The following is a 62351-nucleotide window of genomic DNA, read 5'->3' as shown; positions in this document are numbered from 1 at the left end:
CTTTACGAGTCTGCACCAGCTGCAGGATTATTCCCTGCCAAACCACCGTGCTGGGGAAAACGGTCATTACTCACCTTGCATTTGGCTACGCAGTGGCAGGCTGGAGAGAACCAGCTTCAGTCTGTTCTTGGGCAGGTCTGTGCTTCATAAACTGGAAATGCACAAAAAACAGCCTAAGCGTGTGGAAAAACAACCCCTTCCCAAAGGCACCCCACAAACCAAGCAGCCTGATCTCTGCTGAAACAAAGCCGGGTAGCAATGCAAGAAGTTGGCTATGTAACACCTCTTGTCAGCTAGATTCCTTCTGCAGTTTCTTTCAGGACTGCCTCTCTTCGCTATATGTTCAAAGACATGGTGTCCTGGGGACTCCAAACACAGCTCCAAACGGAGAAACAAGAACTGCAGGTCGACACCTGATGCCATATCCAAATCCTTCCAAACAGCACGTTGGTAAACTCCTCAAGGAGCGCAGGCACAAAGCAGCCACCCGGGCAGCAGGCAAGGGAATAAATCCCACCCAGTCACCGCTCAGGAAACCTTTACACCACCTTCTCCCTGAAGGTATTTTCTTTGAAGCAGCTGCACTTTCAGCTAGAAAGCCACCCTGGCACCATCTGACAGACCATTCAGCTGCAGCAGGTTTTCCCTGTAGCTTGAGTTTCCCGTAGCTAGACAGAACCTTTCACCTCCGAGATCTTGTGTGGCAGGGAGTCCGCCGCTGCGGGAGGAGGCACTAAATAATTGCAGTGATACATACAACCCAGAAGGGATATTCAAACTCGTTCACAACTGGAAAGATTGGAATTTCAAAATTTAAGTTGCCTCCCAGTGCACAAGGAGAAATAACAGCATACAGCACAGCTTGTGTCCTCAGCAAGCCCGCAAGCAAAATGCCTACTGCAGCACCCGCTGACACCCAGCCTCCTTCGTTACAATACCTTCCCCAAAATTCAGGATACGGAACTCGGCCTCCTGAGGGAAGCGTTCGAAGAGCGCTTGCTGGTGCAAGCTTGGGGCCTTGGCGCTGTGCATCAAGCCTTACAAGAGGTTGGTGAGACCTTCTCAAGGCCACAGCACCAGAGTGGCCTCTCTCATCAGCTTTATAGCTATATGCAGATTCTTATAGTTAGCAAGTCTTATAGGCTACGCAAAATACCTTTCATTTTCACCGTCGGCAGCTTCCTTTCTCGCAGGAAATGCGCCGTCCACCCTCCGCTTCCTCTGACAGAAGAAACCTGTAGCTCCTGGTAAAACCTATGGCCTTCTGCAGGCTTGGAAGTAACCAGGCTTTGCATCAGCCACAGCCTTCCCGGTACAGGAGGAAATCGCACCCTTTTCCTCCTCGGCGCAGATACCTGAAAGAAAGAGCAATGCACAAGGCAGACATGAACAGAAGTGCCAAAGCAAAGAGGATGCCCAGAGCAAACCCGCGGGAGCTTCACTTATTGCTACGCTGTCTGGCGGGGAAAAGCTGCAAGCGTGCAGGCACAGGCTCAGAGGAGGTCTGTAAGGTTGCTGCACGGGTTTTTTATAATCCAGGCTGTCTCCAACTAGAGAGCAGACCTGCTCCCGGCCACGCACCATTTACGGGGGGGCAGGTGAGGAAGCGGAAGGGCTGAGGGCCCTTCCTGGGGAGTCGTCACTCTCAAAGTACGGTATGGTGAGAAGCTCCTGGGCGTTCGAGCGAATTCTGCCTCCGGGGTGGCCTCGAGCCCAGACTCGAAGGAAAGATTTGGTCTGCTTTGGGTTGCCATGGAGACAACAGTGACTTAGAGGATGCTATGAAGAAAACCTACAGGTGAACCTGGTTCCCTGTGTCCCTTGTACTCCCAGATCCAGAGAAGAAAGGAGCCAGCCAGGAAAACGGGAGACATGGCAAATATAAAATAGCCTAAGTCACATAGCTTCCCAACAACACGTAACTGGGCTGTAGGACTCACTGCCCCATGAAGCTGCAGGAAGGGAAGACAAGCGAGCACGAGTATCTGCAGAGCAGGCATATCCCCAGTCATTTCAACTAGAGCTCACAGTTTTGGAAAAGGATATTAAGCTTCACGTCTGAACTCCGCTGTTGAAAGGTCTTTACCCCTCTCCCGCTGACATATTCCATGGCGACCTTCTTGGGAGGCAGGGCCGCTTACCTTGGGTCCCAACCCTTCTCGTCACCTTTAGTCCGAGGCTCCCAGCTGCCATCCGGAGGCTGCCTGACGCTGTTTAATGAACACCACATCCAGCCCACAGCCTGCTCTCAAAGTGCTCTCGGGAAGGCAGAGCTGCTTGGAGCAAAACACAATCTAAATTAAACTGTCCGGGTAGACCACGCAGACAGCCTACAGGCCAGAGGTTAAGTACGCCTGCAACGAAGCACGCGCTCCCCCTGGGTCACTAGTAAATAGAGCAAAACTCTTGCATTTTTAACGCGCTCGTTACTGCGGGACCTGAATCACGTATACACACACTAACGCCTTCGCTGAGACTCCTCTTCTCCGTTATCTACTGTGCTTGGCAGAGCCTTCTCACCACGTCGGCAGCGAAGTTACCGGCGCCCGCTCCGCGGCTGCGACCAAGGAGCGAGGTTGAGCAGAAGAGGTATGTGATGGCACAGCCCGGCGAGGAACGGCGCCGCGGGTTAAGGATGGGCTGATTGCCCGCGCTAGAGAAACGGCGTCTCAGGCTGCCGCCTTACAGCCCCCCAGTGCTTTCGCTCCGCGCCGTTGCTAGCGATCGCGGCCAGGTGGTTTGCGCGGGGTCCCGCTGAGACTCGAGACCCCGGAGCACGAATGGCTTTTTGCAGCGGCTGAGAAATTGCTGCAGAGCCGACGCGACACGGAGCCCACACGCAGGCCGCTCTCGCTGGCAGCGATACCGCCTGGCAGGCGGGCCGTCAGGACAGCACTGACGAGATTATTATATCGACCCTGCTTGCAGGCCTGTGTACAGCACTGATTAATGTTCCTTTCCAGCAGCTTACCACTTTTCAAGAGCTTGACTGAGATATTTTCACGCTTTCCAAAATACCTAACTTCGGCACTTAACTCCACTTGTCCTCGCTTTCCCTACGGGATTATTTATTACTCTGCTTGCCAGTTACCTGTTGTTACACCCTACAAAAACGGGCTTCCTCCCAGCTCATCTGCTTTTACTACTCGACCCTTGCTGTGCGTTTCCAAAAGCCTCTGCCATTGCAATAGCAGCCATTAGCAAAGCGTTGATGCCAAACGCTTCCTCCTGATGGCGCAGCACAGGGAAAGGCACTGCGTTGCTCTGTACTTGGGCTGCTCTCCTCAAAGGCACCCTCCATCTCCTTCGTTGACCAGGGCTGAACGATGGAAAACAGGCTCCATGTGCATCTCCGTAAGTACTGCTTTCCACATTAAAGACAGGTGAGGATGGTAAAATAAACCTGTCCACCTTCTATCCATCTAGCACCCGACTCAGCATGGTTTCAGTCCATGTTATCCCACTGCATCCTCAGATGAGCAATAATAGCGAACAGATTTAATTGCTCCAGCATTTCTTCCTGCTCAGTGTAGCCAGGTATCAAAGGCCTCTCTCACAATCATGTACGGCCAACACCCTTTTGGCTTAACCACGTCATCGCCAGCAAAACGCAAACGCACCCCAGCCCGCAAGGTGCTCCAAGGGAGATGGCAAAGGCATACGGCAGCTGCTTCACTTTCCCAAAAGCACACTCTGCCTGGGGAGCGGCAAATGAGTTTCCAGATCGGGAATCACCTCAGTACGCTGCACCTATCCATAAAGGTCTGGGATTTGAAAGGCTGCGGGCACCTGAGGGAACCTACTCCCCTTTTCACACAGCTAACTACAAATGCTTATTCTATTCACCCGCAATCTGTGTATCCAGCTCTGGCTTTTGCATTAGGAAAAAGCAGAACAAATTCTGAAGATGAGATATGTTAATCCTTCATTCTTCCAATGCACTGGGAAAGGGAGAACAACACTGCTTTAAAGGTAAAGAGCGGATTTTTTTTTTTTTTTAAACACAGTTTTCTTCTGAAATGCAACACTAACACCCTTTGCAAAGCTGTCTTTTATCAACCAACTGCTCCACCGTGCTTGGGGCCATCTAATTGTAAGCATCTTACCGTGATGAAACTTTTGACACTTCCCTCAGGAAAGCATTCTGTGGCCTCTTTGCAGCGATATCAGCCCTCCACTCGGACGACTGATACCAGTATCAACTGGGATGTGCTTTAGCACCGATCTTCAAACAACTATTTGTAAACATTAGTTTTCAGAAGCTGCAGGCAAAATCCATCATGAAGAATCGATTTTAAGCACTTGGCAGTGTACATCAAGGCATGTAACTAACAGACTTTGATTCAAGTCTAATGTATTTATTTTGTAGGGCTAATAGAATTTATTGAAGGAAAAATCTAATGCCCAAACTCAATTCTGCAGTTCAATCCAGAGCCTCTAACAGGAACAATAACAACTGAGCCTCTCAGAAACAACAATTTGTTTCTCTTTCAGGTTATCCTAACTGAGGATGCAATCCAAGAAACAGCTTTGGATTTGAGATCTGCTCCAACATCACTTAAATGAAATTTACAGTTAAAAATCAAAACTCTTTCCCCAAGTAGTTGTGACAAGCCAACAGACGGCGTTTTCTAGGACAGCATCTGTTCTTTCCTGCAGAGTCTGAATAATTCAGCCAGAACATGGAGGTTCCAGGGGAACCAAGGAGGCCGCATTTATGGAGAAGCGGGACGCACAATTGTTTGTTACACAAAATTGGTTAGCCTTCGCTTCACGCTTCCTACCATCTCTTCTCCCCGCCTTCATTAAGACCTATTGGAAATGGCTCAGATCAATACAAAGAAAGATTAATTCTGTCTCTCGGCCTCCAAACCAGCGTTCAAATGGCAATGACTCTTCAGTCATTTCGGTGAGATGCAAGAGAGGAGGTATTTGTGCTCGAGGTCACACTTCAAAGGAGGAAAACAGAAGAGAAATGACATACAGAAGCAGAGACAGCTGTGAGCTTTACAGGCTGTTAGTTTTAGATGTTCTGGAACAGAAAGTTGAACCAAACACTCAAGTTATTTTCCTTCATAAAACATTATAAGAGATCTACTAAACACTAACTAGAGTTACTGCCAAGGGCTCCTCGCATCTACAATGTATTTAAGATCTGGTCATCCACAACAGGAAGCATTCAATGGAATAGCATCGCTATTTGAGACCTGTCTCCTCATGTGTCCTTTTGGAATCGGACGATCTTCTGCAGCCCCCCTACTTCTGTCCAACTCTATTTTTACGATTTGCATGTGATAAAGGCTCCTAGCCTGAGGCCAGCTCTCTTGGAGCCGGTCTAGTTAAAGCACCATCACCGTATTACCCAATCCTATTCCCCACAACTTGGCCCCTTTTCCACAGCCAGCTAGAAAGTGCAGGTGGACAGCCGAATAGCAAGAACGGCTTGCTTTTACAGAGCGCTCTGGCTCTGCTCCTTCTGAGACGCCCTGCCAGCAGCTGCCTCCATCCAGGGAGCGATTCTGGCATTTTACTGCCGCTTAACCACTGGCAAAGCATTTTACAAACAATCAGAATACGAAGAGCAGTCACAGCTCTAACTGACCTGCTCTCCAGTGTCTAACGGCTGCAGTCTGAGGTTATAGCGTTATTCAGGAGTCCTGGGCACTGGCTTAGTATCTTGCTTCCCTTCCTCCGCCAAGGTTAGCAGGCTCTAGAAGTACCACAAAAGATTCCGGGCAGGGCAGAATAAACTACCTCAATATTTACACGTTCCTTCGAAGGTGGTAAGTGAAGCAGAGGTGGACAAAGAGATGGGGAAAAGTCTCCACAGGTTTGACAAGGACACGGTGGGAGAAAAGGGAAACAAGTGCGCCCACGAATAAAGAGAAGAAACAATCTGGAAGTTAAAGTGTTTATTGATGTGTTTAAACTTTGTACATTCCCCACAGACCACACTAAGGAGTTTGCAGGTAAATCTGTGCATAGTGGGAAGAGACATGGAAGGAGAAAGAAAGTAAAGTCACAGGAAAAATAGAAAAAATACACCACAGGTTACCAGAACCTCCAGATTTAAAAAAGCCGTGAGCATTAACACCAACTATACAAGCATTACAAAGACATGATGGTGAGTGGAACAATACCCCATTTGTTCTTCTCGGGGCCTATGCATCCAATTTCCCTTCAAGCAGGCGGTATCCCTTTCCCAAATTAGCCCTCTTTTCTCTCCCCAGATAAAGCGAACTCCATGTTCATCAGCTCCCAAGGTACTGATTATTGCAATGATTTGTCATTTCTGGGCAAATACCAAAAACCATGCCTAGGGCCCAACATCACTGGAAGAGATGCAAAGGTTCAAAAAAATTGCGTCTCTTTAACTACTTACCATGTTGGTGAGGCAGGAGAGCTGGGGAAAATTAGAAACTAGTAGCAAGAGGGGGCTGTTAATGCCAGGTGAGTACTGAAGGAAACTGGTTCAGATCGGAGGGTTTAAATTCATTACCAGGAACTTCCAACTCTAGAGCAGAACTGAATCTGAAAGGGCAATGTGCAGACCCCAGTATGCACAAACCATGTTCTAACATTCCACTAGAATAGCTATAAACAGAGATGCTAGAAGCCTTTTAACTCCTTGCCTCCAGGGAGTCTTGATTCCAAGAACCCAGACTGCTAAGCAGCAGGGTGCACACCACTGGCATATGAGGATGGGTTTTTTCTCTTTTTTTTTTCTTTTTTTTGTTTTAACGATTTTTTGTTAGTTATCGTTCCAAATTGCTTCCTTGCTTATGCTTTCAGAGTTCCTAACCCTAAATTAATCTCTTTGCAACTCCCAGCAAAACTCACTTAAAAAAAGAAAGAAAAAAAGAAAAGAATACTGCTTTATATATAAAAGCCAGAATGACAGAAGAGCCACAACTGTCTCCTTTTTACAAGGCGGGCTGGTACAAATGACCCTCAATATACAGGTGGTCTATCAGAAATAAAAATCAACATTTCCCATTATATATATAGAGCTTGTATCAGACAACAGTACAACGGAACTGGTATTCTTCAGTTTAAAAAAAAAAAAAAAAAGAAAACTACATCTCAGTCAAATATCTGCAATAGATCCATTTTTCCCATTTAAGGAGATTTATATATCATATTGTTATATTATCATTTCTTCACCCATTTAAAAGAATGGAAATTGCAACTCTACAGTAGTAATTATAGTCTTAATGATCCAGGAGTTCTGAATGTAAGATGAAGTCCTCTTGAAGCAACTGTTGGTCAGTAGTTGATCCAAAACGCTGGACCACTTTGGCCCTCCCGCCCTGCTCTTTTTCTGATCAGGGCCGCTGCATCTTCATCTCTTTTATATCTGCATCTGCTCCAGGTATTTGTAAGTGGGGTTCTCGTAGCCATGGTTTTGCATCTTGCTCAGATGCCGCTCTTCTGGGGTAAGCATTGGGTCAACCTTTAAAAAGGCCAGACAATTACTGGTCAAGGGAGGTATCTGCAGGCCTTATTTGAGAGTAACAACAACCATTACACAAGTTCTGGATGAATACAGTGGCGAGAAGTAAATGGAAAAACAAGCAAACCAGAAAAAATAATTTCCTTAACAGAGTTCCTTGTTCAGGTCTTAATGCCTCCCGCCTGTCCTTGCTTCTTTGGGGATGTTCTCCCCAGAGCTCTACTGAAGTTAGCTAACGTTACAAATTTGGGATCCTCTTCTCTCACGAAACGGGCCATTGTTATTTCAGTCACCAGCTGGGCAAAGGGGAAACACAGCTTTCTGCAGACTCCATTAAGCTGTCATTAGAAATGTGCATGTTGGGAGTGGAAGGAATAAGAAGGAACCCATTTCTCCACGTTCAGTTGCTCATAACGTCCTAATAGTTGCTACATTAGTTGGGAGGACAAATTACTATAGATTGACTGACTTACTCCCTTACTAAAGATATTGCCTGAAAAGCTCATTTACTGTTAAATCCTCTCCTGAGCCAGACAGGGAAGCTTAATTGAATTCCTTGTGATAAGCGAATACAACTGCAAAGCGACAAGTCCCAGCACGGCATGCTGATGACTGATACTTGCATGTTAATAAATAAGCAATGAAGATGTCAGCATCTATAGCGTTAAGTCCTATCTAGCTAGGAGCAAAGCAGTCGATGGCTTGGCAGCTACTGCCGACACTGCCATCTTCACCCCCTACACACAACATGTGAGTCAATGCTGACTATTTTCATCCGCAGCTATGGAGCAGGAGTTGTTTCTCACCTCCACAATTCCATGGCTGATGGTCCCATACTGCCGCTTCCTCAGCATCACCAAGCTGATGACTATAACAGTAGCTATGGCAACAGCAATCACCAAGAGCCCAATAAGGGCACTGCTGCTGAAACTGAAGTCATCGCGAAGGGCGTTGTCGTTATCCTGGAGGGAAGACAACAACAGAGGGGTCTGTAGAGGAGGAGCGATGCGGGAGTTAGGCTGATAAATGCACACCTAAGAGGCAGCCACCAGTAAGGTTTTCAACCATCTGTGGTATCAAGACGTGACGGAGTATACTTAACAGCGTGAATATTTAATCTCTTTCTGGCAAAAGGATACCAAACACAAAACTGTTTCCCCACTTACACACTTGGACAGATACCGACCCACGCTGCTTTCCTATCCCGCAAGACACTTTCGCAACAAAAAGGTCAAGTTATCATCTACGTGCTTTCACTGGTTACTGCTAACTTTACGCAGAAATGCAGTGCTATACGATACCCTGCATAATTTCCCAGAGCACTGCGAACATACTGAAGCCCTGGAATTCAGTGACACAGAGCAACACAAATCCAGTTTTAGGAATTCACCAGTCGCTAGACTGAGTGCCCACATACATACCGGTTCGTCCACCAGTCCGCCAACACGCTCCGCATTGAAAATCATTTCCTTCACATCAAGGGTTTCATCAATTACCTGAAAACAGTCACAAAGGTATTTTATGAAAGGAGCTGCAAGAAACAGGTAGAAGGAAGAACACGAAGCCAGAGAAGAGACCTTTAACTTATACTAGCAAAGGCTCAAGAACCACCTACCATTCTTCCGCTGCTCTCAGAAGCACGGGATAGCCTCCCACTTTTAGAATTAACTAAGTTAGTACTGCAGCCATTGGGAAGTCTAGACTACCTCAAAATGAAGACCCAAATTAAAACTAGGCCCTTGTTTTGGATGGAGCATTTCTGTCATGCCAGATCTAACCTGCGGCTTTAAAACAATTTGGGAAGTAAGTTCTCAAAACGCCCCCTTTTTTTTTAAATCCAAGTAACTGAGGCTAGGCGGCTGCTGCTAGGACCTAGCAAATTCTTCACGCTACAGATAGAACTACTGCTAACTCCAACCCACTGGCGTGCCTGCTGGGTCACTCGCCCTTAGAAGAAGGCGAGGCCTATCTTGTCGTCAAAAATATCTGGGGAGACAGGTGGAATACACCGGCATTCAGTGCATTCAGACAGAAAGCTACCTAACTCAGCTAAGGTTTTATCAAAGGTCTTCACTTGGGAAAGCAATTACCGAATCAGAAACTTCACCAGCTTAGACTGCCAAAGATCTAGATCTCTCTCCTTCCCTCACCCTCCCACCCTCTGATGCTAATCAGTATTAAGAGTCTACAATAGTCAGAAAACTGACTCCCCCACACCATATGGATAGTGAACACACTGACATTCTGTGAGCAGGAAGGAGACGTGGAAATAAGCCACTGCTATTAATTAGTGTCCACGGCAGGCTTTGCTTTACAAAATAAAGGTGGAGGGCTCACCACATTTTCATCCACTTTGTTCTTGCTGTTGATCACTTTTTCTTCAGCACCAATCAGTCCATCCAGTTCAGTCATGCCAGAACCTGCACCAAAAGAGCGAGGCAAAGTCAGCCCTTAGCAACATTTAGGGAGGACTACCTACTCTTTATAGAGCTGCCATGGCTAGTGTGTTTAACCGCATGGACTGCTGATTATTAATCTGTCTTCATGCTGTTGTGTCAGAAGGGGAGCTCATAAGCTATGCTACAGTGACTAGTGATATGGGGGTTTTCCGTTAATGAAAGGAAATGAGGTGGCAATGAGTGGAGCAGATAGGACTCACCAAAACATACAGAAGTGTAAATCCAGAAATACCATACTGTTAAATGATGCTGTTAGAAGGTCCAAGGCAACGTACAGTATGAATTGTGAGTAGGTAATTCCTTTCTGCAGATGTCACCCAGGGTCACCATCACCTCAACATGACCCCCGTGACTGAAGAACGCATCCTCTCCACTGAGGACCAGCACACAGGGAACACTTTCAACCGCACAGTCAGCATCATCCATTCTTTTGAAATCAAGCGCATCAGCAAGTGCCTCAGGAACAAGAATTTCAAGGTCACCAGCCATGCTGTCTCTGTAATGAGCTGCTGTCCCATATCTGGCACAAGTCCAGAAACAATAAATCCCGTGCCAAAGGAGGAGCGCAGCGCTACGCTAGCCTGTGTACCAGAACATCACTCAAACATTTCTAGGCTGAAACTAGCATAGGCTGAAGAGAAGAATATCAATTAACAGAAGGCTGCTCTGCATAAACTGTTTTGATCTGAAGCATTTATAAATAGATCAGATCAATACAAGAAGAGGCTGATGCAAGGTACTCAGACCTATGACAACATAACAAGTTAGGAGATCGTGAGTTTTCCATTACCAGTACGCGCAGAAGAACGACCCTCACAACATCTATGCCTTCCCATAGCAAAAGCAGGAGGACAACGAACCCCGAACCCTACAGCAGTGCATTTCCAAAGAGGAGCATGAGGTGGGGACAATATTACTACAGCACTTAACACTTTGCAGGTGATTGCATACACCTCCCCACAAGCTGCTGAGCTTGCAGGTTAGCTAAGACATTATGTCAGGTGCTGCTGAAATTGGCACGTGTTCTCCGATGAGATGCAAGGAAAGACTAATCGGCTCCGAGGCAAGTTTTTGCCGTGACAAGCTTTTAGTGCCTGACAATGCAAAGGAATCCAACGTTTCGCTCCAACTCCTCCCAAAAGAAGCGTCTAGAGCTTTACCGCATCCCCTTTTCCTGCAAGGTTCTTTGCAGACAGTAATCAGATTCCAAGCACGGCCAAGACTGCCAGTCTGACTTCCCACGGCTGTTGAAGCAGGTCATGTTATTGTGAAAGTTAATGATTTGGATTTTCTGGAGAGACTAGCCACAAACAGTTTTTAGAGAACTACTGTGTCAGCTTTTGGCCTATGGCTGCTTTATTCAATTCTCAGGAGCCAATGTAGCATAGTCGCCAGGCCTGGGAGTTCAGCTTCTGCACTGAGCTTTGCTATTTGTCACAGAGCACTGTACCAAATAGCAGATCCAGTTCCACGCAGCTCAAAGGCACAGTTTAGATTATATACTTTCCCAGTAAAAACACACACCCCTCTTCCCCCGCTCCGCTCCCTCTCCCAAAACTCCCATCAGCCCTTGTGAAATACAGTGGAAAGGCAGTGGAGAAAAGAGGGGGATGATCTCTGTCCCCAAATCATCAGAAACTCTTCCATTTACCTAAATGGGGAGAAAACCAGTCTATACTTAGCATCCTTAAACAAACACCGCAACCAACCAAGAATAAAACTAAAGGATATCCCAGTTCTTTCCAGAGCAGGCTGTACACTGAATTAGCTGTACATTGTTCAACAAGAGGGATGAAGGTGACTTACATTTGTAGAGAAACAATGATAATGGAAAGGGTTTCAAGCTCTCTGGCCTTCACCGCATTACAAAATTACCTGTGTTCATATTTAACAGTTATTACCAAAATCCTTTGCTCTCCTTTGAAATTCTGCACAATGTATTTGGAAACGGAGGCAGATGAAAATGAGGGGATTACTCCCAATGCATAGTACATGTACTACTGCACTGCAAGAGCATCCTAACAATTAGCCTTCCCTTCCTACTTTGAGAAATAGATCTGGGTTAGCAGATCAGCTGGGCCTGATCTTTACCTGAGACGGTACCTTAAGAAAGGATTTAATTTAATGCCAATACTTCTGTGCTGCCCTTACAACCCAGTCGGCCCTTTTTTTAGCCAGGCGTTCTGTTACAAATCAATAAAGAGCTAAAGCAGAACGGGATAACCACATAGGACTTGGCTAGGACAGAGAAATGCTACATGTGAAAAGGGGGTGACAAGGAGACTATAAACACAACGAAGGAATCTCCCAGCTTGCCTGGTCCTGACCAGCTGTACTCTACAATATCTTTGAGGGCACTTAGTTGGGAAATAGAGCCTGTCTGCTGTGGCATTCTCCTTCCTAGTTTAGTGCTGTCAACAGGTGGGAAGCAGAGATTCCACGGCACGCAGAATAGCCTCTAGATTGTTTACCGCCAGCGCTGTAAAGTTTATTTTGAGAATGATGAACGTGAGGACAAATGAAGAGATACAAAGTACTGCATGGTTTCAGACAGACTGCTAAGCCCATATTTGCTGAGGGTGAAGAAGCTAACCTATGCATTCTGAGACACCTTGCTAGCCCATCAGAGAGGAACATAACAAATCCAATACTCAGACTAGCTCACTTTTTTAACACAAGGCCTAAACAAGCAAAATTGGAAGCTGCTGATCTACATGAGAAAAGGGAAATGAAAATAAAGGTGAGTATGAAACTAAAATGAAGCTATCAGACACACTGAGAAGGTAGGAGAGTGACAGAGAGCGCTGTGAGGGAGCAGCTTAGAACCAACCTTTTTTCATTGGATGGTACAAATCCGGCTGAGGATCTAGCAGGAGGGAAAACAAAAACAAAAATAGCAGAGAAAGGAGATTAAGAGAGAGAGGAAAAAAGGCTTGCGCATGATTTCTGAGTCAGATCCTGGGAAAAGGTTTTATTCTACAGCTTTCTTTAAGCTCAGAACCCTGTTCAAACATTTTTAATATAAATACACACGCACACACCAGCTGTCAACACCCGTTGACACAAAAAAAACAGATATATAATCAGGAGAAAAAGAAAAAAAAAAAAAAGGAATTCCTGTAGCCCTTCAGCAGATCACGGCACAAAAGACTTAACATTACATGAGAGTATTTTGGTTGAAGACTGAAAATGAATTCCAGAATCAAGCCACTCAGTAAAAAAAAAAAAAAAAAAAAAAAAAAAATTAACACTCTCTGCAAAATGGAAAAAGGTAAAACAATTTTGAAAACAGATGAATCAGGAATCAAGGCAGTGGCACTGCGCAAATTACTAGCGGCACTGCCTCCTTCAAATGGACAGTCTGATGGGTACTGCTGAGGCAACAGTTTTGCTGCTAAATGACCCAAAGGGATGGAACATCCCATGCCACTGAGCTGGGCTACTGGCTAGGAAAAAGCGACTACAGTCTGTAAAGCAAGCGAACCCACGTTCTCAGTTCCACATACCTTCGTTTTCAGACAAGGCTGGGAAGGTTTTCACCTGGAATGGACGGAAAGGTTTGCCCTCTAGGGGAATTTCTTCACTTTCCTCAGAGCTCACTCTGACATCCACCTGGGATTCAGAAATGGAGGACGTGAACTGATCCATGTCTGCACGTTGCTCCTGAAGCAGCTCATCTAAAAGGAAGAGGAGAAAAACTTACACAGACTGCATGAAGCCTGGCAGAGACAGAAAGGGGCAGATAGCCTGAGCACAGCCGACGCAGGGCTGCAGGGGAACACTGCTCGGGGCTGCCACGTTATCTTATCTTGTCTGCTGAAGTCCCAAGGCTAGAAAAACATATAAATAAGGGCCAAGATGTTTGATGTGGCAAGAGGTTTTGGCAAGATAGGATTAAGCTCCTGTACTAGAGTAAAGCAGCTGCATATATTCATTCATCTCAATTTCTCAATTATTTCAAATTATCTCAATTTGCAAGAGAGCTTTGCTAGTCTGAATGTTGCTGAATTTTTTTTTAAACAGACACTGACAGTTCTTAGGGCAAGCTGCTCTGACTTTCTGTATTGCAAAACCCAGAGAATAGCTGTCCGGTGGTGCCTACACCTAAGCCCAGGCACTTGACATTGAGGGCATCCTCAGGGGAGCTGACAATCTTTTTGGAGCTTACTTCATTGATACAATATCCTAGCTTAACATGGTGACATGGGAGCTGGCACAGAGAGCCACTCACCAATCTCATCCTGGATTTCTTCAGCCACATACGGCACCTTGTAGAGCAGAGACAAGCTTTGATTCATCCGCTCCTCAATCACATGGAGATGTGTCATCACCTGTAAACACACAAGATGTGTTGGAGTAGGCAAAAGCTGTCAGTTGCTTGATTGGAACTGGTACTTCAGTTATTAAATAAAATACCTATTGCTGGATTTGCCACGATGGACAATATTATGGGACTACAGATTCATCCAGTCCAATACTCTGATGCTTTCTAATACTTCATGCTTCACTGGAACTGGCCATTTGTACACGGCTCTTTCAGCATTTTCAGAAGGGTTGGGGCGAGGGAAAGGATTCAGCTGACTCTTGCTATAACCAGCTTTGTACCGAAAGCACTGAAACCATTTCCCATACCCCGGCTACTGTCACAATTAATTTCATGCAACTACAAGTTAAGTGCTTTATTAAATGAATTTTCATCCTTGACTACTAGAAGATATATGTGCAAAGGGAGTGGACTATATTATTTATCAAATCTGGCAGCAGAATAAAGGTGCCTTTCAGAACAACGGTGGCATTACATTTGGTTTACACACCCTACGTCCTATACTGGCAACTGCCTTCTCCCCTCATATGAGAAATAAATGCAAATTCTGCGCAACCTCAAATCACTCTTCCCTGCATTAAGTTCACCGCTGAAGTCACGCCTGACCTGCAGAGGGTGCTGCGTAATCAGGGATCATGCAGACCAAGAAACATTAATATGGATGGACAAATGTTGGAGAAAGCTAAGGAGCTGAATGGACCTGTTTTACAGTCTGATGTGTACCTGACCTTTAAGAGCAAGGATGAAAGCAATTTAATTTCACATGTGGCAGCTTGTCAATCAAGTGAATTGATTGAGGAGCTTAAAGTGCATCTGAAAAGTAAAGCGAATGGAAATTGAACTGTACCACCCACATCCCTTGCATGTCAATTTGTTGACACTGCAGCCTTCCGAATGAATTAAGGACTGTTTAGGTTTTAGCTGAAGCATACGGTTCACACACTCCCTCTTGGGCTCTCGGCAGCATCAGAACAAAGGGTCAGGGTAGACGGTGTTTGATACACTGAGCTGTCTCTGAAAACACTACCACATATTCTGCACCACGAGCCAACCATCGGCTTGTAACTATCACAACTACTACCAATGTCTCTGAGGATGCGCAGCTCAGTGAGAAGGTAAAGAGCAGTGGGAGAAAACTAGAGAGACAAGAACTGAAGTACACCACCAGCACCACCTGGAATCAACATTAAACTCATGGGACCAGGCAGCTCCGAGTGTAAGGTTCATTTCTGGAAAGTAACTGCAACACTAGTCTACACCTCACCAGAGGTGACAGTAACAGACTCCAGTCTCATCAAATGCAGATTAGATTCCTAGATCTACTGCTGGCCAGTCAGTTCTCTCTGCTTCTCTCTCTCTTTCTGCTTCTCTCTCAACTTGTGAAAAGACATATCCTTCTGGAAGGATCTTTCAATGTTAACAGGTCATTCTTACTCTGGGCCCTTCAGTACATCTTTCGCCATTTTAAGAGTGGGATGTAAAAACAAAAATCAGGAGACAATTCAAAAGGTTTATGGAATATCTGCAACTACTCTTACAATTACTCTGGCCAGCTCTGACGCTCATTTGAAGCAACATATTCACGTATACTACTCAGCAGAAGGAAAATGACTTTCTGGGTATTCAGGAGAGAAACATGTTGCAGCAACGCAAAATAAACTTATCAAAAGAGTTTTTCTATTAAAACTAACAATTATAGTCAACTGCTTGGCAAGGTTATGAGATTACACTTGGGAAACAAGGAAACTGGCCAAAGGCCCAAGAATCTGCTTAGAAGTGATTTCACAAAAATGGTTCCACACACCCAAAGCACAGGTATCACAAAGAACAAGACTAATGAAAGGAACATTTAGACACGAAGTCTTGAAAGAAATTAAAGTCTGTTCAAAAATGACCAAATCCCTGGCAAACAATTTCGTGGCTTCTTGAAAAAGGAGACACAAAAATGATACTGAACCAGTCCTAAGCCCTAGACTTGTTATTGTGACCAATAATAATTCATGGTTAAAAACTGATGTTCCAAGGTAATATCTCAATACTAGATTTTTAACGCTGGGTTATGCACCAAGGAAAATTGTACAGACAGCACATTTGGTGACAGGCAATACGCATACAGAATGGGAGATCAGTGCACAAGTATGTCAAGTTGCTATAGGACCCAGCAAATTAGCGTGAGGACTTGACGCACGGCTTCTAGAGCCTCTGACAGCCACTGCTGGATAACAAAGCCTCCCTTGATAGAAACACTCTTCTACCTGAGATTTCATCTGCGCAGCCTTTTCTGGGTCAACTGCCAGGACATGCTGGTAATGGCGGATAGTGTGCAGTCGGTCCTTGTTTTCAGCACGAACATAGCGCTTCAGAGCTTGCAGGATGCGGTGGGGCTGCAGGATTTGGGGGAGCAGAGTTCAAAACCAGTTGAGTCAAATAAAAATTACAGCTGAAATACAGCACTTGAAATGTGATTCTGCTTTGCTAGCAGGTAGATCAATCACCTGTGCTAACCTCTTGAGATAATCTCTTTTCACCCAGGTCTGTTTGACTCAGAACATTATGCATCGTGAACACTGAACAGCATGGAGGGCTTTTTAAATGAACAGCGAGCATAGAACGATACAATTAGAGGACCCCACTGCTAGGTCTTCAGTGCAGACACGATAGAGAAAGCTATATCAAGGACCCATCCCCAGCATCTGCCCCAGCAGATCACAAGCAGTCTTCTCACCAAGCCGTTCCCAGCTTTCAGTCTACCCAGGACCACCTACTGTAAAACATCATGCGGAAGGAACTCACCCGGGGCGGGTCAGCCTGCAGGGCAGCCAGGTAGTTCTCCAGGGCAATCCGACGGCGATCATTCAACATTGCTTCCACACGCGCCAGGTGAGTTTCCACAAGCTGCTGCTTCTCACTCGCTGCCTCTTTCTCCAGAGATTTAACCATTGCCTGGAAGTGCTGTAGGGAAGAGAAGGGTCTGTATGAAAGGCTGCATTCTTCAGGGGCACTTACTCTCACTCACAGAATTCCTTAGAATAAGCGGAGCCTGTCCCACACTGCACGCTCTGGGCATTTATGGTAGGAGAGAAGGACATTAACAGATGTTGATGCAGATTTCATATTTGCAATTTAAATAGCGGCAATTTGCCTTTCAAACCTCCTTCACAACCAGTTTCCAAGGTCTGTGAGGAGGCCACATGGCCGTGCAGATAAAGCTCCAGTTCTGGAGTCAGGAAGTCCAGACTGTGCTTTCAGCCGAACAAATGACATCAATTCTTTCCCTCAACCCTGTACAATGGGAACGAGATAGATCCCTTCACCCTAAAGCCATTGATCTGAATGCGCAAAGTCTACAAAGGTATCGCATAGGGGGCTTTTCATCAGAGCACGTTCAGAACAAATCTCCATATATACTATTAGAAGGGTCATTACCAGCATCCCCAAACGGACCAGAACAGTCCATTAAATATTGTTATATTGCATCACAGATGATGGAAAACTATTTTGGACTTAAACAGATTTCAAACAGTGGTTTATGTTAAAAAAAAAAAAAAAAAAAAAAAAGGAGAGAGAATACCATGTTCCAGGATGAAAAAGCAAAGCAGACTTAAAAGCTGGAGTTGGTCACTTCCGTGTATATTGGTCTGAGGAAACTTCATACAGGTGTGACTGCCAGAAGAGCCTGCCCCTTACAATCCTATACCCAGAATATCCCTGATTAACTCCACAGTCTATCCAAATTCTTCTCATAAGGCAGAAGATTGGCATTTTGGCAGCAAACCAGCTTCATCTGCTGTCTAAATGGTTTTCAGTAACTCTGCCCAAACAGGAAGCACATTTCCAGAGAGTCATGGCCAAACTGAACTGGGCTGTGAGGCCAATTTTTAGTGCAAAACAGGCCAAAGGTCTAAGGTTACAATTTGGCTCTGTTGTCACTATGCTTGCAGGGCGAGTTAGGTTCCTACTACTGGGCTTGGGAAAGGACCTGGCACAATATCAGATCATCTCCAGCTTCAAGAACAAAACATGCAATTGAGTCAAATCTCCTCTAAGAGGCAACTGTTGACGGAACAGAAAAGCTATTTTTCCATCTCAGTCTGCTTTTGGCTTTGAATATTAGCATCTCTCATCTAGTTTATGCAGGTGAGGAGGACAAACACCAGCAACTTTCCTCTTGAGGTCCTTCAACTCTTACCTGAATGAGAGTCTGTCTTTCTGCCTTGGGGAGATTCTTGGCTTGGTGTTCTGCTTCCTCCCACTCCTTTTTCACCTGAACAAGAAAAGGGGAGCACACAGCAACAAGACATGAAGTTATGTCTGATCTTTTGGGCTAATTTGCCTTCACAGGCAGATCCTTGCATAGCACAGCTAGGTGTTGGAGGCACAAAAGAGCTGCTGCAGGGTTTAAACTTAGCACTTAATCCTTTTAAACTTAGCACTTAACCCTTCTGAGCAGCAAGCTGAGTGTCCCCACTGATTTCTCTTCCAACACTTTAAAGAAATGAAAATCTAACTGCCACTGCATGGTCATATTGCAACAAACACACAGAAGGCTGGTGACTGCAAAGGAAGCTGGCTCACTGCTGCATTCTCCAGAAGAACATGGGTGGCAACCATGCAACGCAGCACAAAGGAATAAAGCTAGCAGCTCACCCGGTCCATGCGGTTGTGGTGCCTGACCTCCAGCTGCTCCTTCGCTTTCTGGAAGCGGGCATGCTCATTGTCATCAGCTGGGGTTTCAAAGTAGACATCTACATCGTCAGTAGGCACTGAAAAGAGAAGGTATGGATAAAAAGAGGTTCAGAAAACTCTGATCCTGGATTGCAAAGGACAGGTAGGGAGAGGAATCTTCGTGCCTGCAGAATTAACAATCTGGCAGGCTGAATTTACTGAACCGCCACCTACCAAGAGTCCATTTTGGTATCTTTAAGCTGCCAATTTACTGCACAACATCAGTTAGTTACATCATCCCAAATACACAGTAATGCACTGCGGCACCCAGCACCTGTTCAGGCTTCTCATTAGTTCTGAGAGAAGCATTATTCAGCTCCAGCAACAGAATGCCTTGGACTGCAGAATAAAGAGCTTGTTTCCTCTTCCCTTTCACATTGGCTTTGGATAGTTTAAATGACATTTTGTGCATTAGCTGCTCACTGACAAGCTGGCTCCAGACATCATTAATATGATTAGGGAGCTTGACAGTAAATCTGCACAAAACACTACCCAATATTTTACACTTCAAACCTACCTTCCCTATCAGATGCACCATACAGGAGTAACAGGCAATGATATTAGACAAGACAGCAACAGAAGGAGGCTCAGCGAGACAAATTCACTTGTCCAATAAACTGGAAGGTTTGTATCTTTAAGACATTCAAAACCAGCAAGAGGAGAAACAAATTTCAGAACTGACGGTTTCAAGTGCCTGCAAAATCCACAACAGGGCCTCTGACTGCATACACTGCAGTTCAGGAAATACTGAATCTAGTTTCTGTGCTACAGTTTTAGGAATTACATATACCAAAGCCCTTTCTGAAAATATCTGGGGCAAATACAATGCACTCCACCGGGGCACTTTAACACAGGGAGGTCGGAAGGTAAAACTTATGGGAACTCTTCAACCATTTCAACACTTTAGGCAGAAGAAACCTCCAACACCTCACTAGAAGACTGCATGCTTCAAACAAAAATTTACCCTGCGCTTCAACATGAACAGGGTAAGAATTTAGTTCCAGCATGCACCTAAATCCACAAACCTTTACTCTGACTGAGCAGGGAGGAGTGAAGAAGGGAAAAGAACTACTGCATGAGATAAGGGCAACATACAAAATAGGCATTATTTGTGCATGCAAGGGGCAATGCCAGATCAGTACTGTATTCTAGGCTTGCTCATGGCATTTCTGAACCAAGCTTTGACACAGAGAAGTCTCTTTCCAGCCCCAAATCCCTCTGAAACAGGACAAACTTTTGTACAAAAAGCTCCTGACATCCGCATCTTTTATTTCACCACTTCAGTTAGATCAACCCAATCTAAAGCACTTGCATGAAGTCCATTTTGTAAACAGGATTATGGCTGTATAGTCAGACTGCCAAGCCCCAGATAACACAAAAAGCCTTTCAAAAGGCTTTAATGGTAGCTGAAGTGGAAGTGCTGGAGTTCAACAATAAGATTAATAAGGAGGTTAAAATGTTTTTGGTAGTTTTATCATTTGACATAAAAGCCAGTGGAAATTGGTGCCAAAAACCTCAAGCTCTCAAAAATGCAGGGATTGAGTCATGATTCATATTTCAAACTAAGCTGAAAGTGGGAACCTGAATTCTGTATTATTTTACTGATGTTTTCCCCAAATATAATAGCAAGAAAAGGTCTACTACCAGGAGAATGGCGATTAGCAGCCTGCTTTTCAGGACCGACTGGTCAAACACATGCAAGATAATATGACGGGGGAAAGCAAGTGCTCCCTTCCCATATATTTGGCAAAAAAGCCAGTCAGGCAAACAAGTAAGCTATGTGTTTTCATAACAAGAGCTTAGAGACAGCCCCTGGTCCTTGCTATAAATCCGGAAGTCGACAACTAAGCCCCTGTTAAGAGTTGCAGGCCAACCAGCTCAGCACAGACAGCATACGTTGAGAAGCCACTTTCCCCAGGGAAGTTCAATCTAAAGACCTAGAGAAGCAGAGACAAGAGGAGACAGCTGCAAGAGGACAGACAGAACTGCTGCAGACACCAGAACCAAAAGGATGGGCTACACACGTATCCTCTCTTGACCTAGGCAAGGAGGAGGAGACACCAAACGCCAGACAGACAGTGGCTAGCTGCAAAAGGGCCAGTGGGAGGCAAGACTTACTCATCTTTTTACACACAGCCATACAATACTCCTCTGACTCAAAATTGTTCCTGTTGCCTCCGCAGCCTCCATATATAAAGCGAACGCACTTTCTCTTGTTAGGGTCGAAGTACCAACGAGGCATCACAGCCCGGCAGGGCCCTGTCATCGCCTCCTGGGAGCAGACAGCTGTGTGGAGACGGGTTAGAACATGAGCTAGTGAGAAGCACAGGCCTTGCCAAGCGACTTACGATTCAGTGGTGGCTCTAGCTCACATCATCTTCTGGGGCACTCGTGCTGGCCTCAGCATCACCACTTCACCAATCAAAGGACTTTTGTCATTTTTTTGTTCTTTTTAAGGGCACTTTCAAAAATGTCTATCACAAGGTTTGCCAGTGCTATTCAGTGAAGTGAACAGCTCTTGCCGTTTTGGAGCAAGAACTCAGCAGCCGGCTACACAAGCAGTGGTCTCAACACGGAGCTCTCATCTGCAAGAGCGAGTCTCCTCAGCTAGAGGCTGAAACAGCAAGGATCTATTTTGCTGATATCACAGCGTTATGCCTCAGGTTTCCCAATGATAGAGCCTCCACTATCTAAAACCAACATAATAAAAAGAAAGACCATTAGGGCTGCTTAAAGCACTCAAAGACATCCTGTTCCGTTGCACTCTGCCGGGATAGAAACTTGACATCTTAGAGCTGAGCAGCTATAACAGCAAGTGGAAAGGCAGGCTAAGCACATGGAACGTGATCAGGGTGGCAGTCTCAGCTGTTAGGTTTTAAAGTTTTGAAACATCTAAAGGCTAAATATTGAAAGCCAAAGTAATTGATGTAGCCATGGCATGTTACACAGCACTGGACTCCTTCACAGTAAGCAGTCAGAATAAGCAGTTGAGTTATTTTGAGGCAAGGATAAGGATACACTGTATACGTTAGCAACTGTTCACAGCACTTCAGGAAAACAGACCGTGTACCCCCAAAACAGACACCCCAACCGCACTGTTCCGAGTGTGCTTCAATACCTGCAAACCTCTAACAGTCCCGTACATATATGATCTAAGCCTTGTTTCAGCAAGTAAAATTATCTGCAGCATGCTGGCATTTTACCAACAAGATGCAAGAACTGCTGGCAATGATTCAGTGATCTGAAGCTAATTGAATTTCATTCCCTCTCCCCTCCTCCTTCCTCTGCAGACACTTCCACACACAAAGTATAGGGCGCCTCTATACCATGGTGGCACCACACAATCAGCAGATGCTCTCAGCAGTGGTACTTGCCACTAGACAAAAGCTACAGCAAAACACTTAGATAATAGATGTGGGCCAATACTGCTGATACGCTTTCCTCGGTTAAGCTATGGCTGCTTAACACGGAGACTGGAAAGGGGGCACTGCACATCTTCCTTAACATCAAATGGCCAGCAGCCACCTTTATGCCACCTCTGTAGAAACTGGCCCACCAGTTTTAGCTTCCTTTTTGTAAGCTGGGTATAAAACACCAAATCCAAGGTAATCACTCAAAACTACAATTTTAAATTCATAGTGTACCCCAAATGTCTCCTTAAACTTTCCAAAATTAGTCTGTGCAGATACTGTTTTCTGACTCTACACTGCACCTTCATGGAGGTGCTTGCTCAATGTACCAACCACTGGGCTTTCTGCCAGCAAAACTGCTGTTTAACTGGAAACATATGGCCCACGCCCTAGAGAGTTACTTTCAACACTCGAAACATAAGCATCATCAGCTTTCCTCTGTTTGCTAATTTATCTGGCAAATAGAACTTCCAAAGTGGCATTTATTGACTTGATCAAAAACCTATCACCAACCGACAACCAGCAAGAATACTCTCAAAGAGGCAAGAGTCTTGTAGGCTAGAATGTGACTTACATTTCATATCGCTGCTAACTTCTTTTTCGGAAAGGGTCTTGTCATTGCTGGGCTCTGTGGTGGTCTCTTCATTGTAATCGTCTACTTTATAGCTATCGTAATAGTAATCACGATCTTCTACCACGTCCTCCTCCTCTTCCCCTTCATCCTCTTCATCCTCATCCTCCTCCACAGCCGTCCCTGTGAAGTCTTCTACACCTGCCTCTGTAGGGAACTCACTGAAGGGATAGTTAAATTAGGGGGATAAAGTTTATGCTAATCACTTTGCAGCCAACCTTTGATGTACTAGAATAACGATTCTCTTTTCATCTGTTTTAGAAACACAAGAGATGGGAAAATAAATGTACCAACCGTCGATCAGGCAATCAACTGCAGCAACAGGACTTCTCTCATTATCGATACACCTGTTGTTACAGGCAGAGCTTCTGTGCGCCTCTGGCTCAGTAGGGGTTCCTTACATTTTGCTCAACAGTTTCTTTTCAGTAAGTGAAAGCCTACAATATTTAGAGGAGGCACCTACTGTAGCAACCAAACTGTCATTTTGACCGGCTAAGGATGAAAGGAGAGGGCTGTTTAACTCCTCCAGTAACAGGAGCACTGCAAAGTCACTTGTCCTTCTGAAAGGCTTTTTCACGTTCAGCACACTCCTTTGGGGGATTCAAAAGCACAGAAATTCCCCTCAGTCCTCACCACAAGGGAGTCACTGCTTGAAATGGGTAACAGCAACTTCACATACAGAGTTGTTAACATGTATGTCAGTAATAAGCCTACCTTTTATAAAGGTCATAGTCTTCATCCTCATCTTCGTCCTCTTCCTCTTTGGAAAGAGCTTCATCCACAACTTTTGTCTGAGGGCAACATACATATTCAGTGCCGTGGAACTGGTCCACACCGCAGGGCAGCAGCATGCCATAACTGTGCAGGATCATCCCTTCCGTCAGACAGGCCTGAAAGAGGAGCCCATTTATGTCAGTTTAGCATCATGCTCTCGCTTGGGATAAAGCCAGTGTTTGCCTATCACAGGCCCCAAGGATGCTACCAGTGGTCTAAGTTTTACAGCAAAAACACAACCGCAACCTATGACCTAAGTCTCAACATTAAAGAAAAATGGATTTGAAACTTGTTTAGCATAAGATGAACCCCAGAAAGGTCTCAAATCAGAGCCACTGCGTGGCTCCTGCTGTTAATTTATCAGACCCGCCCTACCCCCAACAACTGCTAAATTTTCAGCCTGGTTAAGCTCTGGAAAAATAACCAGATATTTTGTGTCAACACAAGGGAGAGAGCATTTCAGAGTAACAAACTGTCCTTTGCTTTTTCGGCCGGTCATTTCATTAAACTTCATCTCTCTATATTGGAGTAAGTGAAAAATTATTTAAATGGACTTTGTGTCAAGATTATTGTAACAGCTGTAGAAGAAAATCAATTGGATAATTCAAGAAAAAGCCAAATGTGAACTGTGAGTAGACAGTACATCTATACATTTCTCTTAACTAAGGAAACATGGTTTTATGGGGTTACAGAAAAGAACGAAGTAAAAAAGGCTTTCTTATATGCATCAGATCTCTTTAGCATTTTGCTTTATTACAGCATTGATGTAAAAATGATCCAAATATTTCCGGAAAAGTTCTCCAACCGTGCTGAAGGAAAGTGGTTTTTAACTTTGTTGTTTAGAGACATTAGCAAGTTGGTTCTCAACTAAAAGGCAATTCCTCTAGCACAGGCTTATTGAGACAGGATTTTGCTCCCTGGAAATTCAAGAAATAGGAAGTTCTAAGTGGCGCTTCCTTAATCTCATCGTTCCTAACACTGTCAGTGAAATTTAAACATTATATTGCTGTTTCTACAGAAAAGAAAACATGTACATTTAGTCTGTATTACCCCTAGCTGAAATGAGTGTGCAGGGAATTTGTAACACTTTTGCCAGCCAGATTAAAAAAAAAAAAAAAAAAAAAAAGGGCTAGATTTATTCTGAGAAAATAATCTGCCTCTTATGTAAAACCTCCACTGAACAGTCACAATATAGCTCGCATTACCCCCAAGCAAGCACTCAAAACCAAATCCCCAGCAGCAGCTACATTACTGCAAAATGTGCAAGACAAATACAAACCATCCTATGACCACTCTGGTCCACTGCCCTGGGAAGGATGGTCATTGGTTAGAGTAGCATCCCAGAGACCTGATTTCACTTCCTAGCTCCAGCCTAGAGTATGATCTTGGGCAAGTTACTTTAGGACAGCTCTTCAGGAGTGAAGAATAACTCAGCTACACGGGATTTTTAAGTCACTTGAGTACTTTTGAAAAATTTTATGCTGCTTTCGGCCATGGTTCATAGACTACAACAGGGGGATAACAGACTCCACAGATAAACACTGGGATGCTCCAATACTGTAATAACTGAGACTATATGCAGGCATCCAAGCAGACAGGTCCAGAATAAACTTTCTTGTCACAACAGCTCAGTTACCTCTTTTGCTACAGTGTGCCAGTGCTGATGACTTTCACACACATCCATCCGTTCCTTGTGGAAGAATCGGCACTTTTCTGGAACCAGCAGGACATCACTTACAAACTCACCCACTGGAAAACAAGAAATGTCCAGAGTTTACTTCTCCCGTCACACATGTACAACCTCAAACAGGAGATAAAGCCGGTATCAGAACTCCCCAAAGTACGCTCTAGTTTGTAAGTGCCTTTAAGGTTTGCTTAAGGCATATTATTCTTAATGCACACAGCTCAGATCAGCAACTATCTATGCAAATTTACTGAAAAATAGAGCCTCAGTTTCCCAGATGAAAACTGGAATAGGGGCTGACCACTGAAACTTTATACAAATCCTAAGGCTGAACTGAAGGCAAAGTTCATAATGCAAGTCAATAAATAGTTGTTCCTGAAAGAGTCAGGACTGACCAAACAGAGTTCATGCAAATCTTTGAAAAGAGCACATCCGTGTACAGCAATTTCCAAACCACTTAACCACCAATTTCTAAATGAGCTGTACCACACAAAAGCGAGTTCATGCTGCCTGTTGCCGTAATGGTCTGGAAATTTTTATGTACCACAAATGTTATCTATGTTTTCAGTATCTGGATATCTGAGTAAGTCTTGTTTGCTTTTTTTAACAGTATCCAGATGGCTTGATTCAGGATCAACTGCAGCACATTCCCCAGCTCGGACAGGCCTAACCAAAACACAGAGAGTTGGAAAATAAAAGCTACATAGCCCAAAAAACAGAGTAAACCCAGAGTCAGCAAATACACCGTGTTCCAACATCTAGATAACCACAAGCTGACCAGCATGATTTAGTTCTGGAAAAACGTTAAGGCCAGACTTCTGCTTTTGAGGAAGGAGGAAGAGAGAATCAGCCTGCTCTACAGGCTCTGAATTAGTAGGACTTAACAGCTATTTAGCCTAAATAGCCACCACAACTCCGTTCAGTGCTGACACACGTCAAATCAATATCAGAACCATATTCAGTATGAGCATTACTTTCTTTTCTTAGCCCAGAAGTCCTAACAGGCATCGCGACCAGGATCCAAAATGTGAATATTCTCAGTGTTGAGATTTTTCTTTCTGTCTTGTAGATTTAAATGCCACTTCAAGTTCTTTTAAAACAAAAAGTTGTATCTAGATACTCTAAAAAGATTTTAATATTTGGAGTGCCCAGATTTTTTGCAGTCCCTTAATGGGGCCCCAAAGGCCCATGAACACTTCTCCTGCGCACTGTACACAAGCCAAAACAGAGTTTAGGGACAGCTTATCTGAGGACAGTTACAAGATGATGAGATCAGCAGGCATTCATCAGCATCTCTAACAACTAATGAATAACATTATTCATTTTTATTTCCTGACATGCCTTTGAAATTAGTTAAATTTTAAACCAACAGACATAATAGACAAATGGTATTTTTCCCCATTTTCTTCTCTCAAGATATGCCAGTTACAATTTTGGGTTAACATCCTTTCCTCCTTCCCTCTCACAAGCAGTTAATTACAAATTTCTGGTAAGAAAGGTAAAACTGACCAAACTGTAAAATCAAGAGGCTGCGGTTCTGGGGTCCAAAGGCAGAAGACTCAAACTGATCAGAAGCAATAATTAATAACAAACAGCAGTGATAAAAGCAACTATTTTCAAAAACACTGATTCCTAGTAACCGTCACATAAGGGACATGGAAGGTTCTCGCAGTTCAGTTGGGGAATGAAAATCCATTATACACTGTGCATTATTGGGAAACCTTCCTCACCCATGACCAGTGCCAGCACAAAAAAAAAAGATCCGCTCCCTTTTCAGAGTCAGCCAGATGAGGTGTTTCCATGCCATCTAACAGCTTAGCCCGGACTGTCAGCAGTTTGTCTTTTCACACCTCAGCAAGCTCAGCCCTGCTCCCATCATCCTATTGTTACCTTTATTTTACAGTTCAGTGAGAGCGCTGATGGCTTCTCCTCTCCCGCCCTCCGCCGCCTTTCAAATACAAAAGAGCTTTCATGCTGCGGGGGAGCGAAGGTTGAACACGGTCTGATAGCAAAATCCTACCTCAAGATAGACCGTGCATTACTGCAGCAGGCAAGACACAAGCAGCAACAGAATAAAAAAGTACTCTGACTATAATAAAAAGTCACACTTTCCTCCAGAGACATGCATCATCCATTTACAACAAGCAATTCAGGGACTCAAAAAGAGACTGAGGAGGTATTTTATGCACATGTGGACTGACTTGCAACTCAGATCTGAAAACCAAAGTTGCCTTACAAGCTGGCCTTACAAGGTAAAAACGTTTGTGAGAGAAGACACCAATTAAGGCTTTTAAAGAGATAGTTTAACGCTTATCAAGTTTTGGTGCAGTGTCACTAAAATCAGTTTAATTTTCAGCTGAAGAATATGCTTGAGGAGGGATTATTTTCAAAAGAGATTACACCTTTTAAGTCCAGAGATGGTACTTTTAGCTTTATTTCCATTAGAAGCACTCAGTGTAATAAGCTGGGCTTGCTTGCTCCTCAAATCTGAATTTCCACATCTATAAAGTGAGAGCAGCATCTCTTTCCCAGGATGTATCCATGCTAAATTTAGTGCTTATGAAGTGCTTCATGATCTTCTAGCGGAAGGTATTATGTACAAGGGAATAGTACCTCTACAATTCTGTGGATTTGCTTGTGTTATCTTATGTCAAACAACATGCTCTCAGATACATCTAAGAATTATGAAAACTGTTTTTCACTGAATGCTGCCAGCAATCACAAATTGACTCTTCAAGATAGCGCAAGACTTCTTGCAAACAGTTAAAAGATGTATCCAGCGGATAACTGGAAAAGGGATCCAGCCAGCTGAGACTAAGCTTACTACTAAGAACACACAGAGTGCAGTGCAGCGTTAGTCACAGCCTACAGGACAAAAGCCGCAAGGTAAACAATCTAAGCATGTTGCCGGATTCAAGTGGGTGGAGAGAGACCCAAAAGTACAATGAAATCTATCACAGTTTATCTAATATTCTTTCACAGTTCAAAGTGGGGACATGGGATACAGCTGCAAGAAGCAGGGCCTCTTTGAAATAACTAAGTTTAAATACAGTCAGTTGAAACAGAATAGGAATCTCTTGCCAAGACCAAAGCAGGAAGCCTGAAAACACTGAGCATTTAAGTCTCCAAGGCAACAAAATATTAAAGCTCCACAAAAATAGGATCAGAGTATTAAATCCCAATGTCTTTGTGATACTCAAATACAATAGCCTTCAAGCTTTGAAGACAGTTGCAGAGAGAATGGGGATTTCTTTTTCACGCCAGGCACCATTATTCCAACACAGCTGTTATCAAGCTGTCGATCTGCTGGAAAGAAGGCAGAGTTCCATCTTGTGGAAATAAAAACGTTTTAGTGGAAGTTGGACATGGAAATGGCAACCTGATATGAGAGAAGCCTTATAAACTGAGTTGTTCTCTCTCAAAGAAGCCAGGAGGCAATTCTTTGCTCCCCTGCCCCAGAATGCACAAACACATCTCTCCCCGGCAGTCTCTGCATCACACCATGCACTCACCTAGGCACTTGTAGGGCACAACGATGTGAGTGTGGTCCTTGCACTGCTTCTTCCCTCTCTTACACCAGCTGTCGATGCTGACAGGTTGGTTGGCTTCCACGACGTTCGTGATCTGAAGGTCTGGATACATCTGTTTTAAAAGACCCACAGATATATTTCTATCCAGAAGAGGCAAAGAAAGTGCAAAGGGGCTCCTGACAAGAGTAGAGAGGCCGATCCTTCTAAACAAAAATAAGCTTCAAATTTGCACGTGGACACACATTCTCTTCTGGACCAAGCTTACAAGAGCTGAAGACACGAAAGCCTCCAGCTCTTTGTCACACCAGACTCAGAAAATGGAATGTGTCATCACTTCTTCATATGCGGCAGTAGAAAGCCAGGTTAGGGCCAAGAGCCTTCATCAGCACTTTAAGCTGAGGTGTTTGGCTTTGCATGGTGGCAGACAAGGAGCATTTACCAGCCCCATTCTGGCAGGTGCAATGACAGCGCAATACCCTCCAGAAGAGGGCAACCACCAACAGATAGAGTTTAATAATGTCCTCTGACTCCCTCAACATCTGTCAAGCAAACATGCACCTAACTCCTCAGGTTTCCTTATGTCTCCTTTTATAGAGTATTAATATGACCCCTACGTCCCACTCAAGTCAAGTTCTCAAGTCGAGATGTTGACTTATATTTAGGCTTCCGTTACATGAACTAAATGTAGTCCCAGTTACATCAGCCTTATAAAACAGTTCTAAAAGTTTTCCAGTACAAACATGGTCTGCTCTATCACTTTCCTGCTAAAAAAAACCATTCCTTGTGGTATTTTACAGGCTTTGTAATTACTCAAAGGAGTAATTAAACACACTTTTCAAGGCCAATATGCTACAGTATCTGGAGCACAATGAAAGGAGATTAAGGGTTTACAGTAAGGCATGAAGAGCCTAAAAATACTGCCAACATTTAGATGAGAATATTTTTCTGACATTCTGGCTGATCTGAACATGTCCCCAGTAACAACCCAACCACATTCCAATTAGAACACATGCGAGATGCTGTCAGGTTCCATTCTGCACAACGCAGCGCAGAGGCCGGTCTAACAAGCCCAAAGGCAGAACACTCGAAGGAACCACGTGGATGCAGGCACACACGCTTCTCTGACTTGCAAGGACCTTGTGCAGTAGCCTAAGCTGATCTCAGGTGAGAGGTACCTCCTAAGCCCCACTGCAGCGCTCCTCCTGTTCCTCTCGGGCGATAATACAGCAAGACAGTTCAGGGAAGTGAGCTAGTCAAGAACCAGTTACTCTCCTGGAGGGTTAGTTTTCTACTGACTGGCTAAATTAGCATCCAACTCCTTAGCAGCAGTGAAGGATTAGGATCACAGGGAGAACAAAGATCCCAGAGGAGTCACCTCACCTCCTGGCAGTACTGCAGAATCTCTTCCTTTCTTCCAAAGCAGCTCTTGGTCCCAGAAGTGTCAGGTTCCCATTTCCCAGTCTGGATATTCACATGCATATTTAGCTTCCCACAGAACATGGCAATCTGAGGCTCTGCCACCGCAAACCCTGTCCCGGCATTGGCTGCAAGCGCCTGTGAAGACAAACAAAGCAAAACATGTTCACTGCTTTATCTCATACAAAGCAGGGCAACTCAAAGAACCAGAAAGGCTCTGACGACTTCATAGAGAGCTCCCAGTTAACCCAGAATATCGATGGAGTCTTGCAAATGTATTTTGTAACTGTATTTAGGGTTATTCCTTAAAGTTGGTGGGCCCACATCAAGTTTTCTCAACCAATGTGTTTGTTTTTCCAAACTCTGTCTATTTTCTTAATACTTTTTGCAACAGCTTACAAAAAACAAAAACATTGAGTAATTCAGATTTACAGGTTGTGCCCACAAAGGCTAGAACAGCTGTCTGAAAAACTCAAAGAGTTCACCTCCATCCCCAGTATTAGAAGATAAAATAACTTGTACTAGCAACTTCTGGCAGAAAACACGGTGGCCTGTGAAACTCCTCTATGAGGTTACACACAACCTGGGGATTGCAACTAATAATAAAATAACTACTTCCCCCTGCATGAGGCCAGCTCAGAGCTTTACGCCATCTGTTTCCCCCAAAGTCTTCAAATATCTGGGATAGAAACACCTAAGTTTCTTGCTCAAACATACAAGTAAAGATGACTTCTGCTGAACCAAAAAAATGTAGCTGCTGAAAACAGCTCCGCAAAGCCTGCTGTTTTCTCTCATTCAGTGCATTCAGATGGATATTTGTACTGTCAGGCTTCAGATGCAAATTCCGTGCGCTTCCCACCCTGCACCAGCAGACTGAGCGCGTATGACAAAACCCCTACAACACAGACTGACACTCCGGTCAAACTCCAGACTGATCAATGAAAACAAGGTCAGGCTCCTTTTCTGAAGCCTTGCTGGCTGACCAAAAGAAGAAAAGGGGATTAAATTAATTGCAGAGTTGGGGTTTTATTGGAAAGATTGAAGGTATACTGGGAGTTGAACATCCTCTCCCTGTTTAACTAGCCTTTGTTTAAAAAAAAAAAAAAAAAGAGGTATGAGGCAAGAAACAGATGAACTCTAAATCCACTCCCAAATCTAAAGCATTTCAAAAAGTTTAGGGGACTGAAACTCATTTCAATTGCTTCAGATAGGGCAGATCAGAAACAGCAAGAGACAGAGACTTCAGGGCACCACCGCCCCAAAGTCTTTTTTTTTCTAGCAGATAGACCTTAGGCCACCAAACTTGCCTTCATATTTAACCTTTTAAGCACTCAAAAATGCACACACTACTGTGTGTACTGTTCATTCCCTATTGCCTGCGGATCCCCATCAACTTCTATCAACACGTGTATGCTTAAAGCAAATAAAGGAGCGTTTAAGAGAAGAATTCTACTGGACAATCCTGCATGCAGCTCCTAGTTGCTGGATATTAGGAAAAAATTAACTCCATTATAATTGGCCCCTTTCTTTCCCTCCCCTTTTACACACAGAATCACTGCCTGGTGATAAGACATTTCAACACTCAGAATCAGGGATTGTGTAGCGCTGAACACATGGTGAGTGCCTGGGGAGTAAGACCAACTTAAGATATAAAAACATAGATGTCTGTCTTAACTTCAGAAAAATTACCCCTTGAGTTTTAAAAACTACATTATAAATAGCAGATTGCCTTAAAGAGAAATGTTAACTTGCAAGCGGTTTCTATTTACTAACCCCTTCACCCAGCAGAAGTTCATGAGAGCAAATTTTAGCACAGATCATGAAGTAATGAAACATCAAGCTATATATAACAGAAATCAGCATCCATATTTGAGTCACAAAATGCTTCCAAGTTCAAACCATTTCTCACTTTTCTATGCTTTAACAAGAGCTGAACCTAAAAGCCTCCTAACGGGGGTAGCCTTTCATTTACATGTTGGCATTGAAGAAGCATCCGTACTGCCCAGACGATTGGTATCAAGCAACAGTTTTGCCGTAAACAGCAAATTTTATTTGTCATCTCAGAAGCCAAAGGCCTAGGAGTTACAATACACAGAACAAACAACCCAGAATTTGTACTACGCTTTAGTCTCTTCCAGAAGAAAGGACTAATTTACTAGCTCGCTTCTTAAAAGGCTTGGAAAGGGCCAGGCTCCAAGGCTTTCCCAGCACTCCATTACTCTGCCGTCTTGGAGCGAGGACAAGGGGAGGCAGAAGTTAAAGGGCACAACCCTCACTTGCCATTCATGCGTCCTTTGTCCCTCTGGAGGACTCAGGAACCACGACAGCAGCAGCAGACTCTTCCGTTGGGAGAATGACAAGCTGGGAGACACCACGAATATCATACCACTTAGGCAGCAGCATAAGCAGCGTACACTTTCAAGTGTTTATTTAGGTACATTTCTTGTATTTTCTGCCCTAATGGAGAGCAGACAGTCATGCATTTCAAGTGGAGGAGGACTTCATCTGATGAAAGCACTGAAGCTGGATAACAGGGCCCAATAACACTGTTCTGTCAGAAGGCGACCCATTTAATAAACACGCGCTTCAAAGGAGAGCTGACTGATGCACCACTGCAAAATCTAGGCTCTTAGACTGCTTTGCTCACTGCACTATCCTTCCAGAAGGAAAAGGCAAAGGCAGAATGATCCTTCACAACTCTACCAACACACACACACTTTATAAGAGGGCCTTTTTTTCTCTGCAAGCAAATACCACTTTGGTACCAACAGCCACCTTTCACAGAGCACAGGATTTCACATATTGAAGGAAACACTCCAGAGCAAAACTTTGTTTTATGACAACATTACAGCCATGTCCCAGATTCAAGCTGAACTCTGCAGAGCAAGAAGAAAAAGACATGCAAGATAAAGCATATATGCAACATTAACCCTAATAAGAAGCATACAGTGCATCAAAAGAGAATTAAATGTGTGCACTATGAATGGTTTGGACATCATTAGCATGGCCTATACTTGACGTTTGTTTTCTTCAAAGCCAACGTAAGGAGCACGCACCATATTAAGGTAACTGCATAAGTAGGGGAGGTGCAGAGGGTCCATCCCGGGAGGCAGAAACATCCCTAAGTAATCCATTCATAACAGTTCTTGCATGAGCAAAACTCCTGTTCAAACACATACCAACCTGCTGAAATCATGACCACCCGGTATTTACATTCTGATGTTAGCTAGTGTTTATTTTTGCTGTCTCTCCCGCTTGACACCTCGGCACTGTGGCAAAGGTATCACTCCTCCTCCATGGATTACTCAAATAGTTTGCATATCAGCAGAGCGCTGTTGCCCTAGCTACCAGAGCATGCAAAACCCCCATTCACAGCTGAACAAACGGGGCTAATTACTTGCTTGATTTCATCACTTGTAATCGCATGGAAGCAATCTTTTCTTGAATTGCACGGCTGAGTAAGTTAATGAACTTTGATATAGAGAAGTCAAACCTTTGACCCCAAGGCCTGCAAGATAAGACTTTTGAGTAATGGGCTTCAATTCTTCACCGCTGACAATCCACCACACACATTAGTTATTTAATTTAGCATTTTTATCTCATTCTAACTGTAATGAGAGAACACAGCACAAAGAAGAACTTGTGAAATAAGAGTGGAGGCCACACCTTTGACACTGCTACTAAAAATTTAAGAAAGTCACCTACAAGGATTTTTTGGGCACAAATATTTTCTATTACCTCCTCAATGGCCTTCAGTGTACCAAAGAATAAGTAGATCACTCCAGCTGGAGGTTAGTTAGTCTACATTCAGGCATGATTTTGCAAAAGGAGGGCTGGGGAACACGCAAACAGAAGGGAAGTTCAGGATAAAACTACATCCTTAGTTAAGCTTTTTAGCATTTCAGAGAACTGAAATTCCTGGGGAATTTCCCAGACATCAATGGAAGCAATTACCTCTGTTAGCGTTAGGGAGCAACAAGCAAATCTCAAAAAAAAGCAGACAGACGACTTGGGAGGGGCATCATACACAGAGTTCCTTTAGCTGTGTACATCTTTGGTGCACACTATTTTAATAACTATTACTCTATTAATATAATCTGTAACACGAGAACAAGACAAATGTTACTTGGGGAAAAAAGTGTTATATAAACCTCTCCCTTCCTCACTGGCACTTGAATTTACAAGACGCTTTATGATAAATTCCACTGTGCCTTCTAGTATAATTCTGTACTCCAGTTTGCTTTCCAAGAGCAAAAAAATATTTAATTCCATAAACACATAAATCTCCGGTCAGTTAATGTCAGTTAAATTCCTCACCCTGTCAGGCAGTAGCCTGATTTACAGTCCTGCAACACTGGAATTCAGACCTCTAAATCTTCCTTGTCTCTGACGGAAGTGTCTCTGCCCGAGCGTCCAGTTTTTGATTTACTACTAACCTCTTCAACGTGTGACAGCAGATTTGATAGGTTAGTTTTACCGACCCAGAGGCCTGCACTGTATATTATAGCAAGGATTACACCTTTTTTTCCCATGAGCATCTACTACTGCATCACCTCAGAGGAGGGATGCAGGGCTCCAATCACAGGCTTGGCACTGCACATCAATGTTCTTTAGGGAGGATTTTTTGTTAGTTTTAATTGTTTCTCCTCTCTAGTGTTCCCCTGTTTCGGTGTTGTGAAAGACAGCATGCAAGAATTCCTATAAATGTATATAAAATAATGAATATTTGACATCTACCCCTGAAATGTATGCAATACCTTGCAGTTCTGGTTCAAAAATGAATAAATAACTACTTGGGTATCAGAAGCTCATTTTACATCTAAAACCAATGGAAAATTCAGAACCATGAAATCTAGGTAACTGTCTAGGGCTTTTTTTATAAGCTGTATCAGCTACACTGCAAAGAAACCTGCACTCTACAGAGACGTCTAAAACTGAAATGATGAGAATGACCTAGACTCAAGCAGTTAAGCTCTCCTGAAGATTTTGAGCCAGTGCTGCTGACACAAAAAGCAGGCCTTCTCCCTTCTTCCAGCACAAGGGTTTGTGGGGCAACCTGGTGAACCAGATCAGGAAGCTCAATTTAAAATTAACTCAGGAAAGAAAGGGAACTTTTTAACCCAAATTGGTCTTCCAATCTGGTTCACCATGTGGCTGAACAAACAGCTGGACAGGGACAAAAGAGGGGCCTGGATGGGGTGGGAAAGAAACTATCTTGCTACTTTGTCCAGGGAACTTGCCAGCTTCCTTTCACCGGAGCAAGCTAAAGGCTGAATCCTCCAGTTATCTGGTCAGGCATGTTTGCATTAGTTAAGACTTTTCAGAAGTATTCTGCGCAAAGCAACTACTTTGTGCATCTTTTTGATTTTCTGCTTCAAAACGAGACTTTCAAACCCCTCCCTCTGATCATCCTGTTCTTTTAAGAGAGATTTCTAATTAATCTTCAAATGGTATTATTAATTAAATTAAATTGGAGGCTCACAGCGTGCCTGCAAGACACAGCTGGAGACTAAAAAACTGGTACGGCCCAAAGTCCAGCGTTCTATCCACATGCTCCACATCATGAGGCAGGAGTAACTTTTAGAGATGGAAGCTGTCTTGGTAGTATCACTGTTGCCAGCAAAGCTTTCATAAGTTCCAGGAAGCAATTTCCATCCATGAGGCTAGGAAAGGGTGTGAGAAACAACAGCCTGGGAGAATCAAACACTCATTTTAGCCCACTTTAACCTGCAGAAATGTTTTATGCCTTTCCTTGAGCATCTCAAGACTCTTGTAGCAAATGCAATCCTTTAAGCTCACACTTCCCTGTGAATTCCAGCCCCAGAGAACACAGGGTATGGAAATACCCAGCAACGCCTGCTCCACCCCATTGTGAGACACACTTGTAAAAACACCCTTCTTTCTTGCCTCACGTTTCCAGGATTTGGTGTCTACTAAACCTCATAGCAACACAGCTTATTGAGCAGGCTGCCTTATCTAATGCACTATGGAATGCTATTTGGGAAAGCTTGGGAATGCTGCTGGGGACTCCAGGGTAGAAAGGTGACTGGAGTTTCTCTTTTGTGAAGAAAAAGTTGTTCGTTATATTTTGTAGAAAAAAACAGCACGACATCTTAGCTTCACCTTTCATTTATGCTGAAGAATAGTTCACATAACATACTGCTTCTAAACACAGCCTACGAATACGTATTTTAGAAAAACGTGGGCTCTCGGCTAATTTGTTCAGTTTGAATATGCCAGCTAGCGGCACGTGCACTCCCTACTGCCTGAGCGCGATGAAAGCTGCCGGCACGGGGGTCACAGGGCAGAAGGGCTGCAAGGCTTGAGAAAGATCGATGACAGTCTGCTAGCAAAACTCATGCTGCCCATTCGGGTCAGAGATCTCTGGAGAGGAGAAGGGGGATGGAAAGGGAGCCAGCTGTAGACCAGACCGAGTGGGTCTGGTGGGCCACATCCAACCCATCATCCATAGACTGGACAGCCCTGCCTTTTGCTACTCGGTACCATCCAGCTCTTCTAACCACAAAGTGAATATTCAAACTGTGCAGAAAACTACTCCCTTTATTTGTTTCAAGCTCACTTCACATTAGGCTTCATCTGTAGGAACACATGAGCAGCCCTGCTGGGTAAGATCAGGGAAGATTAAGTTGCTTTAAAACTGAAACTCCAGCCCCTAAAATTTATAAATTGCTGAAGGAAGCTGAAGAATATAAGTTGCATTGACTCGCTGGCCAGAAAACACAGATTAATAGGTGCCTAGGGCAGTTGCCAGCTCAAAAGAAAATGCCCAGCCTTTTGTAGGATAGTCCACAGGTCAGATCAGCTTTCCTTCCCAGAACAGTAATAAGTGTTCCACAGCTATTTGCTGTTAGACTGACAGACGAAAAGCGTTAGTACTTCAAAAGATCACTTGTGTTGTTTGTTTCTACTTAAGGGAGGCTCCTCAAAAGCGATACTGCTTACTAAATCAGAAAGTGCACACCACCATCACAAACTGAACAGCTTTAGAGCATGCTGTTCAGCACAGACCCTATTCAGATAAATTACAATTGCCACCCTCACTAAAAAAGATAATAATAATAAAGCATATTTCCTGTTCTGTCTGGAGTGCAACACAAAGGTGTCACCACCACAGACTGTCCTATGCCAGTGTAACCCCCACATATAAAAGGATATCAGTGGAACTCCTTTAAGTGCCCTAAGGAATTCTGACAGTTCCTTTGACCCAAAAACAACGCTCACTACCTTACCAGCCTTCCTGGGAACACAACTCAAGTCTGCGACTTTTAAATGTGTACATTTTAACTTTCCACCCTTTCCTTGGCTAAAAAAATCAGTACACGCATTTGCACAAGGACTCGTCTGCTTCTCCGCACAGTCGCACATCCTGCCTTTCTGCTGTCGCCAGGGCTACAATACCTCGGGATTTCTCCTCCCATAAGAAGAGATCAGTCCTTGATGAAATTAAAATAAAAACTCAACACGCGCTACAGTCACAAACTCTACCACTGCAGTGTGATCTGAAGACTTAAGCTGAAGCTTCTGGAAGGAGGAGGACACCTGGGTTGAACTTGTAGAGCTGAGCCTTGCAGGGTTTCCACACACTGCACATTTCAGAACATGTTCACTGCAGTGAATCTCACCCACGAATTAAAGGTTTACAGTAAGCTAGTGTAAAGCAATTCAATACTTCAACTGGAAAGTGGGGAAAGGAGGCAAAGGGATTTTATGTGCAAGAATTTCTGAACAGAATGCTTAAGATTTCCCTGGTTTGGGATATATAACTTGTAAACACGAGCAGAGCTCTCAATTTGTGCTTGAAATTGTGTTTCACGCTTTGTTTTTCTTAGCTTCTCTTCCTGCTTGTATTCATCGGATAGGTGGCTTGAACCCAGGAAGGCTAATGAATGTCTGACACAGCAGGCAGTAAATCTACAGACTAGCAGCTCATCCTAGCTTTATTGCTTTATTTTTTTTAAATTGCTGATAATTACAATAATGCACATGGGCAGGGGTCCAAGACAGGAAGAATTATTGTCTGCAGGCAGATCTGGTGTGAGCTGATAATACCGGCCTGTGTTTGCTTTTGAATTTAAACGGTAGAAATCTCAGTAAAGCAGTCTTTGGCTTACTTTAACTTGCTGGAAGGGGTGGAGTTCTCATCTGCTTGTCCTTTATTGACTTTTGTGGTAGGGAATTCTGTACCAGCAGAAAATGGGAAACAAGTGCAGGAGCTGCACTACTAGCTCAGGCGCAGTTTAAAAATCACTCTTTACAGCCAACACACAGTCTTGAACACTCGGAAGGTCGGCGATACTAAAGTACGTACTTTCATATGGACCAACAGTAATCGTAGCACTACGAAGAGCAAAACAATGCTGATGCCCAAAGCACTCTTTACTGCTTTTGCACTTTCCTCTGCCTTTTTACCGAGGAAAAGAGAGATTTCCAAGCAATCGTGTCTCACGGGCAGCCTTTTTGCCCTTGGAATTTGTACTAATTGCATAGCAGACTATTTCCCCCTCCTCCTCTAGTTTATCATGCTCCGTAAACCGAGCCTACATGAGTCATCGGGCAGATAATCCGCCTGTCAGACGTTTGCACTCAGGAACTGCCACATTCAGATAGGGAAAGCAATACTGTAAGCAGTACTGGTGCACAGCTAGTCTCAGGCAGCAGCAACCAAATTCAGTACACCCCCGATTCAGCTTTGGCTTCCTGAAGGCGGTTGCATAACATGGTTGCCTTCAACATCCTCTTTTCTACCCCTAGAGAGTCAAAGTTCAGAACAACTCAATTGGAACATTCCCTGAATAAAACGTTAATGCACTCAAAACTTCGTCCTTTACACAGATTAATTGATAGGCCTCAAGCTTTCAAAACTAAAGCTAGTGTCTAATGGCTGGGACTGGAGCGACTTACCACAAGAGCTACCCTATAAAATAGGGGTGAGAGAAGAACTGTAGGAAGAGGTAGGCAGTGCTATTATACCATTAAGAACCCTTACATAATGCACAGGTAGGTCTGAATACACTTTATCAGCCAAGCTGCCTTCTGCTAGTCACAAGAACGCAAAGACCAATTTTCATGCAATGTATTAGATGACTGCCCTGGTAGCAGCCCGCTTCCCTTTTTCAGCAAAACACAGCAACGGGGCTATTTAAAGTACCTTTTTTTATATGGAGAGAATCTAAGTCAGATTACAGCACACACAGGCTAGACCTATTTATTACTGGGCTAAACGAAGGCACAAAGTCAAGTGACTTGCCTTAGGTCACCATCAACGGGCTGGGCTCAGCCCGGCTTAATCCTCAACTCCTCATTGCTCCAATCTGTGCCATCGTTCTGTCCTGCACAGCAAGACTAATTATTGCTTTCCCACATGAATTACTTGGGCATCTGAACCACAGAGACTCAAGATGTCTTGTTATCTTGCCAGTAAGTGAATACTTCAGTGTAAGCTAATGTCTTCACATACACTCAAAATCTGAAGAAAAAGGTCATGGGGAACACACCATGTGGCTCAAAGTAGAATCCCACACCTATTTTTATAGAAACTGGTTGTGGAGGGATTCAAATTTTGGAAATGTCTTAGAGCATACACAGGGGAATGATAAAGTCTATTCTCAAAGGCAGAAAATTGGTCAGGGCAATTCTGCCTTCCTGGACACTTGGGAAGGAGATCCAAAACACAGTGCAAGAAGAGTGGCTGTGATTTAATACTGTTTCACCCTGCTTACAAAAAACACTTGGCTTTATCGTTTCAGATCTAACTTTCATTACCGAGTTGACCGTTAACACGGATTATGACAGTTTACAGCATAAAGCCTTCACTGACAATAGCACTACATGAGCAGGAGTATTGAGAGAGGCTATTTCCTAAGCAACTTCAGTACACGGTTTGATAGCAATTCCCTTCCATCTTAAGGCACCTGAGCTATGCAAGTCTTAATGAATACAATCATTGCAGTGACCATGATACAGAGATTTCATATATACAGGGAAGCGCGTTTAACAAAATCTTTCACCGCTTCAGAAGGATATTACACATGAATTTTTTGAAGCAAAAATAAATTCTAGACCTAAAGTCATCACAAATCACATGCACGCCGCTTTTTTTTTTGCCACAAAATCTCAAGAAAGGGTTAACCTTTTTCCTAGAGCACAGAAGTGGCAGAAAGGAGACCAAGAGAAAAAGAATTTATTATTGTCAGGCAAGAAACAACAGACCCTTAAAGTACTGATTCAAACCAATTCAGCATTCCATGGGGGGGGGGGGGGGGAACACCACAAATATTTGCCTCAGAGATCTTAGAAGCTCACTGGGAGCTTCACAAAAAAGCCCACAATGGAGATACCATTGTACAAACCTGTGGTTGCTCAGTGTAGTCATGCATCTGATCAGTTTAGCATATTGAGATAAAAAGATTGCAATCTAAAACACAACCATGCAAAAAGCAAGCAAGAAATTCAAGAGTCTATTTTACCAGAGCATCAAGAATTTGAAGCGGCAATGAAAAATATGTGAAAAAAATTTGCAAGAGAAAGAAAAGGTAACGAGTGGGAAGTTTGCAGTACAGTTTGGTTTTGGCATGAACCATTTGTGAGCTCAAGCCTACCTCCCTTCATAGATGCTACTCAGTATTACAGATTGGCTATTTATGTGCACAGACTGCAATTGTTTTGGAACAGGATAAAACACTCATTTGGTATCTTAAGGTCCTGCAACTAAGCCACACAACAACTTCCCTCTAGCACACAGGAATAAATCAACAGGAATGGCTCTACCCATGCTGAAGCTTTCCAGGTCATGCTGATCACTTTCCATCCCCAAATTCACAATCTTCTGAAACACTAATTTCACTGGTAAGTCTGACTTGCAAACAGTCCAGGTGAAACTTGAAATCTGGAAGGGGAAACCATGAGGTTTTAAAGTGCTGGCTTTCCAAACCATGCTAATGACCTTCTTTTGAAAATAGGAAGCCCACAGCTAAAGTACAGGGCTGCTTTAATCTTTGCTGTCACTCCCTGAGCTTTGCCAAGCATATGCTGGTCCAGACCAAAACTAACAGGTTACCAAAAAAAAAACCAACAACCAGTCTTGCTATTTTCAGTGTCCGAATTGGGGGTATGTTTTAAAGTTCTTTTAAAAGCACAGATTAATTGTACAAATTACAAGTCTATGAAAATAGTCAGCAGTTGGTAGACATTACTGAGAATGGGTAACTTAACTCTAGCACCTATTAAAAATACATTTAGGAAACAATGCAAATTGAAATTTTAAAACAAAAACAAGCCCTCACACACACACCTCCTCCTCCTCCTCTTATTTATTCTGAGAAACACTTACAACTTGTTATAGAGCATCTTTCAGGCAACACTTAACATCATTGCTCACATACAAAAAAATTCCTCTGTTCTAGGAACCTTTAACATACATGGGCATAGAAAGCAATGCTATAAGAATGCCTGCATTGGATGTTTAAAGATTGCTATTCTGATACTCTAAGTTTATTCAGCTACAGTAAATAATGATTTTTTTTTCTTGAAGACAAAACCTCAACATGAATATTTTCCTGAGAATTTTTAGTTTTCAGTTCAGCTGCTCATTAGGAAAAGTTCCTACCACTTATGGCTAAAAAATAACTGTGAAAGAATCAATTTAGCAGAGCCCTCTCAAATTCTCACATAAAACTGGTCATTCAGTTTGCCTGACTGCAGCTATTTTTGATCCCAGTAAACAGCTATAAAACTGATGAAAGGCTGCCAGTTTCCTTCCCCTAATGCTGGCAACCTGGAGTTGAGCAAGCAAGCAATAGTAGAGGCAAGAATGACAAGCGCTTCTTACTCGAGCAGTAAAGAGGCTGAAGCCTGGGAAGATGGGTTGGATCAACGCTTCTCCTTACTTCCAAGAGTCAGATGGTGAATTCCTTGTTTGTTTATTTTTAACTTTGGCGCCCAACAGCCAGGCATTTGTCTGAAGGATCCTGGCTCTAATAGCTGTGTTTAGGCTTGATTCTCACAGCTTTCTGCCTTCTTTCAAAGGCCAGGATAAATGCTGGACTTCTATCTATTCACAAAAGCTCAAACACCCAGATTTAGCAATCTAATAGAAGAGAGAGGTCAAACGACAAAGAGCCTTTTGAAGTACCCCTGAAGTTTTGTCAGCAGCAGGGTCAGAGAAAGTGAGGAAAGGACCTCAGTAATGTCTTAATGGATTTCAATCTTTTACTCTTTAAAAGCAATCCTGACTAATTTAGTAGCATTTTATTTCTGAAGCATTAATTTATCAGCTGGGGTTTAATAGTCACAGCATCATATCACAGCTAGGCCAGCATCCTGAAACTCTAATGGATGTCTTAAACAGTTACTTTAAGAGAAGCAACAGATCGTTCCTTAGAATAACTGCTTAATGCTATTAGAAAATTAAGTAGTAATTCATAGCACAGAGTAAAGCTGGCCAGGTTCAGATCCCCTCTCCCTATTTTGCTGATCCAGAAAGTATAGCTTGTTCAACAGCAGCTAGCATAGAACCACAAATATTTCAAGGCTGTTGTTGTAATAGTTAACGGACTGTACATGCATACCTGGTTTTCATATGCTAACTTTATAGCTCTTCAGTTTATTAAGCTATATTAGATTGCGTAGCATTGCACAGAATCAAAACCAAAGGGGAGAACTGGCTTTTATCTTTGGTAAAACGAGCTTTCACCTCTTGTCAACAATTCCTTCCTGGTTTAAGTGGAAAAAGCGGACTCCAGGTACATGACACCCTATTTCCTTGAGGTTTTCTTAAACATTTTCTACACATTTTCAAGGCAGGGGACAAGGAGTGGTGTTTTCTTCTTTTTAGTCTACTTAGCGGAATCACAATCGAATGTTAGATTGGTGGAAGACACAGATATATCAGCTGCATACTCCCAATGGTCAGTTCTTTGACAAGTTTCTAAAATATAGGATACTTCAGTAAAGTCTTTGAAGCAAAAAACCATTATGAGCTGAAAGCTTTAGTGCAAACCTGGAAGCAAAGACTACCAGTTCTGCAACAACGGGGGGAACTGCAGCGTTTGAAAAAGAACATGCAGAACAGCTTCAGACAATTTAGTTCTGCTTTCAGGAAAGAGAGGCAGTATCCACAGAGAACTTCCATACCTTAACTGAAATCCCACTTCAAGTTCTCAAAAAGGCAGTGCTACTTTTCTTTTTAATTAAAAAAATAAAAAACAAGCAAACAAAACCCCCCAAAAAACAAAGACAGAAAGAGTACATTCTCATTTAACCTTTCATCTAGTCTGGTCATCTCAACAGTAAAACTATTTTTAGGCTTAAAGACTTAGTAAAGAAAAGTTTCAAGATGTATTGTTTTGAATGCAAGGATCCCAAACAATTACTTATTTTCCTGTTTGGAAAAGCCTATTAAACATGAGAAGAGGGGCACTGATTGCTTTTTCTTGGAGAAACTTTTCTGCTTGCTCAGATGCTCCTTGTCCAACATGCTACACACTTAAGTGTATTTACCTTTACTGAGAGCCAACAGAAGAAATAGTCAGCTGTCAAATACAAGTTTTACCTTCCTTGAACCTGCAAGCAGACATGGACAGCAACGGGAAAGCTGACTTAACATATAAATCCCATCACTAGCATGGTGATTGGAGGGCAGATTGATTCGAGTATTGATGTAACAGGGCATTCACCATTTTCCTAGCCATAGGCTGTGTAGCTTCAATAGAGTTTTTGCAGAGTCAAAGGATGAAAAGGTTGCATAAAGTTATGACCCCAGGGAGTGATGGGTTTGTTTTTTATTAGTTGACTTTAGACATGTCCCACTAAGGCTTTTTATATTTCGAACACACGATCGTGTATGCATCTCAACCACAAATATTAAGCTTACCAGATTTAAGCACATCACAGCAGTGAATTAGCATTATGGAACATACTCAGATGTCTCACCTCATACTGGAGCCGCACCTGAGAATGAGCCATGCTGAAATTATAGCTTGAAGATGCAGCACCACGAGACAGCTAGAAGCACATCTCATTCTAATATCCTTATTCTGGACAAATAAAAGGACATTGTGGGCCCAAATGAGTTCCTTAACAGACTAGGGTTTAATGGTCTTTGAGGTTGCCTCTCCAGGCACAATCCATAACTAACCTAGCTGGCAGTGACACTTGTATCAAGGGACCTCAGGGTGAATTTGTGTAGAATGTGAGGCTAGGAACATTTAGAAGATTCTAAGAAAATGAAGAAGCTTCTAAGATTCTAAGAGGATTTTTGCATCTGACTGCAGATACACACTGTTTCAAGACGGAGGAGGGAAATCAGTTAGCTAATGGGCAAAAAAGAGCTGCGTGTGTCACGGCTGTTTGGCAGTTCTAACGCCCGGACAGCCTTGGTGAATGGACCAGCTATCCAGCTACACAATTCCATTACAGGTCATGTATACACTGATAGCTATACCTGTATCAGTGAACGGGAGAGGAATACTAGCCCAGATTGGCAGGAATAATAAAAGCAGACCTCTACTTTGGGCTCACTACTTGTTTCCAAAAGTAGGGTCTCCCCACTACAGGAAGCATCCTAGCAAATGTTGCTAAGTACACAATTTTAAGCTTCGCTCAGGAGCCCAGGTGTTTCAGAGGGGATCTTACTATCCCTTCACACACAGCAGACAAAAAGAAAACAGAAAAGTGTTTGTGCACACAACAATAGGCCAAGTGTTCGTACGTGCAAACTCAGTACCAGTTTCATCTTTCAGCAATATGAGCATTTGAAATCTGGCTAGAGTTAAAGATGTTCACGTCCTGACACATGCCAACAGATTGTACCACTCCAGAATGTGCTGTCTGTATCTTTATTTTGTACTTTACGTGACATGTGGTGTATTTTGCAGCTTAATGTTAATAAAGACTATTTTAATCCTCTTTATCACTGCAGAACGTAATCTTAAATGTGATGTAGATACATTTTGATAGATGGATGCTGCTCCGAAACATATCTGAACAGATATTCCAAAGCACAGAAGTCATTCCCAGGCAAATATTACAAAACAAAAAAATCTCTTGTTTTACTAGATCTAGAGTACTTTGAGCTAACTGCTACAAACAATAAAAATCTGTCAGCTCCCCTGTTATGACATGAGAAACAGCTTACAGGCCGGTCAGTAGCATTCTCTTTAATAAGATAGTAACTATAAAAGTGGCAATGCATCCCAAAGTCAACACCAAGCAAATAGCTCTTGAAAGTTTAGCTACAAACAGCTGCCCACATTAAGCCTGTCTTAGACAGTTAACTTTGCTGTCAGCTGTAGCTAAATGTTTGTTATACCCTCAGTTATTTGATCAAGATAGAACTAGCAATCACCAATTATTAAATGCAATAACAGAACAGCATGAATAAAGCCGTGAAGCCACATACATAATGAGGAACAACGGTTTAACTTTTTGCAAGAATTCTTAAAGATGGCGATCGGAAACACGAAAAGCTGAATTGAAACCAAGGACAACAGGGCAAGCGAAGTGAAGTCATTGTTACTTTTTCCTGAAGCAGAGGCTGTTAAGAATCTTAGCCAGTGGTGCTCTCCGCTTCTCCTTTACAGTATAGGTGCAGTTTTCAGCCCAAAGTTTTGTGGATATCTTCATAATATTCTTTTCTGGAGCAACTAGTTTAGCTGCTTGCATTCTCCTGTCTAAAAAAAGTATTGCATCGGCTAGTTCAGAACTGTAATGTTCTTTGAAATACATCAGCCTCTATTACAATAGGGCTGTATGATACATACACAATGGTCCATGCTAACAAGTGCACTGAAGTGAACAAGGGAATTAATATGCTATAGATGTCCTATGGAAAATGTTCCATACGGTTATACTTTGAAAAGTACTCTTCTCATCAGGTTAATTACCATGTGAAGCAAGTTGCAGAAGCTTCCTCAATATAATACCACAAAGGATCTCACTAAACCTAGAAATGTCAATGCTAACTTCATCATTCCTTTTTTCAGAATCACAGATTTTACATTTCAACCAGTTTAAGAGAAGATTTGCTACAGTTTTAACAGCCGTGCTACATTAGGAATCCAGCTCTTCTTGTTAGTCTTCCTTGACGCCACACTGCTGAGCGAAGGATCTGGTAGGATAGGGAGAGGAAGCAAAAGGACTTTGAGGTGATCAGCTGCTTGATGTCTAGTTCTTTGGCTCTTTACCTGAGAAATGAAGACATTCTGAAGCAAGATGCAAGCATTTAAAATGATTAATTCATCTAAAACACTGTACGTAAAACAAACAGCAGTATGGAATCAAACATAAGTAATACAGGTCAGTTCTTGTGATTACTGTAAGTTCTCTTTCGCAAACTCAAATATATTTTTAACACACATACAATGAAAAGGCTGATAAAAGCAAAAGCATAAGCATGTAGCCAGAAGATGAGGAACCTAAGCAAATCACAAGCTGTGATTTAAGCCATAAAACCAGCTGTGGACAACACAGAGCTACAGCAGTGCAAAATATTATATTGCATCAAGCCTGCACTCTGGCAGGCCATTCATCTTCTGCCTTTGTTATTGGTAAATTGCTTCTGAGAAAGCGGCTGTTGCCCTAAACGGAATATCCACATACTGAGTAGCTCTGTGGCAGAGCGAGTATTGATGCAATTTGAACAAGACAGCATTTATCAGGAATGACAGAAGATGGAGGGGACAGGGGGCTGGAACACTTCTTCTGTTTGTTTTTAAAGCCTCCAATTAGCCCCTTTCAATTGCTGTGCTCTTCAAGCAGGGAAGGTTAGCGACTGCCTCGTGCAACATGACAAGATTCTCTCAATCCCAGGCTCAAGCTTCTCACATTCACAAGGACACCTATATTTCCCTTTACATCCCTTTCCAAGAATTCACTCGGCCTCTTCCGGGGTCTGGTTCTCACGTATGACATCTGAAGGCAGATATCTGACCCGCCAATACATTCCTAATACAAAATTTCAAGTTTCTTGACCGGCTACTGCGGAAAAACCTTCTCCACTGCTTGACATTTCCAGTGCTGGGGCTACGAGGCTCTAACGACTCTGGAAATTAGGTAGTTATTTCAAAATCTGCAACTCGTCAAACGACTTAAAAGCACTTAATCTTATTTGCAGCAAATGGGAGCCGCAAGCATCCTGCTCCATTCAGGAGTAAGAACGGGTTTCCATGATGACACACACACTCAAAGATTTCAGTTTCCCTTTTTCCTGACAGGCAGCAACATTTAAGCAAGTTCCTGGGTGCTGCCATATCCTACGCTCGAGAGCTAATTTTTGGCCAAGGCGTTACACAAGCTAACACGTTTAACTTGAATCTTGACATTGTTTCATTCTTTTTGCATTTCTAAACGTGTATGTGATCTTGCTGCATAAAAGGAAGTAGACATCAAATATAATTTCTTCAGCAAGAGCTTTGATAAATTATGCAGAAAAAGAGGCATGTTCAAACACCGATATACTCACTGGGAACTCAAACCACAGGTTTGAATCAACATTCTGCATTTAATCTTTTGAGAGGAATACTTAGCAGATTAAAGCAAATCTGGCCCCCTCTATTTCAGGCCACAATTATTGTGAAACTACCAGCGTAAGAAGTCAGCCAGCCTGCAATCAACATTCAGTATTAGTGATTTACTATAATCAATGAAGATTGCTCTAGGACCATTTTTGGCAAGTTATCGTCCCAATATGAATGGGAAAAGATTAAACAACTAAAAAGCCCTCACTCGGACCTGATAATGTGTCACACCAAGTCCAAAACCAAATAGAAAATTTGGCGATTAAAACCTTTATACTAGAGGTTACCTTACGTCTAAGCAGAGACTTCTGCTCTGAATATGCAATCCAAATCCACTTGAAGTCTTACATGAATGCATAAAGGTCATCGTACTAGATGGGATCTACACGGGTTTTTTTTTTGTTGCTGTCATTTCACACTATGTAGTGACATCATAACTAGTAGGATTCATCAACCCAAAATCCAGAGCAAGAGAGACAGACATTTTGGCAGGGAGCTGGATCTAAAAATAATGTAAGAACCTTTAAAGAAAAGCCTAAAGATTAAAAATGAAAGCGTTTGGCTTTTCATTAGGCATCTCAGTATTGAAATTAACATAGGACATCTCCGGGAAAATAGCAGGTAGTTTACCAAACCCAGGCTAGGGCCACTCTTGGACCATCACCAGAAGATGATTTTTGAGGTCTTGCCTCTTCTCACCCAACTGCCTCTACTTATCACTAAAATAGTCAGAGACAAGCCCCTGTTATAACTGAGAGTTAACAGAAAAATAGACCTTCCTCTAGTGCAAGAGTAAAAGACACTGACCAACATTTCAGAACACTGACACCTCAACACATAACCTAAACAACAAACGTTTGCTGGTGGAGAAAAGACCCGAACAAGTACAGGAATTTTCAACACTACTTTTATTTAAACATTTCTTGTGCAGCTGGCTGCCATCTCACCCGATCTGTTCACCAAGAAGTCACCACTACTAAGATGATAATTAACATTTGTAAATGGAAACTTCACTAAGTATCAATCTACTGTTACAGTACAAAGGAACCGCTTAGATTCCCAACCCAGGCTTTATGTTTGTGCCTCTCTCTTCCCGTGTCCTTGACCTGAATCAGAATATACTTTCTACTGTTGTAATTTTGTTAGAGAGAGAAGCTTATTATATGAAATTACTTAAAGGTATCCCTGTCACTGAGCCAAAGCCTAGAAGCACCATGCTGAAATGTGGTTATCATTCATGCTATACCTTTGTACTGTACCATATATTAGTCACATTGGCTTAGGTGAACCCTAGAACTACTGATGATTCAGTGCCTTACCCCAGAATTAAAGGGATAAAACACTTAAGCTATTTATTTTTATATATATTTTTTATATATTTATCTATTAAGCTATAAAACAAAGGAACATGAAGCAAACACTGCTTGTGAGCAGGTTTCAGAAGAGAGCAGCTCCCTGGAAAAATAACAAACTCAACTTCAGGTGCTTTCCTGGCACAACTGGGAAAGAAGAGTCAGCTCCCATCTTCAGTTTTCGTGTCTTCAGAAGGCATCTAAATCACGTGGGCAATTTAAGTCCTTCATATCTGGCAACTTGATAAACTGAACTCAAAGTCATCACTTTATAATGATTTTCAGTTTACAGTCTGAAAACACGGAAAAGCCATCAAAGCCAAACAATTATTGATTTTGTCCCTTCTCTAAAGTTCATGCACTGCATGGAATAACAGCTTCAGACCCCACTTCATAACTAAAGGATTCATCTAGCCAAAGCAACATGCTGTACTGCCTATTTGTACTGCAAGTACTAGCAGTTGAGGTAAATGCTGAGATTTTCAAAGGTTCAGAGGAAGATGAACACCCAGAAAGGGGCTCACAAACAGGACTAATTTAAATTTCAATTCTGTAGCCGGACACTGTTCAGCAGGCTTGAAAACCAAGACTTCCCCCAAACCATCCCTAGAAGATGCTACTGCAAAGCCTAACACAGTTCTCTTCAGAAAAAATGTGCAGGGAAAATGAACACCTCAAGACAATGAAACCATTATCCTTGCAGTCGATGCACCAGGATCCTGGTAGCCGAACAACAAAAAATTCTCGCAGGCTACTTTGTCAGCTGGCCAGAAGAGATCAGGTATTGATCTCTAGAATGGATAAAGCAATGCACATTCAGGCACCAGGACTGCCTGTAACAGAAAACAAAAGACTATCTGAACTACCAATAAGGGAACTTTTAAGATCAGTTCTATCCCTTAAGAAACAGAGGGAATGAATATGCAATCTGCCTTTCCATTTTCACAAGGAAAAATGGAAAGCGAAAAAAAATGTGTGCCACAGACAACATTTGACTCTGCACTCAAGCACGAGTAACTAGCACACTGCTAGAGATACAAGCCAAGAGGAAGGCTTTGCAACCTTAAGATTGATACAAGAACATGATCCTTGCTGACAGCAGGAAAAGTGACTACAAAAAGTATACCTGACAAAATGTTCCAACTGAATTTAACATATATATGGGTCCACCTCCCCAAAATAAAGTATGTGGTTCTTTTCGCCACTGGATATATGCAAAACATCCACTGTAGTACTTCAAAATGAAGAGCTGGTAAGCAGCTTAGCTGCATGCGTATCTGATCAGGTGGACACCCGATTACATAAAGCCAGGCTGGCTACATTTTGCTGCTAGAAAGATTAGTCTAACGCCATTTGCAGAACATTAGTATTTTGATCATTCATTTAAAGTCAGAAGTTACATTTTTACAAATGCATTTAAAGATGTGATTTTGAGTTTTAAGTATCAACTCAATCAGATCGTGGAACAAGCATTAGAACTTACTGGCCATTTTACAGCAATGTAAGAAGGTGGATTTGACCTCAATCTATCTTTCCCTTTTGATTTTCAGTGTACTTCTATGGGGTAGTAAAGCTTAAGAAAACCTAGTCAGGATTATATACTTAACTCCAATTGAGAAGAAAGGCAGGGGGTGAAAGTAGCAAATCTAGTGCCGAATGAGCTTAAAAAACAAATATAAAAGTCCCCTGCATGCAAGGTCTGCATGTGGAGTTAGCTACTTACTGGTGCAGGGATTTCTAAACTAAAAGAAATGCAAATATAACTTTAAAAGATGACTCACCGGAATATCAGCCAAACTATTTTTTCCCCCAAAATGCGTATTTCCTTGTGAGACTAACAGTCTCTCAAGAAGGAAGATTCATTTGTTTCTCTCCCCTACAGCACCCAACTTGAACAGAAGTACAATTTGCCTGTTCACAGAACTGTAGTAACATGCTAAAGTTACCTTTTAGCCTACTGTATCCCATGAAGAGCATTGGATACAGTTCTCCCTAAACCAGAGGAAAGAAACAAGTACACTCTTCTGGATAAACCATGATAAAGAGAACCCTGACAATTCTCTCCATTCACATCTTCCTTTCTACTGTTTTATAATTCACACTAGAGCTGTACACATACAAAAAAAAAGATGAATACGGAAAAGTTACTCTGGGACTTTACATGATGCTGTCAATCCATTACCTCCCCCTTTCCCCACAGACCTGGGACTTGATGGCACCTAAGGGAAGGGGTTGAAAATGGAAGAAACAATTACAAACGAACATAGTCAAAGTGTCTTAATGACTTCATGTAAGGTAAACAATAAGGTAAATCCAGCAGTAGGATATGTCATTTTCCTGTAACCAATTGGCTGCTATTAGAGAAAGCAAAGCATGCCCGTTCTGAGCGCAGACACAGGTTAAGCAGCACTTCTTAAGAAAAAAAAGAAAGGACAATCTTACAAGTTCAAGTACAATACTGAACTGGAAGTGTTACCAGAACGGTTTCTAGGCCACTGCAAGTATGTGAAAGATCCCAATTAAGAGTCAGTACCATCTTAAATTAGCAAGATGTTTCAGAGGCTCTGACTGCATGAACTAAAAACCAACAGCATCAAGTCTGACTGCACATAAGGAGCACAAGAGCAAACATCTGAAGAATTACTTCAATTTAGAAAAATGTAAGTAGTTATGAGAAGAACCTGAAATGCCAAAGCGTAGAAACAGAGGCAAAGGCTTTCTTGTTCTAACATAAGAATTTGAAAATTGTATACTCCTCTTGCATTCCACCTGAAGAACATTACTGTTATGGCTGAAGTGCATTTGCAGAAGCAGATGCTACAGTCAAAATCAGTTATTTTTACAAGATTTAATCCATACGCCTCCAAAAGGTTGGCACATAGGAAAAAAAAGAAAGTCAAAATTTTTACAAGAACATTTCTACAGAAAAACGTAGCTGTTATATTGAAGATAAACACTACATTAATCCTTCCTTGCATTATACAGCGTTGAAGAACAGCCAATAGGCAAAAAAAAAAAAAAAAAAAAAGCCCACATCCATCTATAGCTACCTATATAACAGAATTTTTAATAATTCTCAGGAGTTGTAATGAAAATATTAACAGAAACATTTAATCCAATGTACAGAGACATTAATGCCTAAATAACATTCTAGAGTGGCCGTAAGTAGGATGCCATTACACGTTAAACACAAGGAGAGCTGAAGGCCTTCTCCAAAGAGCAGAGCTTACCTTCGTGTAGCGTTCTATAATGCAGCAGAAATTCCAGAGCCTCTCTGCAATATCACGCGTACGTCTGGACTGCTTTATTTCCATATATGCATCTATGCTTCACAGAAACCCTTCTTTAGGCTTTGAAAAGACATTAGACATAACTGCTTGCAGATGAAAGCATAAGGTATTTCCTGACACTTACTGGGAAGTCAAGTTTTGGGAACAGAAAGCAAACTAAAGGCCACATGCAAGACTGGAATTTTACTGAGCTGTTTCTACTCAGGACTTCAACACAGAAGTGGAAATTTCCCCTAGGTGGAGTTCTTTGTTCAATGCAGCAGGCAATTAGAAGTCCCTAAGGTCTGCAGAAATGGCACAAGACTGATATTTCTGTTGGTGAAAATTTAAGCGTACCAGACAAAAATAATGACATGTACCGCACAGCTCTGCTGTAAGATAACGTGTTGTCTTCCTCACCCCCAATCCTGGTGATCTGAAATGGATAGGTACTGGAAACCAGGTATTCAAGACAGCTTTGTAAAAAGACCACTAAAAACAGATATGATTTTAAAAAGTAATATCGAGTCTGTATGGCCTCAGATTTGATTATACAAAAAGGTCAAGCGATAAAAAAGAAACTTTGCATCTTTAAAGGCCTCAAGAGCACAGCAAAAGTAGTTTATCATCAGAATACAGATCAAATTAGAATAGATTATTTTCTTTTCTCAGTGTCCTATTTGAAGTTCTTACAGACTCACAAGCAAAATACAGATATCACTGAATTCAGACCATAACCTTAGGACACACATTACTATGGGGAGAAAAGCATCATTAACTGCTGGTATCGGTGGTTTTCTAATCTCTTAAATTCAAATTCATTTGGAAGAAATATTGAGGAAGCTTATCTACCATCAACACATGACAAGCTTAAAGGAAGACTGACTGTCACCGATGACAAGCCCTTGGGAACGCCCTTTTCAGCATAAAGGTTTATATACCAATAATTTAAAAAAAAAAAAGAAAAGAAAAAACACAACCCTGACACTCCCCTGCCTCTGTGAACAGAATACGAAAAATAAATTGTAGTAGATAATAAGATTACTGGGTGTTCTAGGGATAGGGACTGGTAGCTAAGATAATCAAGTGAAAGAAAATCCACCTAATGGGACCATGCCAATCCAACTAAACTAATAAATGCAGACATTGCTATGCATTTTCCTTAACTCCAGTACAATTTTAAGTGTCATCTTTATTACTAAAAATCAATCTCTTACATATTTTTCATCACATTAGCCGATACCATCCAGCAATGATCATAGTAAAAAACAAGAGCAGTAACCATTTCACTCCCTAAGCTCTGCATCAAGATACTGTTCTTCAGCAAATCTAGCAGCAATAAATAAAGACTGCGGTTCCTCACAGACAAGACAATGGTAGAGGATGCAGCGAAAATAAAAATTAAAATGTTACAAATCATAAATTGGCGTCAGCAGGCTAAGGTGGCTGTCATGCCTTCAGGGGACGTAAATTTTGCTGCAGAAATGGCTGAACAGCCTGAACAGTAGCTCCAAACAGCCACTTATTACAGCCTGATGCGCTAACATAACCCCAAACCGGTACCAATTTGTGTTAATGCAGACTAGACTGTAGAGGGTTAGGAGTGGACACACAGCCTGGAAGAGAACGTGAACAGGGTAGATGAGCAGAAGCTGTTTCGGCAGCCCCAGATTTATCTTTCTCAAATAGATCAACACCCCTGCACTCAGGAGTTGCTACCCCTCCCGGGGCACTCAGAGGTAACACTGGTGCGTTCTCTCCGTGCTGAAACCTTTACTAATCCTATGACTGGTGAATCCTAGGCTCTGCGTCTTCTGACAGATGCAAGGTTTTGGAAAAAAAAGTTAAGGCTAGATTTGTTTTTCAAGAAAGAAGTCGGCATTTTATAACACAAGTCCATAAGCAACACCAGCTTCCAGGAGGGATGTGAATAGCAGTTGAATTTGTCTCAGATATGACAGAGGAAGTGACCTACAGCTGGAAGAGTTTCTAAACAGGTGCAAGAGATTAGATTAATGCAGCCAGGAAGGTCCTCTACCACCAAGTAACCTGATCTCAGCATTAGCTAGAATCCCTCAGACCAGCCTTACTGAGTCTTAAGTTATCTTTCTTGCAAAATAACCTCAGGACAAGTTTTTTCAGAGACATTTATTGTCACATTCCATTAATTTATAGCAATTTAATTGAAAGACTGGCACAAAGTAGGTGGAATACCATTCCTTAATAGCAGCTGAATAAGCAGGCAGAGAAAAAGTCACGAACTAGACTAATTTCACAGAACATCTATTAGAAATATTAAAGAACCATGTTTATTGTCATTTAGTAATTACACACAGCTTAGGGCTTCAGATTTTTGTATCACACTGAGGTAGCTGTTCTGCTGAACCAAGCTTATTAAATTCTACCGTAAACTGTCAAATCAAACCATTCACAAGTAGCTACAAGTCTGACCTTTGCCCAACTCTAAGATACTCATCCATACAAGACACACTTAGCAGTTTTGCCTCTCCAAACAAGATTCAGGCTTAGATTATTAAACTCTATTTATTTGCAATGTTTGAAGCTCAGCCTGTACTTTGCTCTTTGCTTTGTTGGTTCACCCTAATAGATAGGTAACAGCATAAAGTTTTAAACTGCTAGGATTTTTTCCTATCCACCTTGTTATATACATAGCCAGATTAGAGAAAGTTGGATAAAGCAGCAAGTTCCCCACCACCACTTCTTTCTCATATCGATATGAAAATTGTGACAGTTCAGCTATTTCTATATTAAACGCACACCCTTTGCACTTGGGTGAAGCTTTACTCTGAAAGATAATGTAACAGTTTAAAATCATAGATTTATTCAGGCTCTATCAAGCACAGAGCAACCAAATGGATTCATCTAACCAAGATGTTTCTCTATGAAATTACCCTTTGCTATTCTCCTAAGCTTCTAGACCAATCTGAAGCTCACGGCTCTTGCTACGGTGCCAAGAATGCAGAGGTCAGTTCTCAGGAAAACTAGGTCTCTCGGTGAAATGAGGCAGTTAATCCCGCAATCTTTGACCAGATAAGCAGCCTCCGGTAACGAGTTGGAGGGCTTTACCGAAAACAAGGTGAAACCGACCCCGAAAAGGGTTTTGCAGAGGCTGGTCAAACTCCATGTCGCCATCAGCTCTTGCGCGCAAGTAAAGACACCTTGCCCACGCCACATATCTTACTGCCTTCATAACCAACAGGGCAATGCCAGCGAAAGGCTGGCTTCGGGTGATAACAGGAGTCCCCTCCGCTAATTCACCCGAAGGAAAGCTCGCTCCTGGAGGCGCAGCCCGATAAGATGGCGAGAGCGCCCCAGCTTCGCTACGGCGAAGCCCCCCCTCCGGCGGCACCGCCTGCACCTCGAGCCGCCAGACAATGCCCGTCCCGGCCCTCTGCCCGCCGCCGAGCCGCCCCCGGGGAACCCCGGCGAACAAGGTCACCGCCGCCCGCGCTCCCTGCCCGGCGCCGCTGCCGGCAGGCTCCGCAGGACGAGCCCGCCCCGGCGGCGCTGGGCAGCGCCGCGGCCCGGCGGCCCCCCGCGGGGGCGGGCGAGGCCCCCCCCGGGGCCGCCTCGCTGCAGGCAGCCGGGCACGGCGGGAAGGGCAGGGCCGCGCCGCGCCGCTCGGCGCCGGCCGAGGCGGCAGGAGCCGCGCGCGGGCAGGCTGAGGGGGAGCCCCCAACGGCTGCCCGCGCGCCCCCAACGGCCGCCCGTAACGGCCGTCCGCAACGGCCGCCGCGGCGCCCGGCTGCCCCAAGCCCCGCAGGCCCGGCCCGGCCGTGCCTACCTCGATGTAGCCGGCGAGCGTGGCCGCCGGGGCGGCGAGCCCCAGGAGGAGCAGCAGGGGGAAGCGCAGCGCGGAGCCCATCGCCGCCGCCGTCGCCATCCGCCGCCGCCCAAGCGCTACTGCGGCCTCAGCGCCCCCCTCGGCGCGGCGCCGGGAGCCGCCTCGCCAAGCCCCGCCCCCGCCCCGCGGAGCGACCAATCACAGGCCCCGGAGGAGGGACGGCCCGCACAGCCCCCTGATAGGGACCAATCGCGGCGCCGGCGGGGAAGCCAGCCCCCGCCCCCGAGTGAGTAAAGGAGGCCGGGCGGGGAAGCCCCGCCCACCTCCCCCGCACCAGCCAATCCGCGCGGTTCTGGCGGGAGGCTGCTCCGCCCATGGGGGGGCGAGCGCCCCGCTGCCTGCTGGGAAATGGCGACCGAGCCCTAGCGGGGGAGAAGATCCCAGGGGGCAATTTTGGGGGGAAAAAACACCCCAGAGGGTTTTTCCCCCTTCTTTTAGGCTGACAGAGCAATAAACTGCCAGTACCGAAACGTCATTATACAGAGCAGTCTAGAGCGAAGGCATTGTGGGGATATATGGGGGTATATATGTTACCATTTTGGTGACATATAGACAAAAATCCCTCTTCCCCACCACCACATCAATAAGTTTTATAGTCTGAAAACGCAACGGTCTGTACATCTACCAGGCTTGACAGGTTGATGATACAGTGTCCTTTCCAGAAGTGAGAACCACTTTATTCCTTATTAGTAGTTCTTTGGCTTTCCCAATGGTGAGGACGTATTTCAAACAAATCAAGGACAGCAAACGCCCGCCTTGAAGCAGTAACAGCCAAAGCTCCCCTTCGTTCCAATGACATGAACATTTTTCCCCCCACAGATTTCAAATACAACACCTTTAAAAAGCTGATATAAACCAATACATTTTAAACATTTTTTTAAGAGTAAAGGTCAGAATTATGTCAAGAAGGTAGTATCATATATATCTATATATTCACTTTCATTTTTTGCATGGAAATACACATGGTGCTTACATGAGGTGGAGGAAAAACATCTTTGTACAAAATGTCACATAGTTATAAAACATTTACACTCTAACTTCCATATTCTTTAGTGTCTCTTACAAGTGCTATTTTCTGAAATGGTTGAAGGGAATATTGCTAAAGTGTTGGAGATGAGGGTAAATCTGTACTATAGATCAATAAGCAGCCCAGTTTTAATTAAAACTGCTGACTGGTCCACTAGTCACTTATTATAGTCTCTCTCTTTTTATAGTATTTGAAAGCCTTTAAATCTCTTTTATTGCAGTCCTCTGGCATATGTAATTTTCTTTTCAACTTGGCCAAATTCAGTTGGAAAATTGATTCAGTGAGTTTTTTTGAAGACTAATACACTTTAATGTAAATATTTTATTGAGCAATATGAATATACAAGTAAATAGCTGAGCATATTCTGAGTTAAGCTTCTGCCTTTAAAAAAAAAAGATTTTTCCTTCTCTTCAGGCCAAAAAGTACAAGCTGTTTATAAATCCTTGGATAGAGCCTTTCATTTGAAAGTATTTTAAAGTACTATATAAGTTAATACACTTTTAATACTTAATATTTACGTAGTGCTTTGTGAGTATCAATTAATGTTCACAACTCCTCTGGGAGGCAATGCATTTTGCACACTGCAAAAAGGCTGTGAGAAAAAAGAAAGAACAGTGTCAGTTTTTAAGGGCTTGTTAAAATTCGGGGTATGCAAAGACTTGAGTGTTTGGGGCACAGCAGGAACTGAGATATTTAGCTACAGGTTACCAAGTACCTCTTGAAATCAAGTCACAAACCTCTTAAGTACAGAGGCATGCAAAATATGAGGGCCTTCATGAGAGTCTGAATTTCTATCGCCACACACGGCACTACTGCCAGAGGTCAGATCTGCAGTAAAACTAGGATATACCTAGTCCTCTGTCCCATGCCCTGTCTATTGGATCACCTATAATACTTTATGGTAGGAGTGGCTGTTAACACAAAGACAGCAGTATGCATGCAGACAGACATACCAAGCAGATACTTGATTCACTCTGGAATATTTTTACTGAGACAGGGTTGATTAGAACAGCATGGTTATCCTCATTTTTCTGAAAAGCAATTTCAGTTTGATTAAGCTTATGGAGGTCTCACAGATAAGCACAAGGCATGGCCTTAGCTTCAGTTCTCACCTCCAGTAGCATAGCCTTCTCCTAGTGCTACACTGCAGGAACAGCAAGGTCTAAGAGCTGAAGTCCTGGCATGAGACTAGAACACAGCATATTCCAGTTCAAAACAAAGACCATTAGTGCTGTCAGTTTTACCACCTAAAAACAAAAAGATAAATTAAAATTTGAACTCATTAAGAATGACAGACTCCCCTTCATATAGGGATCCAACTCCCCTGCATCTTCTCCAGAAAAAAAAATGTCTTTTTCTTTCCCTGATGGTCACCAAGAGCTCCAGATGCAACTAAATTCATGTGACCATGGGGAGAAAAAAATGCAAGACTGAGATAGGGAGTACAGACCTCTAAATTGCTATGTAACACCAGCACCACAGAACATATGACAGTGAAAGGAGAAACTGTACAATAAGTAGATTTGCTGCTGCCATAATCCATCAGCTATCATACAATTTGCATGGAACAGGAGTGCCAGATAGTTGTGTGTCAGCCTGCAGCAATGGCTGAAAATTAACTTCTAAAGCCCGCCAATGATACTTCAACTCCTGCAGAATCACTTTGCACCAAGCTGTGCGACCCCATGAAAGTCACTCTAGGGCTGTCTCATTTTGCTTGGCAGTACTGGGGAGACAGTGTTTATTGTCTACTCAGTGAGGCATAGGAAGATTTCATTAATGGCAGTAAAACCCTGTAAGATCCTCAGGTGAAAGGTTCTGCAGAAGTGCAAATAACTAACCATACTTTACCTTGTCTAAAGTCTCTTTACTCTTTTAGTCCAGTAGCTGCAAACATCTAGAGCTTTCTATAGTTCTGGGATGAGTTTCCCTACTATGAAGCAAAGAAACACAGCCCAGACCTGAGCCAGTAGCCTCATGGAGCATCTTCTGGCTCTGCTGATAGACAGCTGTTCTGAGAGCCATCCCCATCCTAATGCGGATGGTCGTCCAGAGCTGCCTAACAGCATGTTTACACAGCAAAATGCAAATGCAAATCTAGCAGCTGGAATCACTGAAACCAGCAGGGATGCTGAAAGGCTTTGGTGGTGGCCACTTGCAGATGACAGCTAGTTCAACACAGTAGCAGCAGATTAAGCTACGACAGGTACGCTGACACATGCAGCGGTCATGGCTCCATTTTCTCTGTAGATATATTCCAGATTAGAACTGCCAGTTATCTGTTGCCTGTGACAACAATACCACTTTGAATTGCTGCAAGGCTGCAGCATTGCCTAAAACACCTTTCCTGTTCTTAACTCTGCTGTATATGCGCAGCTTTCGTTTTCTTCCCAGAACTCTATTTTATAGGCTTGGTTCTAGATTCTCTAGTGCTTCCCCCCCCCTCCCCCCAACACATCAGTGCTAAAGAAGCACCAAGAATTTCATCCTCAGCTTGGGCCAGACTGGAGAGAAAAATCCTCCAGGGCTTTTATTCTCTAAGTAATGTTTCAAATGAACCTCTCTATCCATTATCACTGGCAAGACCACAACTGTTAAATAGAAAGAGCATATTTATGATTGCAAAAATCCACCCCAAAAGGGCAATGTTAAACTCTTGATAAAAAGGGTGAGCAGAAGTCAGTGTATAGAATGTGTCTGGTACCAGTACAGTCACTGAGAGCAGCAACTTCAGCAAACATTTGCTGAGATCCAGCCAGTACTTGGAGGATAAGTACATAGCAAGAAAGTCCTTGAATATTCTCACCATTCTCTTAAACTCCACAAATGAAAGGATAAAATCAAACTGGCCTACGGACAGTAATGTTATGCAGCTCTTAAAAGCTTGATTGAAGATTTAAGTGGTGGATCATGTCACTTGGACTAGCTCTGAGACACACATGCAACTTAGAGGCCGCAGAGGTAGAGCCGAGCCAGCCTTGGTTTTAGGAGGCAGAATGCAAACTGACCTAAGAAAATGACTACGACCTGGTGTGGTAGAATCCGAGTGCAAAGGGAAACTCTTGGACTTGGTATTCAGGCACAATTCGGTAAATTCATATTAAACAGTGCTTCCAGAAAAAAAATACTAACCTACCTGCCAGAATGAAATATGGTTAGCTGCCACAACTCATCAAGAGCCATATTGTGCTTAGGACAAGACTTCAGGCTGTTAACAAGGCTGTTCAGGAGACATAAAGCAATGAAAAAACCTTTATTAGTCAACTAAAACTTGATTCAACATCCAGCTATATAATAGCCTTTGGGAAAAATAAATAACATCAGAAAATTGCCAGCCTACTTTGGAACTGGACTTCTACACCTGGCAGCAAAATTTGATCGTGAAAGTCTAAGGTTCTTGCAGTTTTGGAATTTAATCTCCCATACGTAACCCGAAAAGACAACACATGGCAGACAAGGTGCAGAAAGTCCATCAGGGTGACATCAGTGAAGGAAGCTTCACTGAAGAAACTGAGGTTAAAATGTAAGATATGCACAGAGGATGAAGCTGTTACATAGAAAAAGGGGCAACAGAAAAGGTACATGGACCTCCTATGCCTTGAAAGATAACACAGTGCAGGCAGTTTATAAAGAAAAGTTGACTTCTACTGGAAGGCAATGAGGTTTAGAAGAGTGAGCGGACAGAGAGGAAATAAGAACAGATGTATTGCAAGTGCAGCTGTACCTCAGAAACAAGGATAAATGTAGTAATTGCAGACATGATGAAAACCAGCACAGGAACACGTGAAAAGGAAGCAATATAGTAAGTGGTAGTGAACAACTGTATTTGCGGACAGTAACAGGCCTTTCTGTTTCTGCTCAGAGGTGTATTTAAAGGGCCTGACAGGGAAGGAAGGAAAAGTCTACCCTGCACTATCTCAAAGAATCCTTAACTCTTGAAGGGCATTTTCCTGCTGCTCTGTTCTGTGCCTAAAGCGGTGCCACGAATTTGGCTTTCACATAGGAACTTCATGGGGTTATTTTAAGATTTTTTGGGGAGAATTTAAGCAGCAGTTTGTGTTAAGTTAATTGCTGACAGCAAGATGCTGGCCTACACCATAGAGCAGATTAAGGAAATAACCCTAACAACCTCTCTCATAAGGGCAAACTCTAAAGTCATCCCTATTTTGGATTTAGACATGCTACTTTGCCAGCTGAAGCATATCAGCACACAAAAGTTAGCAAAGCATTTGAAAATGAGAAGTACATCTATCGAGGGTGCTTAAGCCTAGTACAAGAACGTGGCTGATAAAGGAAGCTGCTGCTCCCTCAATACTCGGCATGTGCCTCTTAACATCCAGAAAGTACAGCAAGTCTACAATTTCTTCTCCTTTTCTAGAATGAGGACAAAAACAATGATCATGGGGAGTTTAACTGGATGATTCACTAGTTTGAAGAGGAAGATTGCCCAAGACAAAAGCAGCAGCTGAAAGATGCAAGTCTTCCTGCTTGGAACAGATCTGCACGTCTGTAGGATTCACTGTCCAGGAAAGGAAATCGTTTCACCCATACATTTCAATTGAGTCATGAACCCGTGCTCAGATAGTTAGAATCCCACAAGCAAAAACAGAGCACCCAGCCACCTTTTTAGCTAATCAGCAGTTTTCAACATACACAAACTTGGTGTTACACTGCTCCTTTTGGTCTCCAGACAGATCCATGACTTTGGGCACTAGCGGCATCTCCAGACAGAATAAGGCCTGATGCATTTTCCAAGAGCTGTAACAAGCACTTGACCCAAAACCTGGAACTCAAAACTCGGGGGCTCTGGAAACATGGCATAGTCAAGAAATGACACTGGGGGAAGAGCAACATTACAGAAAATAATTAGTTAGCTCTCACCCTTTTTGACCATCACT

The 62351-nt window shown here is 43.1% G+C and overlaps 1 protein-coding gene across 3 annotated transcripts; it reads right to left on the bottom strand.

Annotated features, from left to right (window-relative positions):
• Positions 1 to 5897: 5897 nt before the first annotated feature.
• Positions 5898 to 56502, bottom strand: APLP2 (amyloid beta precursor like protein 2). Of its 3 annotated transcripts, none has more exons than XM_067310251.1 (17): positions 56367 to 56502; positions 30371 to 30544; positions 28973 to 29102; positions 25413 to 25525; positions 23717 to 23892; positions 22946 to 23163; positions 21080 to 21247; positions 18884 to 18999; positions 18426 to 18500; positions 17030 to 17188; positions 16492 to 16620; positions 14144 to 14243; positions 13419 to 13589; positions 9794 to 9873; positions 8875 to 8949; positions 8260 to 8415; positions 5898 to 7453 (listed from the first exon to the last, which is right to left on the bottom strand). In XM_067310251.1, exons 1-17 carry the CDS (start codon positions 56463 to 56465, stop codon positions 7352 to 7354), a joined length of 2241 nt encoding a protein of 746 aa, XP_067166352.1. In that variant the 5' UTR covers positions 56466 to 56502; the 3' UTR covers positions 5898 to 7351. The 3 variants fall into 3 exon arrangements, with proteins under 3 accessions (XP_067166352.1, XP_067166351.1, XP_067166353.1); XM_067310250.1 differs by having other exon boundaries at positions 9791 to 9873; positions 56367 to 56501; XM_067310252.1 differs by lacking the exon at positions 21080 to 21247 and having other exon boundaries at positions 9791 to 9873; positions 56367 to 56499.
• Between the last annotated feature and the right edge of the window lie 5849 nt (positions 56503 to 62351).

Source organism: Apteryx mantelli, chromosome 23, assembly GCF_036417845.1.
Source record: "Apteryx mantelli isolate bAptMan1 chromosome 23, bAptMan1.hap1, whole genome shotgun sequence".
NCBI classification, from domain to species: Eukaryota; Metazoa; Chordata; class Aves; order Apterygiformes; family Apterygidae; genus Apteryx; species Apteryx mantelli.
The sequence above is the reverse complement of the archived record's forward strand: the minus strand, read 5'-3'. Positions and strand labels throughout refer to the sequence as shown.

Coding starts and splice junctions, on each gene's coding strand:
- APLP2 (XM_067310250.1), bottom strand. CDS start 56,465: ATGGCGACGGCGGCGGCGATGGGCTCCGCGCTGCGCTTCCCCCTGCTG. Junction 21,248..22,945: donor AGTTAGCAGCGATATGAAAT/GTAAGTCACATT, acceptor GTCTCCACACAG/CTGTCTGCTCCCAGGAGGCG. Junction 18,501..18,883: donor ACCACAACCGCATGGACCGG/GTGAGCTGCTAG, acceptor TTTCTTGTTCAG/GTGAAAAAGGAGTGGGAGGA.